Genomic DNA, 67427 nt, shown 5'->3' with positions numbered 1-67427 from the left:
GTGAGGGAAAGCTATGTCATAAGATATTTGAGAAACAGAACCTCAATAACAATAGCAAAAACCAGGGATTGTCTGCTTCTGTGTTTTTCAAAGATGTGACAGTTGGACCAGGAGTCTTGACAGGACATGGGCAGTGATCAAGGAATTGACCTGCAGTGACAGGACAGTGCAAAGCAGAGCATCACTGAGCCTGTGAAGCTTAGAGAGATACGAGTTGACCCAGCTGAGAGAGACCAGCTTACTTTCAATGCTAATTTTTCACCCTGCATATTAATTAGATTTGTGAATAAAGTCGAAGGGGATATGAGGACTGTGCTGTTAAAAAGTCTGGGCCTTAACCAAACTTTTAATTTATTTAGTGGCCCTGTATTAGCTTTTCACATTTGCTTTTTGTTTTCTGTTTTTTGGTAGTTTTATAGGTATGAGGGTTTTTTTTTTCCAATAGATATGTGATTTTATATTTTCGTGCAACTCCCACCACGTAACAGAAAAATGCGTGCTTATGAAGATCACCAAAAGATTCAAATTCCTCAGATTCTGAAGAGAATAGGGCTTTACTGGGACTCTGAACAAAATTTTATTTTGAAAAGGATCTCTTAAAGTAATTGAGAACTCCAGCTCTTCTTACTGCTGGTGGTTTCTGTCAGAAGGTTAGGAAGAGGCAAGTTACAAAGTGCATCTTGTATTTAAACCCTAACAATAAAGAATAACATCTTCTATATGGGGGAGGGAGGAAGGGAAAAAAATTTAAAAAATAAAAAGCATCTTCCAAGAGCAGAAAATGCAACGTGGCTGTTTGGGCAAGAAATCTAGCACAGTTGCTGTGAGCCCATCAATCAGTGGCTGAGATGAACCCATTTGTAAAAGTTAATAGAGCAAAGTATAATGAAAGACAAATTGGTGTTATTAGTCTAAAGTTTATGGTTCAATTAAAGTAATAATATGCAGTAAAGCAAAAAGAATAATTAGAAACTATGATAAATATACATGGGATTGTAAAAATATGACAAAGCGTTGCATATTTTGTTCTTTTTGAATACAGTATCTTTTTGATAACTTTATACACAGTTGCCCTAGGGCATACAAGGAAACTGCAACAGTAAGATTTAAAACAGATAATTACTTGAAGCCAAATAGTATTAAATATGCAACATAAAATTTACAGCAGAAATTATCCTGAGAGCTGAACCAATTTGAGATTTTAAAAAATAAAAGGACAATTTAAATTGGTTTCATGATATTACTTGTTTATCAGCTTTATAAATAGATAAACTATAAATATTTTATCGCTAAGCATTATCATTCTGTTCCCTGAACCCTCTAATATTTACAAAATACATACAATGAGCTGCTCTATCTACCACGAACCAAGCCTTCTCTGTCCTCTGTACTTCTCTTTGTGGGAATGCATAAAGGAAAAAGATCCTTTGTCAAGCACTTGGCGCTGTCCCTCCACTCCTTGCAGGGAAGGGATGACCAGGAAAACTCAAACCATCTTTTACCAGAAAGAAAGAAAGACCAGGAAGACCAGGAAAACTCAAACCATCTTTTCCTCGGTAAACCAGAGTTAAGAAGCCAGGGCAGGAGATTGGCTTCCTGCTTTAAGTGGCTGCTCCCCTTGCACCCCTCAGACGCATCCAGAGAACTGGTGGGATCCCACCAAGCCTTTTGTCTCTGCCAGGCTTTCCAGCTCGTCCCTGTACCCCACAGCACCCTGATAACCTGGGGGTGCAGGGCTCTGCTCTGCAGAGCGATGATCTCCTTGCTCAGGTGAACAATTGTCCCTTGCACACACATGTACCTCCAGCAGCAGGGCAGGTTGGGTGCTACAGCCACAAGCACAGCCTCTACAGGCATGGCTGGAAGCAGCAGGAGCAGCCAGAGGTGTGACTTAGATTGAGAACGAGAAACTGTATAAATATCAGCCCAGTCCATGTTACGCGCAGCCTCTCAGCTTCAAATTTATCGTACAATTTAAAAATATTTTTATTTTTCAGAGTTTATTGGGATGCCAGCCAGGTATTTTGGCCACTGAAAGATGGATGAGGAATTTGCATGAGGAGAATATCAAAGGCAAATCCTACCAAAAAAATCCCAGTTCGAAAAACCCCTACATTTAATCTATAGCTGACTCAACCTGCAGATGGTGAAACATCATTTCCAGTACAACACTGGAAAATGGCTGCAGGAGAAAAGTGGAAATTAAGACAGTAAATGTTTCAGGTTCATAAGAGGACAGAGATCAGTTTTGAAATGTGGTGTGAATGCTCCTGGGGGATTTTGTTAATAAGATAAAGAAAATAAATAGAATTTTAGTACAGTAAAGCAATTACATCAATTTAAAAAGCCTCCAAAACCCAAGAACAAACTATTTACTCAAAATTTTATGAAAAAAAACCCAAGCAAGCCGAAACCTGTTCAACAAAATATTTTGGTATCTTTTATAGGCTTTGAAAGGACTGTCATATCATCTTCTCAGAGAAGTTAAATTTCATACACCCTTAATCAATCAAATACCTTTTCTCAAGCCCCAGGGCTGTGACATTTCAGTCAATCAAAGGCAGAGGACAGCAGAGACCAAGACACTTCCAGGATGGGAACCTGATTAGATGTGTATGCAACAAAAGCTCTGTTACCCTCACAGCAAGGAAACAGTATTGTATTTCCAGAAATGCCATCTAGCTTCAGTACGATCTCTGGATGTTTGTGTCAACAAGATTGTAATCCCCTACTGCCAGACCTGTTTTCCACTATGAAATTCCTTTTACCAGTGATCAGGTTACATCTTGATCTTCTTTCAAACAAGCTGAGCAAGATGAGCTCTGAAGGCCTCATACTACGGGGCCAGAATATTTTGATCTCTCATAGCCAAATAGTTTGAAAGAGAATGTCCTAAAAAAAAAAGTTTCACACTGTTTCACAAAAAAACCTACATAAAAAAATATAACTTCCATGAAAATTGACTTAGACTAGATATGTTTTACTGAAGTTTAGCCCAGAAAGAGGCGAAAGATTGAGTTTCTTACCTTTATTCAGCATTTCCATTTTCTTGCCTCTCAGTTGGATAAATTCATTAATTATTTGAAACAACTTGATTCCTACATATTTCTTTATTTTTAATGTTTATTATTTGAAATTTTGTAACATAGCTTAGGCAAAGGTATTTCAACCCATAAAGTAACACTTACCTACCACAATAATTGATTCAAATATTGTCTTACTCAAACTTCTAATTTCCACCTATGATTGATTACTTAAATACAAGATGTTTGGGTATTTTCCCCCTTCCTATTAATTGAAAGACTTGCAAATTTGCAAAGAGTTTCCTACAGTAATTTCAATTAGAACAGAGCAAATAGTCTTCACCTAGCAATTCAATAAATGCTTTATTATCTTCCTTCTTGCTAAATCTCTGGGGAAAGATCCTCAAATAAAACTGATGTGTTCCTAGTGAGAGTTGTTCTTCCCCTTCTTCCCTCACTCATACAGTTTGCAGATTACATCCCAGTTCTCTGGAATATTCAATGTTCAAAATTCAAAGTCTTTTGAATGTTCTCACTAATTTTCACAACCTCATTACAATGCTGAATTGGTTGAAAACAATGCCCAGTCACGACTGGCACAATCAAAGATCTGACAGTGAGAAAACTTTAACCAGCTTTCCCCCCCTCCTCTCTGCAGCATTAGCACAGCAGGAGAGCTTAGGGAGCACATATTTGAGATGACACTTGTCACTCTTTCCAAGACAAGGCAAACCACTTTTCAAGCCAGCTTTGGTCTAAGCGGTGACGGTCACTTCAGACACCAGCGTGAGAAAGAAAAGGAAGGAAAAAATGAAAAGTGATTTCTTTGTCTGCTTATGCTTGGAAAACACAGAAAATTGAGACTTGACCATTCCCAGGATCGCCTTTGATGGAGAATCACTAAAAATAATGCAAAAGTAAGATAATGTGAGCCATAGACATGTGGAAAGTGGAAAACTGAGCCTGGAGAGAGGGAGTGACACTGAAACAGTTTTTTCTGCAGAAAGAACAGTCTGTGGTCTTCCTCTGAATTAATATATTTTAATGAGGTTTTGATTCTGCCTTGGAAGATCTCTTCCCCTTCCCAAATTTCTTCTTGGGAGAATTCACACACCATTCCAAGATCAGGCCACCTAGATTGCCTGGAAGAAACCTGAAAATTCACAGGTATCACATCCAGGTCTCTGGTTCTATCCCCATCTATCTATCTATCCACTGCCAGTCAGAGCTAAGAAAGCTCCTGGGACTGCTTTGGGGATCTCTGAGAGGCCTGAAATTGCCTTGTGCTACATGGGGTTCCTCCACCAAATTCTTGTTCCACCTTCTGTTTTCTCAGCAAGGGGAGGACTCACTGATAGCTGGAGAGACCAGGACTCAGTGATGCCTTTTCCTCAGCTACCAGGAAGCTTGCTGAATGCCAGGCTTGGGACTATTCTGAAGCAAAACCAGCCTGAGCTCATATTTGTAAAAGGGGTCAAAATTTGAATGGTGGTACCATCAAATCTGGATTAAGACACGCAGGAGTTGTGAGTATGACAGCCCAGTTTTGCTGTCAGAGCAAGTGGTAGGCAGAAAAGAATTCTTTGAGTGTATTAAATGGCTGCTTGGTTACTTAAAATTTTTATTCAAGCAGAAGTTTAAAATCATGCCTTCCCTCTTCTTGCCAAGTGTCCCAACCCATAGATTCAGGAATACGCCCGGGTCACACATCATTTCCAGCTGATCCAGCAAAGATCTTTTTTTTCCCAACTCAAAGCATCAGGGCATACATGGGAAGATATGGGATGCACCCCCTCTGTTCAAGGGAGCCCCAGCCTCCTGCTGGGGGCCCTCAGGTGCCTACTTCTATTTTCTACAGGCAGAGGAAGCATGTCAGGCCAGATGCCCTAAAGATTCTGTCCCCAGTCACACCAAAAACTGTCAGAAACTCCTAGCTTGGACTAGAGTAAAAGGAGGGTTTGATGGACAAAGAAAACTCCAGTGCATTTCCACAATCTGTCTTGTGCTTCACTTTCTGTGGCAGGAGGCTCAGGGACCTTCCCAGCCTAGGACACAGCCAAACTGGAGATGTGGCTCAGGGCTGCAATTGTACCGCTAGAAGAAACAGAATTCCAGCCAAGGCTGAAATGCTTTGCAGCCGCAGAAAGTCAGTCTCTGCTTTCCAAATCAGCAGATATCCTGAAGTCTTTGGGAAGCCTGGGAAAACACCACAGCCTGGTGTTTCTGAAGTGACCATGAAATTAAATCAGCTGAGGGAAAGAGTGGGCATGTCTTGAAGCCAGGCAAAAAAATATACTTAGTAGGCCTAATCTTCATACTGTCCTGCATTTCACTCCTTGTTCCTTTCCTGCATTTCAGCCAGAATCCAGGTCTGTACAATCTTTTCAAACAAGCCACAAATAATTTTCCCTCTTAAATTTGTAGCAACATCATTTTACAGCACACCAAGAATTTTCTGAGTTTTTTAATACTATCACAATACCTCACTTTTAATTACTTGAACAAAAAGCTTTCAAGTCCATCAGAGTGCCTTTCAAGGCCTGCAAAGGTATTAACTGATTCCATAACCAATTACCTACATTTTCCTTTACTTATTGCAAATGTGACCTTTTGTTAGAATTTGATTGCGAGTTTCCTGCTGTGAGTATATAACTATCTATGCGTCTGAGAATGGCTACCCTCCACTCATGTGATGACTGCTGTTAATTTTAATACACTTTGATGGCTAGAGAACAAATAAGTGTCTGTGACACAGAGCAGAGACATTTGAAGGTGGATAAACTACCACTTTAATGAGTAGAAATCAGCAAGTAAAGGGGCCTTCCAGTGACAAACCAGAAGACCTTCAACCTAAGCAAAGTATTTTTCAGTCTGGAGGGCATTTTAAAAATGCTACTTTCTGTGGAGGTGGCATAACAAAACATGCCATAAAAATGACACAGATTATAGAAAAGAAGAATGCATAAATAAATGCATTCCAGAGATAATCTATTTTTCTTATACATTAAACTACATGGGAAAAAATATTTTGGCGGAATTATTGTAGTTATATGTTTTTATTACCTGTTGATGGTAATTCTCTGAGATGTGAAACAGAAACAATAAGACCACGTTCATAGACCATTTTATTTTTTCCATAGTGACGCTGCATTCCTCTTGTTTGGACTAATGTTTGGGGGTTTTTTGTTCAATCCAAAGACAATCTTCAGGCTAGAAGGAAAATACATTAACACATTTTTTTTGAGTCCAGAGGAGACCAAGAACTAAAATTAGGAACCTGGAAGGATTTCCTTGCAAGATGAGACTAAAAAAATGTTACTTACCCTAAGTAATGATAAAGGTCAAACATTAATTCTTTATAAATATTTGAATACTATTAATCCTTAGGAATGAGAGAAATTAAATAACAATATGTAAAGGAGTACTGGGATGTTAGAAAGCTTGTAAATACAAAAATATGAAAACTTGATTATTTATTGTAAGGAAAAAATATACAAATTATTAAAAGTAAATGAATAAAAAATGCTGTCTGCTTATGTAAAATGATATTGCACTAAAGTTTGACTCTTCAAGCTGCATTCTTTTCCATACTGTTATTTCCCCTAAAAATGCACAACACAATTGCACACAGAGGTTCCCTTGTTTAAAATCAGGAGACAAACAGAAAAGCCTTGCACGAGGCTGTTGTTTTCTTCCTTTCTGTACAATAATGAGAAAAACTTCAGCTTTGTATGAGGACTTAAGGCCCTCTATAGCATTTTAGTTTCACAGCCTATAGCTGACTTCTTTTCTGCAATCACTCTTAATTAAATAACCAGAGCAGGGGAATTGCCTTTGCAAAATACTTCTTGTTATAAAAGTATTTTTCAGCAATAATAATTTGTGTCAATATCTTAACATTTTGGTCTGAAATTGTCCATATAGAATCAGATCATCTTATCCTACTAGCTAGAAAAGAGAATTTCTTCAAAGACACAGGTTATTCCAAGAGTCAGATGAGCAAAATGACTATGATGCTTATTCAAGACCCTCCATCCAGTGATGGTGCCAGAAGATGCACTCCTGTAGCTGACATTCTTCTCAGAAGGTAGGAAAAAGCTCTTGGTCTCATTCCCATCTTGACTAGTCCATCCTTGATAAGGTAAATTTTAGTGATCACAGAATGACAGTGTCATAAAGTTGGGAGACCTTTAAGATCATCGAGTCCAACCCAGCCCTAACACCTCAACTAAACCATGGCACTGAGTGTCACATCCAGTCTTCTTTTAAACACATCCAGAGATGGTGACTTCACCACCACCCCTGGGCAGACTATTCCAGTAATTTATCACTCTTTCTGTAAAAATTTTTTTCCTAATATCCAATCTATATTTTCCTTAGTGCAGCTTAGGACTGTGTCCTCTCATTCTGTCAGTTGCTGCCTGGAGAAAGAGCCCCCACCTGACCACAGCCACCCTTCAGGCAGTTGAAGAGTAATAAGGTCACCTCTGAGTCTCCTTTTCTCCAGGTAAAACACCCCCAGCTCCCTCAGGGCTTGTGTTCCCAGCCCCTCACCAACCTTGTTGCCTCCTCTGGACATGCTCAAACGTCTCAATGTCCTTCCCAAACTGAGGGGCGCAGAACTGGATACAGCACTCAAGGTGAGGCCTCACCAGTGCCGAGTACAGGGAAAGAATGACCTCCCTGCTCTTGCTGGCCACACCATTCCTGATACTGGCCAGGATGCCCTTGGCCTTCTTGGCCACCTGGGCACACTGCTGCTCATGTTCAGCCAGCTGTGGACCAGCACCCCCAGGTCCCTTTCCAGCCACACTGTCCCCAGCCTATAATGCTGCAGAGGATCATTTTGGCCAAAATGCAGGACTTGGCACTTGGACTTATTGAACTTCATCCTATTAGATTCTGCCCATCCATCCAACCGTTCCAGTTCTCTCTGTAGAGCCCTCCTACCTTCCAACAGATCAACACACATTTCGACCTTAGTGTCATCTGCAAATTTACTGATGAAAGACTCAACACCCTCACCCATGTCATCAATGAAAATATTGAACAGAACTGGCCCCAGCACAGACCCCTGAGGGACACCCCTGGTGAGCAGTTGCCAGCTGGATGCAGCACCATTCACCAGAACTCTCTGGGCCCGGCCATCCAGCCAGTTCCTAACCCAGCACAGAGTGCTCCTGTCCAAGCCATGGGCTGCCAGCTTTTCCAGGAGTGTGCTGTGGGAGACAGTGTCAAAGGCCTTGCTGAAATCCAAACAGACAACATCCACAGCCTTTCCTGCATCCACCAGGGGAATTCACTTGGTCATAAAAGGAGACCAGGGTGGTGAAACACGACCTACCCCTCCTAAACCCCTGCTGGCTGGGTCTGATACCCTGGCCACCCTGTAATGGCTGTGTGATGACACTCAATAGAAACTGCTCCATGTCCTTACTGGGTACTGAGGGCAGGCTAAGTGGCCTATAATTACCAGGATCCTCCTTCCCATCCTTTTTGTGAATGGGCATCACACTGGCCAGCTTCCAGTCATCTGGAACCTCACCAGTGAGCCAAGACTGTTGGAAAATGATGGGGAGTGGCTTCAAAAGTTCATCTGCCAGCTCTCTCATCACCCTGGGATGGATCCCATCTTGTCCCATAGATTTATGAACATCTGGTTCAGAAGCTCTCTGACTGCCTCCTCCTGAGTAACAGGGGGACCAGTCTGCTCCCTGACACCATATACCAACCCAGGAGGACATTTGCCCCCAGGACAAGCCATCTTCTCACTAAAAACAGAGGTGAAGAAGGCACTAAGCACTTCTGCCTTCTCCTCATCTGCAGTTACTAAGCTCCCTCTCACATCCAGTAGAGAACAAAAGTTGGTCTTATCCTTCCTTTTGCCATTAATATGGTTGTAAAAACATAATTTCGGCAGTCCCATAGTTGACTGGATATTGTACTATTGGCACATGCCATCAACAGAATCATCCAAAATTCACGGTGCTGGTCCCTTTTTTTGCTTTTGCTTTTGGTTCTGTGCAGGTCACTGGGAGAAGGTTTTCTTTGTCCCATTACCTGAATAGTTCCATGGTTGGTAGGCAGCTGGTCCTTCTACTCTTCTAATGCCAGAAGTCAAAAACTTGCCATGATGCCATCTCTCACTCACACCAACCTTTTATTCTTCTGAACCCTGGGAGTGGTTAGCAGTAATCCACACTGTCATTGCTCTCTTGCCAACTTCTCAATGAGTTTCCTAAGCCTCCTGCTTAAATTTTGTGTTAGAATATATTTTTCCAAGGCATTCATAAATACTCTCTTTCCTTTAGAGTGCCAGACTGGATCCCTCTGTATATGTGGTGCACCTGTGGCTCTTTTCCTGGAAAAGAAAGCCAGTTTCCAAAGGTCTGTATTAGCCAGAGGGCAGGCAGGGATTGAGCTGTCAGAGCTGTACTGATCACAGGACAGCACTTGAGTGTAATGTCATTGCCAGCCAGTGTCCAGACTTGGCTTTCTCCTGCAGAGCAACTAGCTGGCTCACTGCACAGCATTTTGGAACACAGACTGACAGCCAATTGAAAATGATGCTGAGAAGGACAGGCGAGGTTTGTGCTCAGCAGTATCCTCAGACTGGAACAAGCTCCTCAGCCAACAGACACAGTCAGAAGAGATCTGGCACACAAGCCCGAAGGCCTGGGCGGCATCTCCAAGAGGAACTACTGGTAACAAGTAGTTCCACACAACTTCTCAAAAAATCAGTGTTGAATTCATGTTCACACTGAATAGAAACAGAGTACTTATTAGAGCACTGCTCACAGAAAGACTCAGTTTTGCCTTTTTGTATCAGTATGACCTGCAAATTTTTCCCCTGATTCTCCGTATTACTGAACCAAGCAGGAGGGAGGAAATGCTAATATTACAATGGCTATATTTTTTAATAAAATGTAATTGATATCCAGATATATGTCAGTCAAGGTCAGAAACCCAGACTGTGAAATTCAGTGAGACAGCAAATCTCACCAAATCTGATTATATTAAGGGCAAAGAGCATCTCAAATATAACACAATCAAGATGAATTAAAAATCAGAACAATATAAGATGCAAAGCTTCATATCTTTGAAAAGAGAAACTGCTTGTTACCTTCACACATTGTATTACACAACATCTTGCAGAATGTCCCTAGTCTGTATCTTTCTCCATTACAAACTTCTTTGTGTTGTTTTTGTCTTATTATTTTTCAATGGGAAGTTATCAATACATTTCAGTCATTTTTGACATTTTAGAACTGAATTTGCCGGGTTTTTTTTACTACATCATAACCTTCCAAAATTAATCACAAAAATATTGATAAAACCTGTAAGAAAGATACTAATAGCAAATAAAACTACTACAAATTTCCAACAGACATCTCTTAAAATTCAGCCAGTCTTTGCAAAACATGTCTTAAAAGGTGTACTGTAGACTGTGAGGTTACTTTTATACTTTTAAGCAATAAAAAGGAAAGAATGATATTTTGTATCAGTGAAAAAACAGCTACTCCATGACAAGGGCATTCAAAATTTTTTTTGTTCTTCCTTTTGCAAGATCAGAGCAATTTTAGCTATTGAGGAGATTGAGACAGATTTTCACATTAGTAGTCACCGGTTTTGCTGGTGAAGCAGAATGACAAGACAAATTCAAAGGCTAGAGAGACCAACTTTGCAAGATGGACAGGATGGGTGGGATTCAGTTGCACAAACATTGTCACCTCAACCTTTCAGAGATGCCATGGGCAGCCTGCAGGTGGCTGGCAGGTCTGAGGAAGGAGTTTAGGGAGATCTGTTTCCTTGCAAGCCAGCAGGAGGCCAGACAAGTTTGAAATGTCAGCGCCAACACCAAAAATGATACTTGGCCTTCCCGTTTCAGCAATTGAATCTCCCTCTCCTTCTTGAGTATTCCTTAGCTTGACCTCCTTGTAGGGCCTGGGGCTGTAGTTTGCCTTTCACTCCATTCCTACCAGAAAATTGAGTTTCTCCAGAGACTTCACCGAAACTGAACCTTACCCATGAAGGTTTTGATTCCCCAGTCTTTTATGTGGGACAGGACCAAGAAGATTTTATCTCTGTTTTCTTTCTTCCTCTTTAGGAGTTCATATAAATTATTGGATGCATTACCTGTGTCCTCACACCTCACTTCTGACCACCTTGGCAGAACACAAAGGAGCCTATTCTGGAGAGGTGAGAGCTTACTAAAAATTCTCATTCTCTTTTCAAATTAAATGCCTAAGACCTGTGACCCATCACAAAAGTAAATAAAAACTACTGAAATCTTTGCTGTCTTCTAGATTTGTTCAGTAGTGAGTGCTTGCAAAAGGTGAAAGATCTGCTCTGAGAGATGTATTAATGTGGAAACAGGGGCTCAGTCCAGTTATCCTACTAGCCAGAAGACTGCCTGCAGCACAAAACTGCAGTAGTACTGCAGGTGCAGCCTACCCAGGCTTGACAGAGCTGTTCCATCTCATGTTAATAATTAAATATTCATTGGAGCATGGACCAGAACCTGACTCTCCCACTTCCCAGGTGATAGCCCTAATTATATGCCTATGTCATCAATCTCTGTCTCTGCTGTAATGAATTGTCATTATTTGTATATACTGGAAGAGTTTTAACAGGAGACAGCTCTCCTCCCTCTTCCCCTCCCCTCTGAATATCTGACAGCCAAGAGGCCACAGTACTCTTTCTGGCAGAGATGAAGAGACAGGTTCAAGTCTTCTCTGAATTACACAGAGAATCTGAGAAGAGATGCATGGGGAATAGCCACAGTCACTCCAAGGTAGTCCTCGAAGACTCTTCCTTGGACTAAGCTGAGGGAAAAACATTCTGGTAGGAATTCAACTGAGGTCATTAAGAAGAAGGATCCTGACTGGTTTGGCTGTGGGTATGTGTTTGGGCATGCCCATTAGACACTGAACTAGGGCTTCAACATCCCTGCTGCTTCCTAAAGACTAGAGCTGTGCACCAAAAAGAATACGTGGATGCTTAAGTCTTTTCACACACCTAACACTTACTATCTACAGGATTACCTGCAAAGGCATACATTGCCTCAAATAACCTTCTAATGAAAGACAATATCAATAATCAATATAGTGGCTCTGTGCTCCTCTCCTTTCAGGTGTCATTACACAGCCCCTGCCACTGACTTGAACAACATAAAGATTTCACATTAAGACTCACACAAAAGATCCTTCAGACGCTGTAATCACATATTGCCTCTCCAGGGCATTTTCTACAATGCAATACCATATTTTCATATCCATTACTCACGTTCTCCATAATACTCTCAGCACTAACACTGCTGAAATTACTTGTGCAGGCTTTAAACAGGCTGGTTATACTGCACTAAGCAAGTGTTTCCCCAGAGTTTTCCATTGCTAGATCCTTCCTGAAATGCAGTGCAAGAGAATTCATTTATCACAAGTTAAGAGTCTGTTAATGCTTACCTTTTCTTTAGGAAAACAAATGAGATTAGAACAGATAAACTTAGCACTATTTATAATAGACTCCCTAGTTCTGCTCACCCTCTGTGTGTGCAGAATTACTAACTCTACATCTAGAAAAGCTTTTTCTATTAAACCCTGGTAAAAAGAGAGCATGGAATTTTTTTTTTCACATAACAGCTTTACACATTAACATCTTTAATATTGTAGCCTCTCTCTTCAGAGTCTGAGTGCTTTGCCAAGCCAAGCTGCAGGAGGGGCCAGTGCAGGGCAGTGCCCACATGACTGGGAGAGGCATGGGGCACAAGATGAGCTTTTCCCCTTGCACACCTGATCCCATGCTGAGGCATGATCCTTCTTCCCCCAGCACACAGCACTCAGCACAAGGCTCCAACTCGCCAGCTGCTGCACGGAGTCACAGATCCCCTTCAGTGACCTACATCAGCCTCCTGCGACCAAGATGCCAAGGAGAAATGGCAATGTAGTGCTGTGCATAGCCAGTCTCCAGTGCTGCTGCAAGGACTAGGAGGTGGAGACTCCTGTGCTCTTATCCCCCTCTGTAAATCTGTACCTGCAAATATTGACAGAATTCTACTACAGAAAACATGCCCATAGCTAATCCATGATATACCATCTGCCTTTGGTCCTTCCCCATTGCATCTGTCGTTTGTTTTAAAAGCAATTACTGTGTAAGGCAGCAGCTACTAAAACATCACTTTCTAAAATCCATGCAAAATAGTAAGTTTGAAAACATTCCCATACAAATCTTTTGCACACCAGTTGTGCTTTTGCTGACAGCAGTTACAACAGTGTCACCAGGGTGAGTTGTTTAGAATTACTCTTAATTTCACCTTAACAGAGTAGCAGGACCGCCAGACTTTCTGAATCAAGATTTAACACACTCAGAGAAAAACACCGAAGACAAAACTGAATACTTGCTTTGTTAGTGGGAGAATTCAAATATTATGCCCTCATCCCTGCATAGTCCTTGTGAAGCCAAAGTGAAACGTGCAGCAGGACAGTGTACAGTGATTCATAAGGTCCTGTGGGACCAAGGACAAAGTTTCACTGGCAGCTGGCTGTGAGGGAAGGAATGGCACATTGCTAGAGCTTGGATCACACCATTTCTACAGCAGGAAACACAGAAAAAGCAGAGAACAGCTATTAGGGCTCAAATGTGCTTTATGAAATACAGCTACAAGCAGTATTGATTTTATCTCCTTTCATCTATATAGGAGAAATAGAACTTTACCTTTGCTTATAATTGCTTTAATAATTAAGAAACTAAAAGCTTAGCTGTGATCTCCCATATATAAGTAAGAAAACATGATGAAAATATAGGAAGGAAAAGGGAATGGAAAAATGTTGGCTGAACAGCTCTCTTGGCTACTGCACAGAACATACCAGTACATGTGCCTTATCACATTATTATTATTGTGGTGGCTTGCCATGCCATCTAGCAGGGACTCAGGGAACTACCAGTTCTGGGGAAGAACTGAAAAGGCAACACAAAAACAAGACCAGGAAAAAAGTTGTGGAATATATATTTTTGAAGAGTAAATACAAGCATTTGCATTTTCCAATAAAACAGCTTCTGAATGAAGAGTAGTTTCTACAAAAAAGAACTTCTGTCTCTAATTCTTTGATACCTATTGAGCACTTCCACGAGTTCATTATACATTGTGTGTGAAAATATTTTTCTTTCACCATTAAACATCTCATGTTTGCTCATTTTTTCTAAGATTAACAATGAAAATCTGCATCTGGCTTTCCATACATCATGTGTTTCATCTCTGGGCTGTTCATTTTCTTAATCCCTTCTCTGATTTTTGCTTCTGCTGCTTCTGTGAGTTGAACCCCACATGCTTCTAGACCAATACTGAGATTAAACTGAAAGTGGTTTGAGAGCATCACTGATGACCCCATGCACTACACACCAACCTCCATCTACTGGCATGCAAAAATGACTTGTTAGACTTCTCTTTTTTTAAAGGGCTAATGTGCCTGCTTTCAGAGTTAAAAAAAATTTCCATCCAAGAAATTACTAATCCCCACCAGATATGCCAAATCAAAACAGCACATTAGTGCAAACTTCATTAATTCAGGTTCCCGCTTGAAGGCTGTATTCCATACTGCATGAACAAAATCATTTTTCCGTCCTCTTTTTAAGCATTTTATGAAATAGAAAGTTTGAATGAAATTTTATTTGCTCTTAGTGTAAAGCTACAGCTTTCTACCATTTGGCCACACAGAAAAAGCCTTTCCAAACCTTTACATACACCAATACTATGTTTGCCCCAAGAAATTGTTAAAAGGACATGGGAATGTCCATACTGCTGTCCCTCTAACTCTCACTGAGAGATTAAGCCTCTTAGAATTTTACAGGCATTGATAACTTCAACATTTTTCCTTCATTTTCCCTCCCTCTTCCTCAATTTCTACTGCATCTATCTTCCTTCTCTAGCATAAATGCCTTGCACACCAACGCCTTGTAACCCATATGCCTTTTCTCCTCACTTTAGCAGTTTCCTTTTGCTTTCTCACTTGTAGCACATAGCGGATCCTACCAAAATGTGGTTTTCACCTCCATTGCAAACAGATGCACTTTGACTCCATTCTCCTGATTAGAGCTGTCAGTATCACCACCACCACCACCAGAGACAGTTCAGAGAAACAATTAGGACAGGTGAAGATCTGCTGTTGACTTCATCATTGTACTTCCTCCAGGCCCCTCATCCAGCAGAATGGAGTGATGGGAAAACAGGGACATAAGCTGTGGATACAAGACCAAACACATCGGTGCAGCTCCATCCAGCCCTGTTGCTGGCCATGCACCTATTTCTTCTTGGTCTCCCTGTGAACACAGGGGAATCAGTTCCTATGGTGTGCATCACATGTGGCATGTTGGTACCTGGCAGAGCCCATATTTGCAGTGACATCTCTCGACAGACCACCTAGAAATGCCAGGGTCTCTACCATCCTTACACTGGATCTGTAGTCTCCTGATTGCCAGATGATCCCATTTGAAAATGTACACATGGGAATTAGAGATAAGAACTTTGGTCATGGCAACACTGTCCAAGAGACAGAGATGTATGACTTTTTTTCCCTGGTACTGGAGGAACCCTGATAGACATGATGGAGAAGTGGAATCCAGTTTTGCAGTCACCCTTGACCCTTTTAGCACAAGGGAAATCAATAAATCCTACTTCCCATCTGCCCCAGGATACTCATCTCCCACTGGGCTGTACCACCTTCACACTCTGCTACCTGCTCTCCTGCCATTACAAGTTACAGTGGCATTACAGACAATATCCTGGCTGTAAATTGGTGTCTCAGAGTCTGAGTCTGCACCAACACCACCAGCACTCCCTCTACTAGCTGCATTTTTCCACTGAAAAAATCAGTCATTTTCTTCTTAATCCTAAAGTACATTTGTAGAAACTGGCTTTGGTCTAGGGGTAAAACCTAGACTCATAAAGAATTTTCACCCTTTTCTTTCATGATGCAGTCCAACAGGTCAGTGTATGTCCTGGCTGATATTCCCTGGCAAAGCAACAATGCCTGTTGCCACCTTGGATGACTGCAGTGCCAGGCATTGTCAGGAGGCCTTTGCTGGCATCCATATCCTCTTTATGTGCTTCAGGCTTTTTAGCCTTTTTCCAATCCCTTTGTTTTCAGTTATCTTCCATAAAAACCAGCTGATTGTCTTCTGTAGCCCTGTCATGTCCTCTCCCACTCATCTTTCATCCAGGCCAAAGAGTCAATCTGTTTAGTTTTGCTTCCTGCTGAACTTCTGTACATCTGATCAGTGCTGCTGTGAGATGCCTTGGTACAGGGCTCTGCAGACCCTGTACCAAGTTTATCCAGGATCAAAACTGAACTGAACACAGTGAGGGGAAAAAAAATCTGTTCAGTACTACTAATTACAAAGATAAGGCACCAGGAATTGCTAAGCTATGTGAGTGAAGCATCACTACATGCAGCCTAGCATCTCTCTCAGGCACCCACCATTCCCAGCTGTGAGAAACAGGTTGCTAGGTCTTTGGCATGTCCCATCCAGGCAGTTCCTACGTTTTTATGTCTTAGTCCTTATTTTCCCCAGTTTTATTGCATCATCTTTTCAGAGGGGAATGGGGAGTAACAATAATTATTGTCAGTATTTCAGAGACAAGTGCATCCATTTTATACGGAGTCACAATGATATTTCAGTTTTCCCTCCCAGTCCTTAATTAATCCTTTTCAGATTTACCTACTAAACATCACCAAGCACATAATCAAATTTTAACAGAATTATATGCCAAGTTCTTCCTTGCATATGTTCTTCCTTTGTCTGTGTTATTTTTTATTTACCAATACTAAATTCCTAAACTCTTTTACAATTCTGTTAATATGTACCTTGAAATTCTGTGACTCTTAATCATGCCCTCAATAATTTTGTATCACATTGTTTTTCACAATAGTTTTTACCTTCTTTTCCAGACATTGCATGTGTACACTGAACACAATTACAGAATCCTGATGTAGCCTGCCACAAAAGTTGATCTCTTAGAAACAGAACTTTTCCCTCATCCCCTAGACAGTTATTAGTATACTAGAAGAACACACAACAAATTCAGCAGTCCAGAGGCCTGCACAAGGAGTTGGAAGAGGACACAGCTGGGACATGGCCAACCCCAACTAACCAAAGGGATATCCCACAGCAAATGGTGGTCATGCTCCACTTTGTATGTGTCTTTGGAAACTCTTGTTTCCAAAGACATTTATCTATTAAGAGGTCCGGCTAGTAGTTATTAAAAATAAACTTGGTTGCATAGGAAAAGGATGCAATGCAGAGGGATTTTGACAGGCTTGAGAAGTAGGTCACTGAACCTGATGAGGTTAAACAAGGCCATGAGCAGTCTTTCACTCATGTGGCTGCAATCACCAGTATCAGTACGGGCTGAGAGATGAATGGACTGCAAGTAGAGCCGAAGAGAAGGATGTAGGGATACTGGTGGATATAAAATTTTATATGAGCCAGCAACGTGCTCTTGCACCCCAAAATCACAACTGTGTCCTGGGCTGCACAAAAAGAAGTGTGGCCAGAGGTCAAGGAAGGTGGTTCTCCCCTTTTCCCCACTCTCATGAAAACCCATCTGAGGTACTGCATCCATTTCTGGAGTCCCAAGTACAGGGAGCCTGTTGGGGTGGGTCCAGAGGGGAGTCAGGAAAATGACTAATGGGCTGGAACACCTGTCTGGTGAAGACAGGCTGAGAGAGACAGGCTGTTCAGCATGGAGAAGAGAAGGATCTGGAGAGACCTTACTGTGGCCTTGGAAATCTGTAAGGGGGCTTTTAGGGAGATAGATAGATAGATAGATAGATAGATAGATAGATAGATAGATAGATAGATAGATAGATAGACAGACAGATAGACAGACGGACAGTTAGTTTTTATCAGAGCCTGTAGTGAAAGACAAGGGCAAATGGTTTCAAATTTAAAGAGAGTAGACTTAGAATAGATATAAGTAAGAAAATTTTAATTATTACATTGCTTTGACACCAGAATATGTTGCCTGCAGAAGTTGTGAATTCCCCATACCTAGAAATGTTCAAGGCCAGGTTGAATGGGGCTGATCTAGTGGAAGACCTTCCTGACCTTTGAGGGAGGATTGAAACTAGATGATCTTTAAAGATTCTTTTCCACCCAAGCCATCCTATGATTCCATGACTAGAATCACTAAAATAGCAAACAGATTAATAAGAGGGGACACATAATCAACCACATCAACTTGCATGCAAGTGACAATGTCAAGAGGCTGTTACTGAGAAGTGAAATACCTAAAAGAGCGATTCCACTGCTGCTCACAACCAGCTTTCCACACCTGCATGCTTTTACTCTGGAGTCTAAATAAGGCAAGATTAATGTGGAAAAAATTGTACGTGACCATGCAATTCAGAATCCAAATGCAGACCCAGAAAAGACAGGAAGCACATGCAGATGATTGAAGGCTCTAGATTCTGAGTGCTTCAGAAGATTACAAAAGACACATTTTCCTAATATAATTCTTAAATATATATATATTCTTAAAATTGATTTGTTTGTTTGAACTTTAAAAAGAACACCATTAAAGCTTGACAGTACTCCGTAGAACTGCAGCAGCAGAAGCCACTACCCCTAGTTCTACTACAGTGACATGTCAGCATTTTCAGCACAGAGGTAGCCACTGCAGCTGCAGCTTTGGCTGCTGTAGCAGCAGCTGTTACTCCCTTGGCAGTAGCACAGCCTGGGTTCTTCAGATGTTCATTGGATTTTGACAGACTGGATATCCCTAAGAAGGGCAAATGAAAGGGGAATCTTACCACTGTATAGGAAGAAAAATTTCCAGGACAACTAAAAAGGCACTTCTACAACCAAAAGCATTTCAACTTGAAAAATATCCAAAGCTTTATTTCACATACACAGTAGCAGCATGTCATTTTCAGATGAATATTTAAAATTCATCTCTAAAATCTCAAGAAATAGCTATCTCAAAATACAGGTTATTGATCAATTCTTCTTGGCAAAGTTTATACAGAAGATCTATCAGGAGCTATCACAACAAGGCAGTCAAGATACAAAAATGGAAAACACAGTCTCCCAAAAATACAACTTTTCCCCATAAAATGTGTGCAGACTGAGGAAGACACTATTGCAAGACACTTGGCAAGACACAACTCTTTGGTCTAAGCAAGTTTCAAGGAAAATATAGAAACAACAAAAGGACCTATAACTTTAAATAATAGTTAAATAAAAACCACTAGGTATAAGATAATGATCTTATTCTTTGGTTTTTAACATGGATTTAGGTCATGATTAAGAATGTCTTCTGGGATAAGGGGCACTGATCATCCCTACATAGCACCTAAATATTTTCACACCTTCAGCTACTAATTGGAGTTACTGCTATGGAAAGGACACAGGAAGGGAAATCGCTGAAGCTTCTGCTTTGGGTTCAGCTTTTGGTTTTTGGGGCTTTTTTAAGGCTGTGCAAAATGCTCAGGAAGATCAGGTTCCAGGTAGCCTGCCTGTTTCAGTAGTTTCAGCAGACAATGCAAAAGGAGAGCAGTTGACATCCACAAGTGTCCAGTGCTGGAGAGGAATGATGGGTCTTTGAACAGTTATGACTTTTCACACCCAACACTTAAATTCTTTAACAAGCCTTATGCATTATGTAACCAAGATTAAGAACTACAGATCAGCCTTTCTGTGAGTCATTATTTGTTACTGGGGGTTTGTGGGGGTGGTAAAAGTGCCTTGACAGTAACTGAGGTACTGCCTGCCAAGAAAATGAAAGCACCTGTCAAATAGTTTTCCTGGAAATAGGAAAATAATTCTCCCTCACTTTAAAATTCTACATCAGTACAGTGCCACAAACTGGTACTTTCATCTACTTGTACCCATGGTCTGTTCAGAAGGTGCATGGATGTGCATGTGTGGAAGAGGCCATAACATTACATTCAGTCTTATTTCATTTAAATCAAGTAAACTCACATGGGGGCAGTTATAATGCAAGATTAGAACAAATACTGGTTTTGAGATGCTTTGAAGATAATAAAACTTTGGAAGCAATTTTCAAGAAATATTTTACACCTGAGCAGACACGGCAACACTGCATGAAGTTCTCAGTAGAAGCTTTTGGTAGTGGTACATCAATTACAGAAATCTTCAGTAAACAATTTGTCCTGTGAAAGAATTTACCCAGGAAGTGATGTTAAGGATAGGTAATGAAAAATTTATATACAGCAAGAGCATAAACATGTCCAGAGAGTATCAGAAAACCAGAAAGATAAGACACAAAGCAAGATTTGGGTTAACAATGAACATTAAGGGCAGAGACAAGCAGTACTACAGCTATACTGGAAAAAAAACAGAAAGTAAAAGGATGTTTTGACTCATCTGTAGATTCACAGTTAAGACTTTCTATCCAAGATTTTATTATTAAAAGGAACTAGTTAATACACCGTCTCTTTTAAGTAGAAGGTTAGAAATGTATAGATTCCAAGAAGACCAGATACCTCTGGTCTTCTTGGAACCTATACATTTCAAATTGCTTCTGATTTTGGTTTGGTCAGGCTTTTAAATGTAAATGGGAGGCTTCCTTTAGTACTTGAGAGGATGGTTTGTGCCTTAAGGGAGAGGAGTACAAGAGGAGAGCAGCAGTCTTCTCTGCCTCTAGCAGCTGCCTGGTACCTCTCCCATTCACTGGGTAATAGATCACAAAATGCTAATAAATAAGTTCCATTTTGCTTGGCCAATTATAAAACATAAACAGGAAAAGAGTTACTAAACAGATCCTTGCTATTGACACTTTATGTATGTGTTGCTTGGATTCACTGGATTCACATCCTTTTGTCAGATTTGTATTTAATCTGTTTTGTTCTGCTTATATCAGAATCTTACAGAGAGGGACTGTTAACAGTGATTTCTTTGATCACAGCCCCAGACACTACTACCCTTGAAATTGTCATTTTTTCTACATCTGCACAAAACTACAGTATAGCTAAGAAGAGATTTTTTTGGGGCAAATTCTATCTAAATCAAGTGTTTATTTTCACTGTCCATTTTTTTTCTCTTCTGATAATAAAATTTAAAAGATATATGGAGAATGAATGCAATTATCCTTCTAGGAAGTTCTGAGGCATTTCATTTTTAAACAGAGTTCCCATGTTCTTCTATTTGCACATGAATTGAATGATTTCTAAAAATTCCTCTGTGAAACATATATAAATATTTTCCATATTACAAAAAATAATTCAGAAAAAAAATCAGACCAAAGTTTTCTGCCTCTGAATTTTCCTCTTTTCCCCAAATGTTCAGTAGCTCTCATCTTTGCTTCACTACATCTTTCCCATTGAGTCCTACTGCTTCTAATTCTCCTTTGTTTCTGCTTTTATGTCACTTACCAGTGGCTCATGTCAAAACTTAAGTGCTTTTAAAGTGTAGCAGATTATAATGAGGTACAGATTATCTGATTTAAAACACTTTTTCTTTGTTGCCATTGTAAATGCCCACATAAATATACAGAAGGTGAAAAGGAGCCATAGATGTACATACAAGATGTATATATCTGTACGTTTCTCATATGCCCAGACACACATACATGTTTTTCTTGGCATTTTGTATTCAAAAGTAATAAAGTTGGACAGAAAATATTTCACAGGTGACCTGCTGCCAAGAAGAATTTGAATTATTTTCGGTCATTTTGAGTTATAGGGTCTCAAGATAAAAGAAAAGAACATTAAGAATAAGCCATTAAGTCACTTAACCAAACAGTCCTAAAGGAGTTTCCTGCTAAAGTGAACCACATTTCACTGTCCCTCTACCTGCTGTAATGAATGATACATGAAGCACTTCAGATAGTACCATGGGGTTCAGAGTGATGAGCTGACAGTGTGACTTTTCTTGGCTTCAGCGGCAAGCCATGTATTAAATCATTGTGGGTTTCTTTTTTCCTCCCAGATTTTCCAACTGTCTAATACACCATGCATATTTTTACTCAAATGACACGAGGCTCTGTTCGCTTACCTTTCATAATGAAGTACTGCCTCATATTTGCTCTGTAACTAATTTAAGATTTTCCAACATGGAATGGTATCCATATATTTGCAAAAAGACCTTAAAGACCTGTTTAGTGAAATCCTTGTGTAATGTATATAATGAACTCGGTGAGGACTGTACAGAAAGCAAAAAGTAGGGATGAAAAGGGGAAATAATCTAAGCATATCTCTCACACAGACTAGTTTGGTTTCATTGCAGACACGACAGTTCTAACTTCTAAATTGTATTAAGTAGTTGCAAAAGGAAGGAAGAAAGGAATTTTTTTCTATACTTCTTTTAACCAAAGCACTGATGCCTGTGCCCATTATTTCAAAGTTTGCACCACCAGTCCCTTGCACTACTGCAAGGGTGCTCTAACTGTAGGGAAGAAGCCATGTCCATCCCTCTGCTAACATTTTGACACCAACTAATCAACTCAGCAGAAATTCATGCCCTCAGAAGAAAACAAGCAGACAGAAAAAAGGCAGATGCTAGCTTAAGAGTCTATTTGCAAAGAAAAAAAAAGACACAGAAAGAAAGTTACTATTGTTCTGAAGCTTTCAGCACTTTTCAGTCAGTTAACAACTTTAGGTAAGAGCCTGCTTTAAAAGCAGATCAAAGTCATGAATAACTACATAAGTTATTGATGCATAAAATCATACCAGAAGAACTGAAACAAAATATTAAAACCAGAAAAAAATAGGGAATGAAGAAAATATATAAATTTATCACAACTTATAGAAGATAGAGTATCAGGAAAAATTTATACTGTAAGATGTAAGGCCCATAAATGTTGAATGTTTTAGGAAAAGTATTATGCTGTTGTGCATTTCTATTATTGGGTGAAATTAGGAATAGGCAGGTGGCAGATTACAAAAAGTTGTTCTAAATGAGGAAATTCTTCTCAAACAAGGATGTTTCTCATTAGACAAGGCCTGACACCAAGCAAAACTGTTTCCCAGAATTAGAAAGAAATACAAAACTGTGTCTGGTTATGCTAATATTTTCAGAGGAATGTAAAAGACAGAGATAGAACTGCTGACAAAGTGATTTGAACAACTCAGCTGAGCACACCCAAGCTCAATGACATCTCATACCCTCAAGTGGAAGGTCACACAGTAAGGAACAGAACGAGCATCCAGAACAAATCTGCAGCACACGAGACACAGCAGAAAACCAAGTCTGCATAAGTTTCCAACACTACGCTATCCAGGAAGGTGAGTGCAGTCCCTTGAATAAAAAGGGGGTTCCCTCTCTGCTATTTTATTTCTGCCTGCAGCAGCAATGTTCTTAATGCTAAGTTATTATATTCACTGTTGCTAGCAATATTTTAATGGGTTGAAAAATTGCTGAGGAATGAGTCACAAAATAAGTAAAAACTTGTTCTGCGCATGTTAGCAAAAGTAAACCAAGGTTTATACACACACAGGACACAGTGTACAAAAACCTTCATGGAGGTAAATTAACAGATACCAAACACTCTTTTAATGGAGCAGGAAACAGCCAGAATGAGCAGCAAGATGATGCCATCAACAGCATCTTTAAATACTGTTGTATTAAATATATTTCTTGCAGTTTTCTGAATGCTCACCTGTGTTCCAAGAGGTAAGATCTATCAATGGAGGTAACAGGAAATGCTCTTCAACCAATTATTCTCAAAGTTATCCAGTCCTGCAGGTCTAAAAGTCTATACTGCAATTATATACCTAATATCCATTTATCATTGGAACAGAACATATTTCACCACTGTTTAATATAAGTATCAGCTCTTTTCCAACCCATTGGACATAATAAGTTAAATATTTTCTCTCTTTTGAAAATGTCTGGGGTTTCTATCACTTTAATGCAACCACTATCAAAGATCATTGCTTGGTGTGTTTTAAGGCTTTTTTTTAGGGGGGGAAGAGGGGAGAGGAAGTGTTGAGAATTTATTTTTGGTTTTTAATATGCTTTAAAAATCTGTTCAATTGTTGTTAGCATTAAAAAAGACTGATGTTTTACTGATAAGTACAAATTTTCCTAACATTGTCTCAGGATGGTCAAAAATGTCTGAATCTGATGTCTAATTTATGCTAATTGGCATAAAAATCAGACATTTCATGATTAAACAGTAAACATTTTATTCCATGGCTATTCTTGAGGAAGATGTTATTATCCAGCATGGGAATTGCTTCATCAAAGTCATGGAAAATGTGAGAAGCCACTGGAATCCAGAGTGGCATTCAAATGGGTAAGCAAAACTTAGAAAAGTACAAGTCTCTTCAATCCAGAATCTGGTATAAGCATCAAGAGCACCACAAAAGCAACACTGCCAAAAATAAAATTACAATAAACCGCTGGACTTCAGTTTGAATGGAAACAATCCTTTTACATTTTCATCCCAAAAGGTAGTGCAGATTTCACATATGTTCTCTTAAATGAGAGAGTGAGAACAGATCTGAACTCCTCTAATTGTCCTTGTCCTGAAGCACTGACTTTTTTTAATTTTAGTTTGTTCGGCTTTGTTAGACACTGAGTAGATGATGACAATTCTTCATCATGACTAATATCAGGATTTGAAGTTTGGTCTTTTTCCACATTGCTACAAAGCCAAATATTATTTTGCAACAGCAACGTTCAAGTCCCCATCACTCAGACCACTAGAATACTTTTTGTGGAAAAAAAAGTTCAAGTCCTTCTTGAATCTTATTCAGAAAAAGGTCTGGGAGGCATTTTTAACAGCACCACTGTTGAATGGAACCACTATCTCTGGCCTGAGACATCTTTTATTTCAAAGACTGAGAATGGACCACTGCAAGGATATAATTACCTTTGGAACACAGTCCATAATGGTTTTCAGATTCCAGTCTTGTTTCAATTAATACACATTTTAGAATATACCAAGCTTAAAAATAGTCAGAAATGTTTCAGAATTTACTGCAACGTTCGATAAATTTCACACTGTGAAGCCTCCTTTCCCCTGGTCTGAATCTACTTGTCTATAGCTTCCAGCTATTAGAGCTCATCATTTTTAGCCAGACTAAAGATCCCATTATCAAGGTTTTGTTCCCTGCATTTGTACTGGTAGACCCTGATCAAGTCATTCTCTTAACCTCATTTATAAGGAAATGCAAAGACAAAGCTTGTTAGATCTTTCACTACACAATACATTTTCTACTCTTTTAATTAGTACCATGGCTTTCTCTGAACATTCTCTAACATAGCCATATTAATTAATGAACCACAGATTTCAAACTGGACTTGGTATTCAAGTAACAAACACACTCATGTAAAATTCAAAAAGATGTTCCTGCTGAACACATCTCTATTTTTCCCTCCCAAGTTCATAAAAGTTATTTAAGACACAGAATTGGGCTGGAAATTCACAGCATTTGATGAGCAACAAACTCCCCTAGTCAAATGCAGCAGTCAGTATTTCCTGTAACCTGAAGTTATTAGGGCTGCTACTCACACAGGATAAATTGCAAATCAGGCTGATACAATTATCACTTCAAAGAAATACATTTTTTACAATAAATATGGACAGCATTTCATTTTTGAAACACATTCAGCTTTGTGCTAGTCTTGGCTAAGTGGCAGTGAACAGAATCACTGCTGAATCCTCTCCCTTAACAATACTTCAACCTTTCAATCCTCAGCAAACCATCAGTAGCTATTACATGGTTTTTTTAGGACACTGCTAAGAAGCTAAGTGCCATAGGACTGAGAAAGGATGCCGTGAGGGTCCAAAAAGAATGCATCCCTTCAGCAAGGAGTCTCATTTAACACTGACAGTTACACACCTAAGAAGTATCTACCCTTTAACACATATAGAATATGTGAAGTGTTATTGATTGATTACACAAGACTTGCCTTTCTGAATCAAAATATGGACTACTAACTCTAATCTTCGAAGAAATCAGAGGATATTACATTTACACTTTATCAACCACTTTTCCTAATTTCATCAAAAATACATCATGCTAACTTGACATGGTCTGGCTTTCCTATAACTCATGTTGATTGGCACTAATTATACAACACTTCTTTAATTCATTATTAATTAGGTCCCTTATTATTTTGCCCAGAAGTGATGTCAAACTGACAGACATGTAATTATCCAGGTCATGCCTTTTACCCTTTGAATGTTGGCACATTAGCCATTTTTGTGCTCTTCTTCCAGTACTTCAAATCTTATAAAAAAATCAGCATTAATGCTCCAGGAAGCTCATTGGACAGCCCTGTTGAAACTCATTATCTGAGCATTCCAATTTAAAAATGGCTAAATTTAGCTGCTACTAAAGAGCAACCCCTTGAGTGCCTATTACTGGAAATTACTGCATTGACTTCCTATTATACAATTACATAATATAACACATAATATTAGATTTACATACATCTTTTCATTTGCCAATCTTTTTACACCACTTTACAATTCCACCACATCCCTCTCATGTTAGACCAACACATCTGCTTGATTCTAAAGTAAATTCAGTGCTCCATATTTGCCTTAGTTATGCCTACTATCAGCCTTCTGTTCTCATTTTCCTTTAACCATTTACAACGTACATTATTACCTAACTTTACAGTTCTCCTAGCTGTTCACCAAACATGGGGATAAGTTTTTCACCCATGTGGCCTCCTTTAGCACTGGCTCTAAGCCAACAAGTATTGCCTCTCAAAACAATGTGCACCACTAGCAGGGAACACACTAAAAAATGCCAACAATGTGGATATTACAAATGCTGTATTTTGTCTGATACTTACAAGAGCATTAAATAAAAAGGGCAAGTACTAATGGCAGGTCAGAGGGTGAGAAATTTAGAAATTTGCTGATTTGGAGAAGACTTTTACAAAAGCAACTTCCAGAGTACAAGCAGATGCCATGCAAATGAAAAATTTTAGAAAAAGTGCTTTTACTTTTTTAGAAAAAGTGCTTTTACTACATTGTGCCATAGTCATAATAATGATTTGTGCTCTTGTAAACAGAACGTGCCTTGTTAATATATTTTAGTTATTTTTTAGTTAGAGGACAGAGAGCTACCAAGTAATGTGGGGAAAAATATGGATGGTCCTTATTTATTTTGGGAGTTTCAATACATAGCGACTTTCACTTTAATAAATGCAGCAATAAAGGGGGAAAAAGCATATCTGGTTTTACTAGGAAAACAAGATGAAGTTGAGACTGTTATCATGTGTTGGTACTTTACATTCCCCTAGTGACAGAGTATAAACTATGGTTTGTACTCCACTAATCAGAGACTGTAGTTCCAGCCTGGGATAAATTATTTATGATAAACAAAACAGTGACTAACAGAATCTAAGTCTGATAGTTTTATTCCATATTGCTTTCATGTCTGAATTTGTGGTCTAAGAACTGCAAAGCTGCTTTGATACTTACCTGGTTTAGTCTACCCTTACTTTGATATGATGTGTTCTGGTCTATCCTCACACGTCCATTTCCACATGCATCTGCTCGGTGCAACCAGTAAAATTTAGATCTTGCTTTCCCCCTCTTCTTTTTCCTGCAAATCAAGGCTGGCCTTTCCACAGGTATGTGGATGGCATAGTTCAAAGTGCAAGACTTCATATAAACAATCATTCCCACGTAGATACATGAACCTAGCACACAGGAACTGATATGAAGCAAAGTCTGAAGTCTTCCTATGGAGATCACTGGAGCAAAGCAGAGGCCGTCGTTTCACGGGTGTCAACAGCTTCACACAGCACAAGTACTTCAGGGAGAACATCCAAAAACAGCATTCCATAGTTCAGACCAGTGGGATGGGATTTGTCTGGGTCCTCAGCAGATGCCGTGCCAATTTAAACATTGTTAATTTATTATGAGCAGCAGTGATCCAAGCAGATATATTATTCATTAGAACATCAAAGGTCCAAGGAAGAGGACTGTATACAATTATTTGTTTCAGGTCTCTTTGAAGAGATGATTGCACCATGAGAGAACTCTGCCAGCCAAAATACCCTACAAACTGGTAGAGAGCCAGAGTAAAATGCAACCAGATTTATGCTTCAAGAGAGACACTGATAGTTCAAGCATAAGACTTATCAGAAAACTGTTCATAACATCCCATTTATGCTGTTGACAGATCATTTGCATAAGATTGCAAATTACTGGGTTTCATGGAAGGTTCTGTTGCCATCTTTGTACGTGCTCAGGCGCTACTCTAAACACAACATATGTTAACTTGGCCACCGCACTAACTTTACAAAATGACAGCCTTTGTAACAGAGCCTGGCCTTATAGAAAGGTCATGCTCAGTAACCTACACTGCACAAGAATGCATAACTCTAATTAGTGCTTCCTAAATCTAGGTCATTACAAAGAATAAATTGACAGCCAGGTCACTGAAACCAGCAGCAATGGAAAGGAGAAAAAGTGAGGGGAAGAATAAGGGGAAAGAGACAGAAAGAGATAAAGCTTTTCTAGGTGGAGTGAATGAAAAAAGAGGAGGGGTGTCCATGCAATACAGCCTCTATACAAATGACTTCTACAGACAGAACCATTCAGACCTTGCTTTAAGCCTGAGTTGGTCCATCTTCATCTATATATTGACACAAGCAAGTTAAGCAGCTTTAGGCCCACGTGATTTGGTTCAACTTGATACAACCACATCAATCTAACTATGTAAACTGCAGGTTTAGAATCCTACCCTGTTAAACTTTAGACAAGCAGCAAGCACTCACTGGGACCATGCCCCATCACCAGCATTTAAACAGAAAGTAATTTACTCTTAACAGATTAAAATGCTTTGTGGAGCAAAGACCAAACCAAACTCAGAACCTTCTGCTCCAGACAGAGGCCCTGTTTGAAAGTCATGCTCACATGATGGAATGCTACCTAAGTGAAATCAAGCAAGTGGGTAGATATGTCCCACACCAGCCTCACATAGCCTAGGCAGATGCTCTCAGTGTCAAATTACCTCTATTAAAGGAGCAGAAGCTACCATCTGTAACAGAGCAATGCCTGCTTTGAGTCTGACAAGACCCAGTTCCTAGAGAGGCTTTGGGGGTGAATCTCAATCAGAACAGATACACTCTCGCCCCTTCAAATGAAGGGCAAATGGTTATGTCCACCTTTCACACGTGCCAGCTTGGGTAGTTCTCCAGCTCACACTGATTACCATTCCAGGCACTGGTGGCTTCTTTTAAACAGGTCACAAGAGCAGCTACTTAATTCAGGGCTGACAATCTTGCCTCCAGGAGTGAGTACTGTAATGCTGAGTATCATAATATCTTTGTATTTCCATTTGGGAATCTAGCTGTAGATACTGGACCGTGAACCAATTAGGAGTGTCCCATAGCGACAAAAGACAAACACCTAGGATAATTAATCACCCAGTAAACAATTACAGCTCATTCAGTGTTGAAAAGAATACATATCTACACAGTACAAACCAAACCTATCTACAGCCAAACACCAATTCTAAGCCTGCAAGAAGTCTGCCAGACATGAAAACTAAATTAAGTACAAAGCAGATATTGTAATACCATTCAGCTCTCAAATACCTGACAAGCTGGGTTTTAAAAATGTAAAGACTGGACTTTCCATAGTTAAGATAAACACAAATCTTGGCTTTCTAAATTTTTTGTTTATTTATAGTTGAATGTTAACATCGGAACAGAAATCTGCAAGCACACAGCGATGATCATTCAGTGATGCTTCTGTTTAAACTGAAGTCCACAGTATCCACATGTTCCGGTCTTTGTCTCTTTGTCCTGCACAAATATAAAAATACAACAGCTCCAGTTTCACTTTATAAAATTACAATTTTTCTCTTATTTATTTGTGCCATCTTAAAACCAATCAATATTGCCAAAGTACAGATTTTAGTCTTTTTTGAAACACTGGAAGCAAATATTCTTCAACGGTATGGTACATGTCAAACGCATCAACATAAAAAGATCAGGAGTGTGCTACAGAAGTTAAGGCTGAAGTGTTTCCTAAGTGTTACAAATCAGAACCTCCAAACATTTGACTTTGGATAATGTAAAATGAATTTTTACAAAATTATTACTTTGTTCAAAATATAAATGCTTATGATTCTAATTAGGAGTCATAACAACACTGACACTTAAGGACACCAGCCCTTCCCCACCATTCTTCCGGGCATTAGGAAATGTCAAAGTTCAGGTGACCACAAAAAGATTTTAAAACATCTGCAATCAGGCTCTACCTGAGAACAGGACCTAAGCAACAGTTCATCAACTAAGGTCATAGGACAGTAGCCTCAATATTTTTACTCTCTAGAACAAGAATACACTGGAAATTATCTCTGCTGTCAACAGGAGGATAAGACAACATTTATTCTTCATTCTCTGGCCATGACTGAAATATTTAGTCTTCAGAACTACCAAGATTCCCAAAGACTGAAAGAGGATTTGGTTTGTTTGGTTTTCTTTCTTCTTTTTCCCTTGAACTTGCAAGATTGAACATAAACTATATCCCTGAAAATACTGCAAATGTATGGTCAAACTACGTGGTGGCATTTAAATAATTAGAGTTCCAAAATGCAGCAAGGATGTTAATTTTTACTCTCAGTGGTTGCTCTTACTACTTCACCTGATTTCTTTTAAAAAATGTACTGTCCTACTAAACAAACTAAAATTTCAAAAAGGAATCTCTATAACTTCAAATGGAAGCCCTCTAACTCTTCTGACTTATATCAGGCACTAAATAAAATGAGCACCTCAGGTGGTTACTCATTTTATTTTGTTAAACTATCATTCCAAAAACCAGATAACCTTACAAAAAAAGAATGCACAGGCAAAACATGCTATATGCAGAATAATGACATTACCAAGTTGATGTATACTTTGGGATGTCCCAAAGCTCCACCACCACCATCGCATGAGATCACTCTGCTTTCAACTTGACTCACAGGCTGCTCTGCTATCAAATCAATTGCAAAATTCTTGTTCACCTGTAAGGAAAAGAGGGAAACTTTCAGATACCATCCCCACTCAAACAGAAAGGAACTGCTATCTGCTGCCTCCTCAGGCAGTTCCACTACAGCCTTTTTGAAAAATTCCTGTTTAGGGTTCCTCTTAACTCCTCCACCATCTCTAAGGCTCTGCTATAAGCCAGATCAAGGAACTGTACACTAAACTCTGCAAAAGTAATCTCTTTCCCCTGATATACAGGCCACATCAGTGCTCAGGTTTCAATAGACTCGGCAGAGAGGTGAGCAGGAACAAGTAGACAAGAACAGAAAATATTTAGCCAATACTGTATTCTGCTTTAGTGACTACATGATAAAATTGCAGAAGAATCTCTGCTGATAAACTCAAAAATAACAGTGAGACAAGTAAGGTCAGGCATGAGATAAAACAACTGCTGGCAATTTAGAGTCTCTAGCCATGTACCTTATTCTATCACTGCAGAGGAATCTCATGAAAACATGAATGTGGTGCATAACAACAGTCAGAAAGACAAATTGTTTAGCATCAGAAAAAGGAAAAACCTCTAAATGCCACTACTCCACTCTGTAAATCCATCATACACACTTCCTGAATATCTACATCACTGACAAGTAGGGCTTCTTCCTAGAGCACACCTGCATGGCCTGGAAAACACAACCATGTCTGGGCAGGCTGATGACACAGCAGCTTGTCCCTCAGCAGGACCTACAGCAATCCAACACTCCCCAAGTGTGCACTGAGGAGATAACCACTGCTACAATTCAGGGTAAAGAGTATTTCAGGAGGGCCACCTTTTTCAAAGGCATATATACGCATGAATATCAAATAATATGCACAAAGGAGGCAGTATCTACTGCTCTGTGTGCAAACATGCCTGCATTGGAATAAATATGAGATTCTTGGGAAGAAGACAGCTATATGTCCATTACATAAATCCCTAGGAACCATAATGGTGTTTTTATATACTCCTAGTATGTAACAACTTAGCATCTTCCAGCCAAGTCTCACATTAAGTCTCTGCATTTTTTGGTACAGTAATGGAAAAGTCAGTTTTGCCAACTAAGAACTTGCCCTTGCCAAAAGAAGATGATAGCTAAAAACAGTTAACAAAAAAATAGGTAAAATGAAAATGGTAACATCAAGAACCCCACTGTCTGAGGCTGCGTCTACAAGTCATGTAATTTTCACCAAACAGCAAGAACTTTTACTGCTGTTCTTAATAACACTCAAAATTGTGCATCCTTCATTTTGTGCTAAAGGAGGAGGGAGATAAAGCCATTATACACCTTTGCTTCAAGATCAGAAGCAAGAACTCCACTCATCCCAGCACCTCTTAACCACAAAAGGTACTTGTGGGGAAAGAGAGAAGCAAAAACCTCTCATCTACCCTATAGCTAAGACTTGTCTGTGGTTCAGCCTACTAAACAAGACACAGTCTAGGAATACACCAGGAAAACACTTCACAAATAAGGCAAAGTGGTTGTAGTTACAACATAGCCTTTGACTAAAGCACAGCAGCACTCAGCAGGAAGAGGCTGATTCCCTCAGCACATCCAGATGTACCGTGCCCCAGGCATAAACCACTGGGCTATTTTTTTCCTGACAGAGTGGCAATTTGGCAATTTTGTTGCTGCTTCTTCCCATCTATCCACCTGTGCCAGTTCATGGTCTGGGAAATCAAAGAGATAAAACCAAACTTGGATTTGATCTCGCTCCAAAGATGTAGAGGGAAGGCAGGAGAAAATATTTAAAACAGGCAAGCACTGAGGTGAGCCCTCCTCACACCTTCAGCTGCTGCACCAGCCCAATAGAAAGGGCAGAGTTGAAGTGGGAATAGCAGTGTTGAAATAAGTCCTGCTCTACCTTAGGGATTACAGAGAGGCAGGATGACTTGGTTGGACTGTAGCAGATGCAGTTTAGCAGTTGTCATTATCACTTTTGTTATCATCTTATTGCAGGGGTTCCATACTGTTGTCTCCTATCACAAAAGTTTCATGTCTTCTTGATGTTTTCTCATGAGCAGCTCCTCAGAGCACTGATTCTTTTTTCTTCACAAAGCACCCAACTGACTCCAGATCCCTTCTCACCCAGCCACCCCACTCTTTTATAGCATCTTCGTCTCACTGGTCACAGCTGTGCCTGTTAAAGTCAGGCCTGCTCCTAATCTTTGATCATTGGCCCAGCTGCAACTCCTTAGGGGTAAGATTACTCTCTACACTATCTGTATTTTCTTATATTCTGTCCCACTACAAGTTTTCTCACAGCTTCCTGCTTTAGGCCCTTGCCAGAAGCACTAATCCCCTGTTCTCCACAGAGACCCAATGATTTTAGCTAAAACACATGGATGTCACTAACAGCTGGGCTGGCAGAACCGAGGGGACAATAAGCACATACTCTAGGCCATGCCCCTGGGCCTGGCCACCTGAAGCACACAGTCCAGACACCCTGAATGGGGGAAGAGTCCAGAGGCTGTGTCCCCCCAAAGAGGAAAGCCACCATGGCTGGAATGGGCTGATCCCGAGCAGGACTCGACCACCTGGACCTACTGATGGCAAAGGGAAGAAGCGACCAAGAAAGAACAGTCACTAGGAGGGCTTCTGCTTCAGAAGAAACATGACAACATTCAGACTACAGACAGCTGTCAACCCTAATAATGGCAGCTGAAACACACTGTGGGATTGTGGGGGGATAGAATATAAGAAAATAAAGATAGTGCAGAAAGTAATCTTACCCCTAAGGAGTTGCAGTTGGGCCAATGATCAAAGATTAGGAGCAGCCTGACTTTAACAGGCCACAGCTGTAACCAATGAGACGAAGATGCTATAAAAGAGTGGGGTGGCTGGGTGAGAGGGAGCTGGAGTCAGTTGGCTGCTTTGTGAAGAAGAAAGAGTCAGTGCTCTGAGGAGCTGCTCATGAGAAACACCAAGAAGGTATGAAACTTTTGTGATAAGGCGACAACAGTAGGAGTCCCCTGTAATAAGATGACAACATGGGATAATGGCAAAGACAAAGCTCCTAGAGAGAGATCCTATTAAATAGGCACAGACCATTTAAAGTATTTAATGAGTAAGTTTTGTCCCAATTTCACCATTAAAGCTTAGCATTAAGCCTCACTTAGCAGACACAGAGCTTGGCTTTTGCTGGAGAAGGAAGAACTGGGCTGAACAGAAAACCTGGAATGTTCCACACCACATAGAGCCTGAAATTACCTGATGGCAAGGGCACGTTAGAGGGACCACCGCCCCATGGAGAATTAGGATTAAGGAGCATTTCCTACAAAGTTACACAAGTAGCAGAGACACCAGCGGTACACTTGCAAGAGACCTACTTTGCAAACTATCATCCCTGAAGTAAGCCAATTCAGCATTTTAAGTGACATTTTCATTTAATTATTTCACGTGTAGAATCCCCACTTTTGCCACACAGCATGAGTTAAACTGTATCTGTCACACAGTGAGGTAAACTCAATATGAAAACTCAGAAATTAGTGTAATTAGTTCAGGTTAATTTAGGACAAGAAGAATTATATGAAACTACTTTAAAAATCTACCACACCTCATATTTAATGTCTCTGTTGAACGTAAACATTTACAGCATTAATATTAAGGCACTATTCAAAGGCTCAGGCATTGAGGAATACATTTGAGCTGCAATAATTCTGTTTCTATCCCAAAGGCCAGCAGATCCCTCCTGGAGCTGTGCTGCTTGATCAGAGAAAACTCAGTGCTAAAGGACTTTTCATACAGTGGGTATGTGAAATTTTAAGCAGCAGCAACAGGGCCGCCTTTAGAGCACTGCACTTGGATGATGCTGGTATTACCAGACTTTGCATTTGAGGCTTCATTATTTCAGAATAGTCTGCATTTTACTTTTATTTGTTTCATTACTCTTTCAGTAAATGCTTCTCAGGCTCATCAAAAATGTAATTTGGGTAAAGATCAGAATTTTAACTAACAGAAGCAAATTAACCTTCAAAACAGATGTAAACATATATAAACAGATGCAAAATTCAGCAGAGTATTTAATGATGTGTTTTTTCTGAATATAAATGTGCTAAAAACATGCAACCTCTTAAAACACATGCTTAAAACAAAAACTCTTCCAAGTTTAAGATGTTCAAATGCCTACAACTCTAACATCCTAAATGCAAGCACTTAGCAAATGTAGAGCAAGTCTTAAGTTTTTCAAGTTTACCAAAAGCAGGGAGGTAAGACAGAAGCAACCATAAGCTGCCTTAAAAAAATTTTTCATCATAGTGAAAAAAACTCCATTGAAACCCCAAATCCAAACCAATCTGGTGTTGTAGAGTTGGTTTGTTTGGTTTTTTTGGTTTTTTTTTTTTGGTTTTTTGGGTTTTTTTGCTCATTGGTTGGTAGGCTTTGGTTGTGAGGTTTGGATTTAGTGGATTTCTTGCTTGTTGGGGTTTTTTGGGGCCTTTTGGATTTGAGGCTTTTTAATGACAATGAAGTTGAGGACACTACTATTAGATAAAGAAAAAAACCCCATAAACTACCCCCTCCCCATGAAAAATAGTAGAATGAGTTACCTCCTTTTGTCGTCCAACAAATCTAACTCTTCTATAATCCTTCTCATCATATACCTAGAGTGTAAAATAAACTTGATCTTATTTACAGAGCAACATCTATAAACATAGAACACAAAGACTTAGAAAATAAATATACTGAGATACTGAAATAAAGAAAATAAACTGAATTGCACATTGGAAAGTACAACAGACAAGGAAACTGGTGGTGTTGGGGCTGGCATGAAAGCCAGTAAACAGAAGCACCTGATCACAGAGATGAGCACAAATGCATTACTTATAATGCCACTCCTGGGTCTCACCTAGGTGATAAACTAAACCGGGAAATTCAGGTTTCATATGTATTTCTGTTCTGCTAACTACAGTGCCAGCTTCCCCAAGTTAGCTCCACCTGCCATCCTCTCTCCCATCTCAAGGCACCACAACAGCCTCAGCTTCTCCGTTGGAAAAGAGATAACCTGGAGTTACAAGGGACTGACACAAGGGTGCCTCCCCATCTGCCAACCCTTCGGCCGGGTCACAGGTCGGATTCGGACCGGAACGCTCGGTAATGGCCAATGACCCCGATCCTGATCAAGGGGGTTTTTTTGTTTTTGTTTTCTTTCCGAAACAGCGCGCACCTCCTGTATACGGATCACCCAGGAGCATGAACTCCCACTGTGCGCGCTGAACGGAGAATCACAAAATAAATTAGGTTGGAAAAAACCTCTGACATCGTCAAACCCAACCAGGACCCAACGCCACCATGTCAAGCAGACCGTGGCACTAAGCGCCACATCCAACCATTTCCTGAGCACCTCCAGGGACGGACGCGCCACCGCCTCCCGGGGCGGCCGATTCCAGTACCCAACCAGTGTTTACGGCAAGAAATTCCTCCCGGTGTCCACCCTAAGCCTCCCCGTTACGTTACATCACATCACACCACATAAGCGCGCTGCCCGCGGCCCCGGCGGGACGCGCCCGCCGCCCTCCCGGCGCACCAGGCCCCGCGCGCTCACCTGCCCCGTGTGTGTCACCAGCTCGCCGGTGTCGGAGGCCCGCACACCGTAGGGCCGGGCGGCAGCGGCGGCAGCCAGCCCCGGGCGGGCCAGCAGCGGGCGGCTCCGCGGCAGCAGCCAGCGGAAGGTCGCGGCGGGCGCCGCCATCTTCGCGCCACCCACGTGACTCCCGGGTGGGCCTGGCCCCGCCCCGGTTCCTGCGCGCGCTTCCGGCGGCGGGAGGGACGCGTGGCCGCGGGCGGGGAGCGGCGCTCTCCGCGGGGTGAGCGGGCAGCGGTATCCTCAGCGGGGCGGGTGGTGTGGGGGCAGCGGCGGGAGAGGAGGAGGGGAGCGGGAGCGGTGCGTGTGTCCTGACCGGCGCGCTGTCCCCGCAGGGTGCCGAGCATGCTCTCCCTCCTGGTCAGGGCCGCCGCCACGGCCGCCCCGCTGCGCTCACTGTGCCGCTCGTCCCTGTGCTCGCTGGCCCCGTGGGGACGCGCGGCGGGGCTGCCCGCGGGCTATCCGAGCTGGGCCCCGCCGCCGTGGCGGGCGCCCCGCGGGCTGCTGGCCGTGCCGCCGCCGCCCGGGCCGCCGCCGCCCGCCGGGCTGAAGACGAAGACGGCGCTGAGGAGGCGCTGCAAGGACTGCTACATCGTGCGGCGGCGCGGGCGGCTCTACGTGTGCTGCAAGAGCAACCCCCGGCACAAGCAGCGCAAGGGGTAGCGCCGGCCGGAGCCCGCAGCCCCACGGTCACCGGGAGCTGGCAGCTGGGGACACGGGTCCCGGAATCGTGACAGTGTGTCATCTGTGGAACACCGAGAGCGAGGTGCGGTCTTGACGGCCCTTGCCGGAATTTCAGGCCTTGGATGCGGAGAACTTAAGTGGGAAACAACAGGCTTCAGGATCTCTGGTCGTCGTCTTAATCGTGAAGCCTTAAAATCACCGCGCTGTTAAATTAGGAAGGGTGAAGCTGGATCACTGGACTCTGAGGTGCACTTGGGTTTAATTAAGCGAAATGAAAATAAACTTCATTGATTTTCATTATTACAGCGCACTGCCCTTTTTTTCTTGAACCCTTCTCCCCCCCAAGATGTTGATAACAAAACCAATAGTTTCAAACTCAGGTGGGCAATTTCAGATTCCTCCTAACTAGCCCTAAAATTCTGCCAAGCTTTGGGCTCACTCTCATAGACTGGTTAGGCATAAGAATATTTTTCTTTTCTTGGGTCCCTTGAAAGAACTGTCTCCTAAGTGGTGTGGAGAGAATGACTGAGAGCAGTAATGCCTCAGAGGTCATATAGCCAAGCTAGACATTGAATGCAAATTAGTGGATTGCTATCCATTAATTAATTAGAGCCAAAATTGCTTCAGTCACCAGTGGTATTCCTCACACTTCTCAATATGACTCTGCTTGAGGCAGGAGTGTTAGATCATCCTCTGAACTGCAAGTTCTTGGCAAATGGTGCTAAACTAAACTTTTGGAAAACTGTCCTGTTACAGCTACAGGTTTGCCAGAGTACTGTGAGAAAGTGTCCCCGACTTGGAAGAGGTGAAATTGGTTGAGCACTGTGTTTGAAGTTGCTGTAACACTGGATAGTATGATGACTTGAAGACCTTTTCTGCCCAGTTATAATTCCACAACTTTACATTAACTTGTATCATTTATATATTTTTGTTTAGTGCTTGTAGACAATGAGACTCTAAGCCTGTGAAGCTGTGGCTAAGCATTCCAGAGGCAATAATTATTGGTTTTCCATAGGTTGGGTTGTTCATCTTTTCACTCATCTATCTCATCACTGGAAATGAGGGTTTGGAAAGAGAAGAGCCGGGTTAGTTAACATACACATCCATCTTAGCGGGCATTCAAATGAATTCATGGCAGTGGGAGGACAGAGAACAGGCTGGCTTCATCTAACTAGAGAGACAGATTGATTCAAAACGTGTAAGGCTCCTCAAAATCAAAGAACCTTGAAGTAGTGGAAAACTTGCTGTGCTTCGAGAGGTTTGATTGAAATTTGGATGCTCATGAAAAAGAACTTCTAAATACCCATAGCCCCGGAGCTTGTGGATGAAAGTAAAATGTAAGCAGAGAAATTTCTTGGAAATATTTTGCACTTTTAACGTGCTTTGACAATTAAGCTTTCTTAGGAACTGAAGATTTTAAAAGCTCTGATTCTCAGTGTTAATGCAACACATTTGTTGGTGTGTGCTGTGTGTTTTGTTCCAGCAGAACAAAAGGCCTGTGTGCTGTGAACCTCTGTGATACCTTGTGAGTTTACCTATTAGTACACCTTTAAAGTAAACAGCTTATGACCAAAAAAAACCAGTGTTTTCCAGGCCTACCCACTTTTCTGGTGGATAGTAAGGACTGACTTGTGGATTGGGCATGAGATGAAATGAGGGTCTGTTTGTTGGTTGGGCTTTTTGGGAAAGAGAGTTGGCAGGTGCTCTTACAGCCTCACAAGCAGCTCATGGGTACACAGCAAACTGCTGGTGGGTTACTGAGGAGGTACTCAGACATTTAAGGGCTCTCTTGCCAGGAGCAGTGTCAGATGGTTGAGACACCTGCAAGTAAGAATTGCCAGGGTGAGGAGCACCAGTCATTACCTGGGAAGGCTTTCTGAATTCAGCGGTGTGTGGGACCCTGAGACAAGTTCACTCTGCCAGGCTGGTGTGAAATACGGTCTGCATTCAGAAATTGAGAGATATTTAGGGCTAGGATTACTGTGCAGCAGAGAGAGGCACAAGTTACTGTTTTCATCTCTCCCTTTGGCCTAAGACAAGCTTTTATACAGTGCTGACTCAGCATCTTATTTCAACAACTTACAATGTGGAAAATTTTTTTCCTAATTAAACCCTTTGAATGTAGGGCTGCTGGTGAGAAACATGAGATGTGAAGTAATTTGAATTCAAATGTTTATTATGGCTGTAAACAGTTCATGTGTCATTGTCTGAACATTCAGTTTGAGGTACCTGGTGTGGAACATTCATGGCCATTGCTGAAACAGCATATTTGGTTGTGCTTAATAGATTTTGGAAAGTGGATTATAGGATTAGAAGCTAGGAGGTTCTGAATTGTAATTGTACTCTGCCACTGACTTGCTGTGTAATCTTGAAAAGGTAATTTTGCCTTTGTCTCAATTTTTCCATCTGTTAGGCAGGAGTATTGAATCTCACACTTGTAAGTACTATTTTTTTAGTTGATGTCTACAAACTGTTACAGAGGTGTTCTAAAAAAATCAAATTCTATAGCCTTCTGTAATTTGAATGACATGAGGAAAGTGACTGTAGCTGGGGGTGATGCATGTTTGTTTTAGGTTTGTTTAGAGCAACTGCAAAATGAGCAGGTGAAATAATTCAGCCAGTAGCCTTGTGGTTGATAGGCACGGATTCAAGTCCTTCATTACAGACCTTTTGAGTGTTGTGCTACTTCAACAGCTGTTGGCAAAGGAGGGGGTACACAACAACCATTGAAATTACCCAGGCCAAAAATTTAGTCCTGGAATACTAAAAATACCAATCTATGTTAGTTCCTTAATTGTATGTGTTTTATTTTATATTTCTCCTCCTGGAGGCTGAAAGGGAGGGGAATAATAAGGAGAACACAGCCAGAACATAAAGTGTTTTAGGGAGGAAAATAGTACCCAATAACACAGGAAGAAGAATCCATACACTGAAGACTGAAATAAGACTCAGGTTCAAATTACATTTTTAGCTTTTGGCTTCCTACTGCTTACATGTCTAGGTTACACCCTCCAGAAAATCTTCATTCTTCTTTAAATCCCCACAGTGGAGTGGGAATGTGACACCTGATGTCTCCTGTGACTGTCTCCATTATACAATTATGAAAACCATTTGCAGTTGAGAGTGACTGACTTGCTTAAGTCCTCAAAACTGTTCTAGGGAATAAGATTGTCAGATTCCTGATATGCAACAGGTAGAGATGTATTTAGGTCAACTAGAGGATAAATCTTAGAGCTCATGTATATTAATGACTGTCAGACTTTGTCTGTGGTTGTGTGTATGGGAATTACAGTATTGGTTGCTGAATTCAGGACAATAGCTGTTCAAAAATGACAGGTGAGGGAGAAGTCTTTAGGAATTACAGTGCTGAGAAGCCGTGTCTGCTCGTATGGAGCCAGTACACCCTGAGGTTAGCTGACTGACAGGTGACTGTTCCAGATTCTGACACCACCACAGTCGGTTTCCTGCACTCAGTTAAAACAACAGCTATTTTTGAGTAATGTAGATGCCGCATTGTTCTTCCAATTATTCTGTTATACCATCCACAAAAGAAAAAAATGTACAAGAAAGAGTGATATTTCAGAGCAATTGCTAATGCATTTGCCAAAAATTGTTGGAATTTTTTTCCTTATTTATAGAGATGAAGTAGGTAAAATTAAAAAAACAAAAATAAAACTATAAAACAAAAATGTAAATAGTCTTCAACAATGAAAAAGAAAGTGAGAAGGCAGTCTGTTTTCTCCTTTTTGTTTAACAGTGCAAACAGATACAACATGCTATTGCAGGTACTGTTCAGAGTATCTTCTGTGTAACAGCAGGGTCCTTCTGTGATTTCAGTGAGTTCCATGCATTGAAACTGATTTAGGTTGATCTGCAGCATCACCATATTGCAAAGTTATGAATCAGCAAGGGTGGGCACACCTTGATAAACACTGCTGAAAACTATCAAATTTTTTTAAATGGAAGTTAAATAAAACTTTCATTCAGTTTAATAAAACTGATTCTACATTTAAATACTTGCATTCTTTCTATTACAGCTCACCAGATTATTAATTTGGAGCTTGAAATCTGTGCCAGTTTGTCCCCAGAGGCTGAGAATGGGCTGAATTCTTTCCAGCTAGCTGGGACAGTTTACCTCACCACACCTGTGATGGGGCATTCTCTCACCTGTCCAGTGACCTCTGCTTTCCAGGATTGAATTTATCTTCCTGTAGGAACGGGTGAGCTGCCCATGAAGCTGTTATTGAACTGTCACACTTTACAGCCCAGTTTATTTAGGTAAGTGGTGATGTTTTACCTCTATACCTCTGGGAGATAAACTGCAGCAGTTTTGTTATTGCTCCGTATCCCACTCGTAGTGGAGGCAGCAATCTTTATAAGAGCTTCATCACAGTGAAGACACTGAACCTGATCTAAAAATGATGAAAGTTGGTACAGAGAGAATATTGGCACCCAAGATGAAGCTGTCACTTGCTGTAGTTATCCACCTGCCTCCAGGAATGAAAAATTTGCCATTTCATCTAGAAGTTTGTGCATCAGTCTTTGAAATCCATTGTCTGTAAATATGAATAAACTGTTGAAAACAAGCAGTATTTTTCAAGAAGCCCCCTGTCCTTATGAACCACATTGTGCAAGAAGGAATAAAAAGTGAACTTTGCAAAGTCATTTGATCTAAAAATACATTGATTCCATTTAGTAGTTGAAAGTACGCAAAAGAACAGTCGGGGAATAATGCGTGTCTCTCTGTTGTACATGATTAAAGATTGATAATGAACAGTGCCTAAATGAGGAAAAGACTGGGAGCAAGCAGTCCCAGAGTCTACACAGTTTTAAAAGGGATTCATACTAGGAGGCTAATATTTATAAAAGGAATGACTGGGATATCTAAAATAGGTCACTTTCATGGCTTTAGATAAGAATTTTTGCAGCTACATTGTGTGCCATGTACTTCAATTTTGATTGCTCATCTAGCTATTAAATAACAAGTTGGTTTTATGTCATCTGGTCATTCATCCTGATCACCACTTGTGTAGTCACAGAGAAAAGGAACTTATTTGATGTATTTAAATGAATGAGAATACAGTAAATATGAAATGGTGACCTGGGACTTGATCTATCAGCTTTAGAAGTCTGTTCTACCAGAGGTAGGACATGAATCCTAAAACATGGCTGCAGTCAGAGACCACAGCTCTGGAGCTGGATAGATGAGTAGTGGAGAGATGAGCAGCCAGTAACACAGCTATGACTATGTTACAAAATAGCATTACTTCACTGTTAAAAGGTGAGCCTGTTTGCTTAAATTTGCAATTCCCAAATTTTGTTAAGCCTTTCATCCTTAGATTCCTCTATTTTTCCTTCAAAAGGCAGTCACTAAATATGAGTCACCCTTTTAATATTTTTTTACAATAATCAGATATATATATATCATCTTTCTCAGTGTAAAATATTTTGTCTAACCTTTGGATATTTCTGTCCCCTGTACCCTCCTCTCAATTCTTTTTAAAAACATGGACACAGGAACTATAGGTAGAATCTACCTTAGTGATGTTGCGTACTGAGGTTAAAATGCCCCTTGATTTTGTTCTCTCAATCTTCTGCTTCCTTCAGTTGAAGATCATGTCTTTACTTTGGATTTCGGTGAAGAATTTGTTTGCTGACAGTTTTTTATGACCTGTAAAGGATTTACATGGCTTAATACTTCCCCTCTGCTTAACACAACCCTCTCTTCTGCAGGTGTAGTTGCAATTCTGATTTCTAGATGTATGACTTTGCACTTGAAGGTAACAAAATGAAAAATGGTTCAGTGTGTTAAACAGCACAAAATTTTACCCATTGCTCCATTATCATTATTACTACTTTCCTGATTTTTTTCCACCTGAACTTATGGGTGTTTGATCTACATAACACCCAAATCACTCACAAGAAAAACCCAGGGTATCTATCATTGCTTTAATACCCCTGAAACCACAGTGAAAGACATTCAGATTTCATGGTGGTTCCCATTTGCAGTTGTGCTTTGGCATATTTCTCAAGCAGTTGTGAATTCATATATGTCAATCTTCATTTAGGGTCTCTTTAACCATGGTATAGCTGTGCTCTCTCCAGGCATGGAAAGGTGCTGCCTGTGAGGAGTATGGTCACAGTCAGCTCTAGCACACTTTGTCCACTGAATGGTGATCAATGATAAAATCATGAACGCAGTGGATAAACTCCAACTCCCTGTTATGCAGGCAACTACTTAATATTATTTAAACAAATACATTAAATTCTGCATTGAATATTAAGTGTCTTCTCCTAAAAGGACTCTCCAATCAGTCTAGGACTTCCCTCCTCTTCATAATCTTCTAATCTCTACATTTCTTCACAACTTGTTTATGCTTATGCCAAAATTATCTTTTCTGTTAAACAGTGCTTCTGTTCCTAAAGAATTTACCTGCTTGATATTTAATTCTAGGTAGATCCCATGTCCTTCCTCAAATCTTTGTTTTCCTAAGCTGAGCAAGTACTTCTAGTCTTTTCTAATGAAGCAGATTTTCTGCTCCTCTCATCATCCTAATAACACTTTTGTGTAATGCTTGAATTTGTAAGAAAGGTAATATATTTTATAGATCGCTGATATTGTTAGAAAAAAATAAGAAAGCTTTTGAGTAGGCAAGGCATTCTCACATATGCCAAAGCTTACCAGCTTTTTTCCAACTGTCTCAATTGTCTTTTAAAATATATTGCCTTTGCCTACAAGCATTCCCTCTACTACATTCTTGGAGATTTTTGGCTACACCACACACCTTTTGAGTTAATCTTTCCTGAAATATTTTACATAATTCAGTCCTCCCAAATATTTTTGTGTTTGCCACTACGGCAGATGAATGTCTAGCTTATGTTTCTTGGAAACATACCTCATACTACTTATTTCAGGATTGCCTTTGAACATCTCACTGGCCATTGGAGTGACTTTGAGGAACAAGATGCATGGATATGTCCTTCTCAGAGCCCACGCTGTCAGAGTTCTTCCCACAGAAGAGGCAATAAGGAGGGAATAAGATGGGAGCTGAGATGTGTGAAACCTGTCCAGTGATTCATGCTTGTGCAGAGCAGCTGATCTAAGGGCTTGGAGAGGCCCTCAAGGACACACACACTGCATTTGTAATACCACTTTGAGTGAAGAGGATTTCCTTCCCAAAAATCTTGTTCTCAGCTCCAAATAATAGATGATCCTGCCAAAATCACATAAAAATTAGATGTCTTATCAAGATGAATGGTATGCTTTCTGGGATACCAAGTGTATTTTTCTCAAGCAGTCTATTTTTAGCAATTTCTTAAGAAATTTTGTGCAGGTCTGTATAAGTGAAGGTTTGACTGGACTCACCAATCTTCCTATTTTTTAATAAACCACCATAAAGTAGAATTTATTTACATAATGCAATGATCCATGAAGGTTACCATAACATCAAGGGACCATATTAACCGCTTGAATGGAATTCATTAGAAATTAACTACCACTTAAATTAATTTTCCCACATTCACAAGGCTGTAATGGTGGAAAAAGGAACCGTCCATCAGTGTGTACTGACAGGAGAGCTGTCACTGCTTTTATTTATAGGTGAATACATTAACCCATGAGGCAGCCTTTTCAGACAAAATCTTGAGCTTCTGTACAAATCAGCTGCTTCAGAAGACTTTCAATAAGTATCCCAGCCTCAGTTAAACAGGAACATACACTGCTTAATGTTTTTGCCACTGGCTATAGGTATTGCAGCCTTTTCATAAGCACAACAGAAAAATTTGCTCATAAAAAATGTAAACTTCACACAGTATGTAATGTATTTTCAATGAATAATATTATTGGTTAGATCAAGTTATAGTGATATTATCAGTATTGGTAAAACTATACGAACAAAAGATCATCCATTGGTTCTTCATCTTTTGCAGCTTATTACCTGGTTTGAATTTTTAAATTCTCTAAAAAGTGATTATATGTACGGTCTTCAAACTGTAGGATGAAAGCAAATGAGACTTTTACTCATATGAGATCTAGATATATTTTGGGCAAATTTACTGTAGTGCATTGTGGTAATCATTTGCATAAACTATGACAGGAAAGAGCTTTGTGTAACCTGTTAGATGACCCTAATTGTCACAAAACAATACAGCAAAAGAGGTGTCTTTTGTATATATATAAACATCATAGCTGAAATTATCTCAGGACAACTTCCTGTACAGTTTAACCAAATTTTTTTTTTCATGTGTAATTGTAGCTCAGTTGAAAGCTAGCCCATACCAATCAACAATATTTTGTATTTTAATAGTGTAAGTTCAATAAGAAAGGATTGTTACCTTTTAAAAAACACCCCCTTAAGTATAAAAATAACTAAATAAAATAAGTTTCACAACATTCTTTCTTGGGTGCTACATTATGTAATAAACAGTGGTAACACAACATCAGATGAGCCTGTGTGCCAGCAGTGGTGCTCACTGAAATGTTACAGTCTCACTGCTGTCCAGAAAGAGAAAATACAGAGGTTACAGTGAACCTCACAGCACTCTGAACACTTTCTCAAAAGCTCCTCCATGATTTCCTAGCAGTGTGAAAGGAAGTTTCAAACAAAGGTTCTCACATGGGCAATTCCTAGGACAAGTGGCCTTTCCAGGTATTTCTGTGAGTTTACTGCTGTGCTCAGACACTTGACAGGCATAGAAAATATGCAAGCTTTTTCTGGGTTACCCACAGTTCCCTCAAAGGGAACTAAAGGCTGCCCTGATACTCCAGTGATAAAATTACATGCTCTTACTTTTTATGTTGTCCCCTCTGAACAGATTATTTTCAACAGCTTCTCAGAGGTATTGAGATGTCATACGCTTAGGGCTAAAAATATAAACTCTGTAAGTGAATAGAAAATACTTTACAAGCTTAGCCATCTGATAGTGTATGTAGTTTTCCATTCCAGTTATTTAAATATGGCTATTTTATGATGTTCAGCTATGCTGAATTAAAATATCAGTGCTGGTATTACCAAGAGTCTATGGTTGCAGTTAGGTCAGCCTCAGACTGTTGTCACACATCTTAACAAAAAAAATTTGTGTTCACCTTTTTTTATAGTTATACTTTAACTTGCTAAACTGAAAATCTGGAAGTACTTCTACCAATGTCTTGGGATGCTATTTGTTTGCAATATAGATAAGTGATTCTCAGATGTTCCCACGGCAGCCTGAGGAGAGCTGGTAGCTGGCAGCAGATTAACCACTCTCCTTCAAAAGTAGCAACTGTCACCGGTACAAATTATGATTTATTTATTATTTAATGGATTTAGAGCATTTAAAATTCTTGCAAACACTATTTTGTCTAATTCTTCCACATTTTATGTGGCACTGCTTTTTAGTTTGTCTGATTTGTACACACTAATGTACACACATAATGGATAATGGGAATGAGTCAGACTGACTAGAAAATCATGCCATTTTACTTAGTTCTCATTGGGGACTACAGTTAGTTTGGTTAATTGATACAATATTGACTAGGTAATGACTCTCACTTCTGTCAACATTTTTACATTTGTTAAATTCCCCTGCCTGATTCTGCTTTTCTGCTGTATTTCCTTTTAAAATTTAAACATCTTAAAAAAGGCTCTTCTCAATTAATGCATTTCATGATTGAGGAACACTGAAATTAACTTTTAGCCAATTAAATTTTTACGAGTATTTGCTATTGTCGACAGTAGTAAAAACTTCTGTTTCAGCCACATCAATAATTAATTTAGAAGCACATGCCTGAAATACTTCCCCACATGCAAAGGAGTTGTTATTCTCCCACAGCTTCCCTCACAGTCATCCTGGTGACTCCCTTGGCACTAGTACGCCATTATTTTGTTGGCAGCATTTTGATTTCTGCATGGTTATGATTAACCTGTACAATGTGTTCCTCTTAATGCAAAGCTGTTTTCTTATCCTTCAATTCTACAAACTGGAAAAAGCATATAGCCGCAGGCCACACAGAATAATACCAGTGTCAAGCTTTAAAAACATATTTGTTTTGTGTCCTCTAAGGACAAATGATAGACATGTAAAAATGTTTTCTCTGTTTCTCTTTCATGGAATACTTACTTTAGAATTAACTTCTGTCACAGAAAACATAATTTGAAGCATCTACTTTATATGATTTCTGAACATTTCTGCTATAAAGAGGGAAAATAGTACATTGTGTATGACATGTGCGATTACAAGGTTATAGAAACTCTTTATGTTTCTCTAGTTGTTGTGGTTTCCCCTTAAGAAAGCTTGTCACAGAAACATAAGAGCATCCTTCCTTCAGAAGAGGCAAGTATATGGTACTATAGTACTTGATAGAAGCAGTGTAATTAATGTAATTTTTAATTGCTTTACAATACTTTAAATTCTCACCTTCTGAAGCACTCAGTGTTCTTCATACAATCCAGTCATGCATCTGTTTTGAAATAGGTCAGAGGAGAAAAGATATTTTTATGATACATTCTTAAGTGTTCTGATGATTACATGTGCTGTAACCCATTTCTTCATAAACCCATTCTGTCTTTAATTTTGCCCTCTTTGAATTACAATCACCCCAGTGTCCTTTTATTCATAAAGATTGTTCTTTTACGTACTTTCTCTGTCTTACCTATTTGTTAATTCTGTTTCTCTGTGATATCAAGCATACTTCATTTCATGCTTCATTGTCCAGGTTTTAGTTTCAGCTTGAGTATATTAAATGTTCCCACCCTTTTGCTCCATTTTTTATGGTCAACAGTACAGAAGTGTTAAAAGCCTTTCTTGAGCAAAGAGAAAGATGAGTCTTCTTAATGTGGAATTCTCTTCCTTCAGAAACTTGATTGACCTCAAATCTTATGACTCCACAGTCAGGAAAAATAAAACTCATTCAAGGCAAAAAGTATCTCAGCAACACATTTCTGAAATTAAAATAGCAGAAAATTTCCCTTTTCTCCCTATTTCATTCCTGTTGAAATAAAGAAACTGTACATTAATTTTTTTATTTTAAAAAGCAGAAAGTTAACTATATGATTTTTGCTAAAGTCTACATGTTGTTAGGCATTTTATGTATCCATGGTTTTGATAACAAAATGTGTTACTTTATTCGATTGAAGACTACTTTTTCTTTAAAATCCTTAATTTGCTGGCTCAGTTGTCATAGTGAACCTGATCATAGAAAAAGATTTCCAGGATTGAGGAATTTGTGATAATAAAAATGAGTTAGGTTGGAAAGAATCACAGATGTGGTCAGGTTGGAAGTGACCAGAGTGGGTCATTTGGTCCACCCTCCCTGCTCCAACAGCATCATCTTAAGCACATGGCACAGGATTGTGTCCAGACAGTTCTTGAATATCTTCAGTAAGGGGGACTCCACACCCTCTCTCATCAGCCTGTTCCAGTGCTCAGTAACCCTCATAGTGAAGAGGTTATTCTTCACATTGCAGTTAAAAATCCTTTGTGTTGGTTTCTGCCCATTTTATTGCTGACACCACCAAGAGCCTGGCTGCATCCTCTTGACACTCTCCCTTCAGATACTTCTAGACATCAGTGAGGTCCCCTCTCTGTTCTCTTCTTGAGGCTGAACAGGCCACGTTCCCTCAGCCTTTCCTCATAAGAGAGATGCTCTTTTAATCACCTTTGTTGCCCTCCTCTGGACCCACTTCAGGAACTCCATGTCTTTCTTGTCCTGAGAAGCCCAGAACTGGACACAGCACTCCAGATGTGGCCCCCACTAGGGCTGAGGAGAGGGGCAGGGTGACTTCATTTGATCTGCTGAAAATTCTCTTCCTAATTCATCCCAGGAAACCATTGGCTCTCTTGGCCACCAGGACACACTGCTGGGTCATGGACATCTTTTTGCCAGGGCCCCCAGGTCCTTCACCACAGAGCTGCTTTCCAGCAGGTCAGCCCCCAAATTTGTTGAATTTCAGACAGTTCCCCTCTGCCCATCTCCACCCTGTTGAGGTCCCTCTGGAGGGCTGCACAGCCCTCTGGGGTGTCACCCTCTCCTCCCAGCTCTGTGTCATCAGGGAACTTGCTGAGCAGGCCTCTGCCCCTTCCTCTGAGTCACTGATGAACACGTTAACACTGGGTCCAGTGCTGAACCTTGGGGGACACCACAAGTGACAGGCCTCCAACAGGACCCTGTGCCACTGATTACAACCCTTTGTGATGTGCCATTCAGGCAGTTCTCAATCCACCTCCCTGTCCACTCATCCCCTCCACACTTCCTGAGTCTGCGTACAAGGATGCTGGGAGAGACAAGTGTTGACAGCTTTGCTGAAGTCAAGGTAGACAATAACCACTTCTCTCTCCTCATCCATTCAGGAAGTTGTTTCATCACAGGAGTCAATCCATCAAGCGTGTTTTACCTGTAGAGAATCCATACTGACTACTCCTGACCACCTTCTTGTCAACCATGAGGATAGAGATTGCCTTTAGAATGAGGCATGCCATCATCTTTCTAGGGATTGAGGTTAGGCTGACCCAGGCTCCTAGTTCCCTGGGTCCTGCTTCTTGCTCTTTTTAAAAACTGGAGTGACATTTGATTTCTTCCAGTCCTCAGGCACATCCTCTGATCATCATGACCTTTCAAAGATTAATGTGAGCAGCCTCTCTACAATCCCAATAAGTCAATTAAAGATCTTAGAAGCAGCACGGATCATCAGTACAAATGTGACCTGAATGGATCACATTCCACAAACTGGATCCACACTGCAGTGACCTGACTTCTCTATGCTTTTCAATGTCATGCCAAGAGGTCACATGTGGCAGCCAGCCAGCTCATGAAGGCTCACCTTCAACTGCAGGGTGAGCACAGCCCACCTCCTTGGGAGGAGGAATGGGCAAAATGCAGAGGAATTAGCCAGGACATGAAGTGACCAGGACTGGAGAGCCATGGTCAGCACCAGGAGAGGACCTCCAAGCCTTGAGCGGGAAGTTGTCATTTCAGGTAGTTCTGGTCACATTGTGTCACTGAGCAACCAAGAGCCAGCAGTGAGAGTCCTTCTTGAAAGCTCACTCTTCACAGGCTACAGCAATGGGCCAGCTTGGCCTGGTTGATCTCACCATGGTGTGCGGCAGAGGACACAATAGTAGCCTCAGCTGTTGTACAGGATAATTCTTTCCCTGGTGTCATTAGGGCAGGCATCCATGGGCCAGTGCCCTACCACATGCTTTTGGCATCCAAGAACTCCTCTGTGCTGGTCCTAGCCAAGGAGACACCAAGAGGAACAGCACAGCATCCCTCTGCACTGGTGGTATCTCCATGGACCTGTCTGCCTGGGAGAAGCCTCCTGCAGCTGATCTAAAGACCTCTGGAAGGTGTATTTGTCAGGGCAGTTCCAAAGGATCCTGCATATTTTCTTCCTGGAGTGGAATTACAAGAAATTTATGAAAGTATTTGACACATTTGTATTTCAATTAAATGTAAAATTCCAGCAGATATTATTGAAATACTTTCATCTGAGTTTTGTAGAACATGCTGGAAAACAATGACAAAGCAGTTAAACAAAGAAAGGAAAATGAAGAATCCCAACAGGTAATGACTTAAAGAGAGAAAAAAGTTGATAATGACAGAAGTGAGGATATAAAAACAACAGTGTTAAAAAAAACTAAAATAAAATTATTTTAATACAGCAGAATAAGAAAAGCAAACCAACTGTATGGATTGCAGTTGTCAGTTGAAATGCTTTGAACAAGACTGTAGAAAATGTAGATTTTATCTTTATTTTGCCATGTGAACTAATTGCTTCAGAATTAAAAGAAAGTGGTAAAAAGGAAAGATTATTCTGTCTGTAACAGTTAACTTTATTAACATATCAGCTACTCCTGCTTTGGTTTAATGGAATATCAAACAGGTTGTGCTCCCCCTTGCAGCCATGGAGGTGCTGATTGCTGCATGGTCGACGCCTTCGGCTTCTCTGCGGCACCCTCATGAGGAATAACCACAGGTGTCTTTCCTACTGTTCAACAGCTGCATTTGAATGTGCATTAAAAATCTGATTAATTCATCAATGAACAAAACTCTGCTAATTTCTGGGCAGGTTCAAAGATTATATGTGTACACACATATATATGTATACACTTTTAAAAATTCCTAGGTCAAAACCTCTCTACATAATATATTAATTTTTTAAAGCCAAACTTAAACTTTTTAGCACACTTTCCTTCCTGCATACATGCTTGAAAATTCTTATAAATAAAAAGATGAGGTTTTATTGAAAGGTCGACAATGGATCTCCATTATTTTGGGAGATATTCGGGAGATTCAGCAACTATGAAATTGAAGGAAATGGTTTCTTATATTTATGACTGCCCTTAGAAAAGTATAATTTATGAAGGGAATTTCTTCACAGATCTACTATTTCGTATGGGCTACTCTACTGTTTGATGTCCAGACATTTTAGTTCACTTAGACAGGAAGTATATCACCCAATCTGGATGCAAAGTATTAGTTACTTCCCCTTAATAAAAGGGCTTTGAGCTTTGTTATGGTGTTTCTGTTGTTTGTAAAGTGAACTAAATGGGACACTTCCTGTTTTCTGCTTGGACCAGCACACTGTGAGGTGTGTCAGGCTTTTCAGCAGTGATGGTTGCAGGTAAATGCCTGCTGATGATCATCCTCTGTCAGTGGCCCTAAAAATACCCCTTCCTGGGAGGCACAGTAATCTCTGTTGGGGACCCAAGGAGCTCAGAACCCAAAAATACCTTAAAGCCTAACTCTGAATGCATCCGCAAAAGAAAATTGGGGAAGTGCTTAGGTGGTGTTTTCATTTGGCTTTTATGTGATTGCAGTGGGGCAATTAGTAATTTTAGAGAATAAACAAGATGACAACTGCTTAGCAGCAGAAGGCAGAAAGAAAGAACTCATCAGTGCTGCCATACTCCCACTCCCGTCGTGCCGTTCACATTATCTCAGTCACACACCGTAATTGGAAGTTAAGGCAGCAGTTCTTCTTTGCACAGCATAAAGATATACAAATAACAAGCATTAAATAAGAAACATCGCACCACATCAAGATTAACAAAAGTAATAATGCTGACCTTGCTAGCACTCAAGTCTTTTCAACCGCAAATAATCTTCCATCCTGACAGGGAAGAGCAAGACACCTAATCCTCTAGCATGTTAATGATAGAAGGACTGCCACTCCTTCCCAATTCATCATTATCAGAGACAGTTCCCTTACACTCAAAAAGATTGTTCCTAAGGCCTTTGTCAGCTGAGACTTCCCTTGTACAGAAATGAGCCAGCTAGAGGTCTCTTAACTTTGATCCAATAATAACCCTTGCACTTGAGATCTAGCATTTCCCATTTGCTCAAATGCTTCTTAAATGGCTGTTGGGTGCCCTTGCCCCAGTATCTAAAAGAAAAAAAAATCTAAATATTATTGAGGATTTCTATTGATCAAAACCAACATCTGTTTGCATTTTTTGTAAACACAGTTTGGGTAGAGCTTTAGCACTGTATGAAGATTAATGACCCTTAGAGGAGTCCTGCAGATTTCATTTGTATTCTCCACATTATGTTTTCACACTTTCAGAGAGCATTGCTGAACTTCTGAACCTCTTTGTCAACCTTGTTAATTTGACAGTGATTTACATCTCTCTTAATTCATACTGGAATATCTTCAGCTGTAGCTATTTGCTAGTTATTCCACTCAGGAGGGAAAATCCTGGACTCCTTGCCTCAGCACAAGCTGTCAACACATCCAGCTGAGGAAATGACCTTGACTAAGAGCACCCATTTTTTCAGCCTATGTTGGTCCCAAGTGTGTGTGTGTAAGAGAAATCGGGTGCATTGTATATTGTTTCCATTTCTCACTTAGACCTAGAGCTGTAAAATCTTTCTTTTCCTTCCTGAAAGAAGAAGAAAAAAGATTGTCTTTTACAGAGAAGTATAGACATATAATCAGATGAGACAGTCAACAGTGTTTATATCTCCATTCATGTTTTTTTTCTATAATGACTAGAAAAAACATTGGGAATTCAAGGCTATGCCTGATGAAATCATTGCAAAAGCTGACACAGTTACACTTGTGGTTAAAATTATTCAGTATACTCTGACAACATACACAAACGGCAGTCAGCACCTTAATTCTGCCAAGTTCTGCTTGCTCTTACCTGTAGATACTGACAGTGTCTCTGGAAGGACAGGCTGCTAAACCAGCAAGCTGCAGAATCATTTGCAACTGCTGCAAACTTTGCCGAACTGCTTTTCTTATTGGAGAAGAAGCTGAAGCAGGGACTGACTGCCTCATAAGGCACCACCAATTTTACAGAAGTGATGTTAGATGGTGTGATCTACTACAATATTGACAATTTTTTTAAATTTAGATATGCTCCTTTAGATATTATTAAATTCTTTCACATTTTTTTGTCCTTAATCCAGTGTATCTAAATGTATTTTTCTTTCTTTTCAGAGACTATCAGCATATATACTTTCCCTTCCCACATACTTTTCCAGGTCGCAGGAGAACATCTGGAGAGGCATAAGCTGTGGACAAGGATTTTGGCATTTCAGTTTCCATCTATACTAATTTATGGCACCTAGAGGCCTGTAGATTTCCATGAAGTTCATCCTTAGAAATTAATGTGTCCTAAATTCTTACGAGGATAAGAACTGAGGATGCACCTGTGTGAAATAATTATATAAACTTCAATTATATCTATATCTAGGGCAAACTATGTGTATATCTGGGAGGGGGGGGTTGATATTTAAGTTTGCTATTATAGATCTGCCACCAAGCTCAGTAAAGATCTTTTGATGGGAAAAGATCAGCAGTAAGTTTGTAAGAGGCAACAATAGTCTAAACTTCTAAGTCTATACTTTAAGACTGAAAATGAGAATTGCAGTCATTTTACTGACAGTGTCCCCGCAAAGGAACATAAAATTACTTCTGAGTTTTTATATTTTTTCCAGTTGAATTTTCACAACAGAGAAAATTCAGGTAGTACTACTACTGAGACTGTCACACAAAATTCATGGTGTGGTTCACAAAAGTGCCTTGGAAACTGAGAATAAGGAAAGGACTATGGTTTGGATAAGGACATCACCTTTGTAAGGTAATAATTCTTATTCTTTGAAGGAAGTTGCTATGTTTTAATGAAGACTTTTTGATAATGAGAATGTTTGTTGAAAGGAAACTGGTTTCCATATAGACTACTGTTTTTAGTAGTAGTCTACACTGTCTCTTACCTAGAACAAGAGTTGCTTAAGTTAAGTTTCTGTGAGACGCAGGCTTACTAGCACTATTAATAATTCTATGAATTGTAACAGAAAAGTAAATTTTCATGGAATACACTTTCCCTGCCTGGATTTTTTTTTTAATTCTATTGATTATCTAAGTGAAAATTATAAATACTCCTACATATTTTTTCTTTAGTCACTGGAAAGGACTTGTACATAGAGGGCTTAGCTACATTATTTTCATATCCTTATACTATAAAAGAATTCATTCTTTAATAAACACTTTTTCAAAAACAACAAAATCCACAAAAGCATTAGGAGTTTCATGTGCTATATGTATTATCAAAACTGTAAATGTATGTGAAGTTGCTTACACTTAGCAGTTTATGCCTTAGCAAACTTTGCAGGATATTAAGCATAGAGAATACTGCAAGTTTGGTTTTATTTTAAAAATTATGGTATTTTATATTAGTCTTAATCAAGCATTGCACAAAATCAGCAACAATTTCAATTAAGAAGTTAGATATCAGAACAGAATCTCTGTAAGAGCCCTTTTCATCAATAGGAATATGAAGACATTGTCTGGTATGAAAAGAATAAAAGAGTTATTGCTTTGTTGATTCTTTTTATACTTTTTTTTCAATTTGTCAGAAAAAGAATCCTAGCTTCAGAGAGACTGCAAAATAGCATAAGTACCTGTTACTAGAAACTGTAGAAATTTAAATAGCAAAGCAAAAATACTCATCACTTTAGGAAGTTTCTTTGCATACTTTCAGGCAGAGGTGAAAGGCACATCCTCAAACCGAAAAAAATCAGGGTTTCCAATCAAAATCAAAGATCAAATCATTATTATTCTAATTTTAATGCATCTCATCAGCTAAAGCCAAGGATAGATATAAAATGCTAAAATTGGAGACAACACTGTAGAAAAGGCAGAAGGTTCAGCACGTATTTGTTACCTTGTCTAACAGGTAGGGCATCCCAGCCTGCCTATGGTTAATGTGGAGACCCCTCCAATGTGTCCTTCTTTAAGCTCCTCCCTATTTCTCCCACTAGCCCGATGAATTTTTTGGGGGGGTGTATGTTGCCAGACCACTAAAATAGGGAAGTATGTATGTCAATCTTGCACTAAATGTTAATTTAAATCCTCTTCAACCACAGCAAGTACTGAACTCAACTTCTATATTCTGAGCAAATGTTCTATTAACCAGATTAAAAAGATGTCCATAACCAGGCAGTAATTTTTCTCAAAAGTGGCTTCTGTTTGTTTGACTGTGTTTTAATTGGATGTAGCTATATTTTTGACAGCCAAACCCAGTCTATGGAGAGGCCCCAAGACTGCTGCTGACCAACCATGTGATGGGCAGAGAAACAGATAATTTCAGTCTTGCTTCAGCATGAGCATAAACAAGCAGAGGAGGAACAGAGAAGTCCATCCTGCCAGAAGCTGCAGAAGACTCTCTGCTGCTCTGAATTTTCTGAGTCAAAGGCAGAGGCACCAAGGAATTTTCATTGCTTCAAGAATGAAGGACGCCTGAGCAGTTTTTGGGATTGCAGCTTGGCTTGTGATGTGTGTAACACCCCTTCCCACCATCCATCCTCCTTGTGTGAGGGACCCAAGCCAGCAAAGCTCTGGGTGCTGGAGCTAACCCTGTTACGCTGAGTCATTCACAGTACGACTGCTGCGGCCCACAGAGAAGGCAATGCCCCTCCATCAAATGGGAATAATGATTTTCTTTTCCCTTCCAGAGGTTTTGAACTATACAGATGAAAGTCTTGCACAGGAAGCAAGTCCCCATTTTAAAACAAGCCTGCAATATTGTTTGCCTGCAAAGAAACAAAGGTTACATGTTTCAAAAGTTTGCACAGTAAGTACTTACAAGCTGCACATTGTTTTTCATTACCAATGATTTGTTTTCTTGCAGAACAACTTCTTCTAAAATATTAAACACAGTCAAAGCGACTAATGCATTTTTTTAATCTAAGAACTGGTCAATTAAAAATTTACAAGGCACGCAATTTTGATTTCTGCCGACAATAGTCAAAACTTGTGTATAAAGATTAATTACTTATAAAGTAAAACACATCTTTTAAAAACTGACATTAAAATTGCATCGGCATTGTATGTTGGATTTTATTCTACTCTCTTTGAGCAAAGGACTTCTGATGGACTTTTGGTAAAGTTTTATACTGCTGATAGAAATGCACTGTCTGAATTGAGCAGTTTTCAAACAAGCTGAAACTGAGAAGCAAACTATATCTTCTTGTACTTTTGGTCTTGATGCATTCGTTATACCCCATAGCTATCCAACTAAACAATATAAAAAATACATGGAATTTTAAATTACATTATGTTATAGTGAATTATAATCTTACATCAAAGGATACTCATGTTTCAGCTAAAATTAGACAACTTCATTAAAATAATCTTCAAAAATATTTGTGGTTTTTAACACTAGCATTTTGTACTGGCTCTACATGATTGAGGTTTCTAATGACAGTAAAATATATATTTCTTTTACTATACCAAGACTGCCCTCTAGAGTCTCATTGGGCCAAATTAATCTGTGGTGTAACCTCTCCAGGATATCTTTGAAGTGTACATATTTTTACAGGGTCCATTATGCAGTGCTGCAATTTGAATGATACAATGGCTGCTTGAAAAAAGTAGGTAATGCAGTTTCAAGACAAAGATGCAATTTTTTTTTTCACTTATTGTGAGCTCTGATAACTCATTGCAAAAAATAAATATGTGTAAGCTCTTTGCTGCACAAATTTCTCATTTTAACTGAGCTGTAAAATATTAGAAAAATTATGAAAAAGAGACTAGTTTTAATGTCTTCCTAAAACCACATGAGAAATGAGTTTGTCTTTAAAAGATGTCAGAGGGAATGCATGCAGAGGAACTGAATTAGGCTGGTACTTGTTCTTCCTTTGCAAGTGTTAAAAGGCAGCACTTCTCCCCTCTGAGGGTTGGATTAAGCTTCCACTGGAGCCAATGGCAAAGCCTAAGTAATCAAGGAAACAGAATTATTGCAGTGATTGCCAGAAGCATTTGTATTCAGTTGTTAAATTAATAATGGGTATCTGGTTCAATAAACAGTTGTGTTTCCCATTAAATTGTAGCTGTAGTGCTGCTTCTTATTACTTACCAATATATTATGCAAAAAAGGCAAGGGAAAGAGTACAAATGGGAGGGAAACAGACCCACACAATAAGGTTTTACATTAAATGATGCAATGAAACAAAGTTTTAGTGCACATTTTCAACCACACATCACCTCATATTACTAGAACAGAGGTTCATTTTCAGATTAAAGGAATATAATTTTTAATTACAAGTGTAATTTAAATTAAAGAACATAAAATATTATGTTTTTCTTATCTCAAAGAATGCAATTTTCACTTATTTTGCTGTTGCCTTGCTCCCAGTAGGAATGTCTTGTTCAAATCAGATTGCATTTTGTGTTTTTTTATATATTTTGGGACAAGTCAAGAATAAATAGCCTCATCAAGGTGACAGAAATTGGCTTCATCGGCTTCAGATAAAGTCAAAAGGATTTGGCCCCCCATTGATATTTTCTAGAATCTGCATTCATTCAATAATGTTTTTCTCTACTCTCATCATTCTATATGAAGCAAAAAAAAAAAAAAAAAAATCAGTCAGGATCACAATAAATGGCACAGACCTAGAAACTGGTTTTTTTGACTATAGTTTCACTGAGAATAAACTCCAGTTCTGTGTTCTATGGGCCCAAGTCCAGGCAATGTAACTGCATTTGTATTTTTCTTACCAGGGAATGAGTCCATTTTCTTGTGAGGAGGTGTGCAGTTATTCTTGATAATTGTGACTGCCATGTGAAGAGTTACAGCCCATCCTTTTGGACATCTAGGGCCAGTTTCACACAGCATGCACAGAGCATGCAGCAGGAACACTGCACACACAGAACACACAAGTCTTGTCTTTGCTTGAGCAGGTTGCAGGCAATCAGGGAAATATTTCCTTAGTGTAACAAAGCAATAACTTACAAACATTGTGTTAGGCATCATAGATCTAAACTGAAAAAATACGCCTACCAAGTAAAGTTTAATCTGACAGCCACTGCCCTCAATAGAACTCTGTCCATGGAGATGAGCTGGCTTCTTACTCATCCCTTCTTATCCTCCGTATAGTTGAAATAGCAAGAATCAATTTAGACCATCTCCTATACACATCTACACAACCCAATGATCACCAAATACCAGATGAAGAATAAAAATGCCTCAGACATTTTTCTGTTATTGCAGAATACTATTTTTAATGCCACTTTCCTCCTAGGGTTAGGGTTACGCCTAGGGTTAGCGTCTCCAAAACCACAGAGCCCACAGCTCCAGGCACACTGTGGCTGCGAAAGGCATCCCAGGGGGAACACAAAACTCCCTATATCCCTTGGCAATAATGGGAAAATATTCTACATTTCTCGTTATTTCTTTTACATTGAAATAGGTTTGCTTTTTTTATTTTTTATTTTTTTTTATTTATTTGGATCGTCTTATTCTGACTATACCTTGAAAATACTTGCGGTCATTCCTAACACCAAGATATGCTTCTATCTTTTAGGGAGTATTGATTTTTTAAATCCTCTAATTTTGTTGCCTTCAGGCTGACATTTTTCACTATTAGGCCACTTTTTCACTAAAACAGAAACATAGAAAAAAGAGGCATTTTACATAGAAAAGCTTACTACTGATTTATCTGAGAGTCACATCAGAGATTTTTCTCCACCTAGACCTATTAGAACTATTATTTCAAAAAGAATAGATAATTTATTGGATTTGGGTGCTAAACAAAAGAGTTGCTGTATTTGCACTGTTTAGGAAGAGATGAGGCATTTATATAACCAGCTGCACACACGAAGGATGTGAGCCAGAGCATGCACTTGACTGAAGAGCATCATAACCATTAACCTACAATTTGCATTGAGGCTTCGCTTTCCCCATGTCCCCATCTGGAGATGTTCCACTTTGTCTGAAACCACTGTGATAAAGAGTGAGCTGGTGACAATGACTCCACTGCCTGGTATTGATGTTGCTCACCTGCTGAGTGGAACTATAGTGTTTATGGCATTCTCACAACACTACAAAAATGTCTGATTATGCTAGGAAAGGAAATGTTGTAAAGAGATGAAATCAGGAATTTGTCCTTTCATTGCTTTCCAAATATTCCTTCTCCCAGCGATTAAAATAGTTTTTAAGGCCCAGAATTGCCTTTACTCACACAGTAAGAGAAGGGACCAATTGTTGCCAAAGTGAACCACTGAACCACTGCAGATGGGGGGTCCATGCTGTCTGGTGCTGATGCAGAACCAAGAGGACATGTCTGCACCGTCCCTTGCACTGGCATTAATGCAAGCAGGTGAATAGCCAGTTCCAACTGAAAGCTTAGAAAATCACTGATTAAGTTTTGGGCAGACCAGGTTGCAGAAAAGGATCCCTTCTCCCCATGCAAAAGGGTGGAAGGGAATGCAAGGCATATGGCTGAGGTGGAGGAAGGTACAGTAGCCCTTCCAGATGGCAGCTTTGGTATGATAGTGCCTGACAATAATATTTTAAGCAGAATCAATAGCTTGTGGTTGGTATAAGAGAAGATCTAGCTCCTGTTCTTCTTCAAAATTTTTGCCCAAGAACCATTTTCTAATCCCATTTTTCCAAACTGAAATTAATAATTTGCCTCAAAAAAATGCTGACAATTCCAATGTCTTCAAAGACATGTTTAGACTACACTAAAAATTTAACCAGAAATTTCAGCTAGAAATTAAACTGCAGATTTGGTACCTGTGAAGAAACTGCACCAAAACAGTTTTCAAATAGGGAATTAATACATTTCCCCATATTATAATCACTTGCCCCCACACTCTTCAAGATTTATTAGATTTGTTTTAGCTATATCTTCAGGAAGTAGAGGAAAAGAAGAGGAAAATAACTTGAACACAAGGAATAGAATCTTAGTTAATTTCTGCTAAAACTTTCATTCTTCTACTTATTTTCTCTTTCCACAATAACTTTCCCTTAACCAAACATGTTTCTTTGGCCCTACTAAATTCATCCTCTCCCTCTGACAGCTATTACATGTGTAAGAACTGTGTTGCCTCTTTGAGAAGGAATTTTTTTTCTCAGTGTTGTGTGACTGGCAAGCAAATTCCACTTCGTCTCTCGTTAGCTTTTTAAGTTGCAAAAAAAAAATCTTGTTTCCAATCCTGAGACCCCACAGTACAGTAAAAGAAGAATCACACCATTTAAAATTTCTAAACAAATAATTGTAAAGGTGTCATCATATTTAAGCTGGTGGACAAGAACACTCAATTTCTGTGGCTTCATGTGTGGGTATATTTATTCCAACAGATATCCATAGAGCTAAATTAAGAAAAAGAAAGGTCCATGCAATTTTTCCCCTTTAGTCTCATTTTCTTGCTCTTGCTACATAACATTGTAATCAGGTAAGGATTAAAGATGCAGTGTTCCTTCTGTGATGCAGAACAAGAATGCTCTACTTAATCTGAAGTTGATTCTGAATTTTGGACGATTTCATCACGCATAGCTTTGAAGGGCACAACACCATCCTTCCTGCTGTGATAAAAATGAAACCAAAGTACACCCTGAATTCTTGTCCCTGTGTGGCAGATGAGTCATGCTGGTTCCCAGAACAGGAGGTGCACATGGAAGCCTGTCTCTGGAAACAATGACAAGCTGCATTGCACTGTGAGTCTGCACCAGCAGTGCTGGAATTAAGGCAGATCTTGGAGTGATTTACACTTATACATTTCAAATTAATTTTTTCAAAAGCAGCTTAAAAGAGCCCTTTAGAAACTCTTCAGGTTCTGAGATATTCTGTTGAGCCAGCATGGTGTCATTCTGAATTTATACAGCGTCCCCTGTATATCTTGAAATTGTCTCAGAACATCCTTCAGGCCTTCTTTAAGGACCTTTCTGAATTCTTCCCATACTTTTTGCATTTTTTGTTCTGTTATTTGCTGGATCCCAGAGGATGTGCTACTTACTCTCCTTAGCAGTATTTCACAGCTGATATCAACTCCATAGTCCCCACAACTTCTCACAATACCTTCACTGTGTGAAAAGCAAAAAATCCTGATACTGTTGTTTCTCCTGGTGCTTTCCCACAGGCTTTAGAACTAAGAGTGTCCCAGGCCTGTCTATACTAAATACAGAAACAGCTTCATCAGCCACAGCTGGCCCCAGAGCTCCTCCTTCCTACCCAATGTATGTCTCTACTAAATACTTCCATCTGATATCACATTTGTCCTCCCCAGTACAGTCTTAACTTTGTAGGTCTTTCTTCACAGGGAACAAATTTCTTCTACTACAAACCACTCCAAAAGAAAAAATACATTCATAAGCTGCCATGGCAGAAAGCATGGCAGGTAATGCCTTTGGTAATAAATGCACTCTTTTTATCCTTATTCCCAGCCTGGGAAAAAAATCTACTTTTTTCCCCTCAACAATTGCAGATGCTCATACTCCTAGAAACACAGGGAAAGGTGCATATAAATGCTGTCCTGTAGACATAATAGTGCTGATAAAGATCTTAAATACAGTTCAGTGAAACATAAGACTAGGACCTTCCTTGAGTCCTGGCTCTTGATATCACAAAAATTGTATCCTAAAACTGATTTAATAAATGTATTTGGTTTAACTTCAAAGTTAAGTCTTTTTAACTGCAATTACTTCTCTGGAAGAACTAGAATAGCGCTTAGGAATCTCATAATTTCAGACCTAAATGCATTTACAATCTTTTTATCTCTTTCTTCTTATGCCAACACTGCCTTTTAATTAAAAAAAGTTATTTCCCCTCACTGTGTTTACACACTTGATATATTTATAGATTGCAATCATAGCCTACTCCATACTACAGTCTGCTCATACAAACAAGTCAGTCTTCTGCAGTGTCCTTTCCATAAATATGGGTTCTCTGGATCTCTGGTCTTGTTAGCCTCTCTATGCACCTGATGCCAATTCAGTCCATTGCTTCTGAGCAAAAAGAAAAACCTCCACTGTAAAGCCTTACAACATCAAAATCCACCATTGGTAGCTCTTCCCCATCTCTATTGCCCACCCCTGTAATATTCTGGAAATCTTTGATATTGATGGAGCTGTTGAATTTGTGCCAGTATCTTCTAAATAACTCTACCACAATTTTGATGCTCAATCAAGAAAATATTTAAAAGGATTGACTCAAAATTTCATGAGCCTTACTAATAACATCTCAACTTTATATTTCAACCTGTGCCTTTCAGTACTACCTGTTCCTGTCTTTGCTTACCTATTTCCCTTCCTTCCTACCTTCCTTACTCTTTCTCCAGTAAATCCCATTTTTCTCAATTTTGCTTGAGGGCACTTCTTCAGGCCCACTGATGCAAATCAAATTGACAAAATCTACTCCCTCTGTCAGTCCCACAAGACTGGCTTTCATTTGTTCTTACTGCACTTTGCCTAAATTTCTTTTTTCTTTCAATACTTGATCATCTTTCCTTTCAAAAATATTATATACCCTTGAGGTTCCAAGGCCTGCAACAATTTTAATCACATTCCCTTTTCCAGCTCCAGTTCCTACTCCAATGTTGTTCTCATCTGATTGCAAGACTGTTGAAAAATCTTTCCTGCGATGTTTGAACTAGACATTCCCATGCCAGCTCTTTGAGATCGTTTGATTTTCCCCAGCTGGAATTCAATAACATTTCTTGAGTGTTACTCCTGTCTCAGTTGAAGGTATTTCTGTTTCAATAATCTTATTAAATTTTTCCATTATTTTGCCCCTAATAAAGCATCACATTATTTGAAACTGCATCAAAGTATTCACTTAATTTTGACACTAAACTGAAAATGCCTTCCATCTAGAGGTCAAATAGTCATGGTGTAGCAGATTTACGTCTTCTTTAGTCTTTGTCATTTGTCATGCTGTTCTCTGCAAGATCTACTTCACATTGAGTCTCTTCCTGTTGTTAACATCCTCCTTGGAGTTCATCCAGTTAGCTCTGAAGTCCTTCTCCACAGTTTTTTTTTTATTGATTCGAGACAAATTTCAGTAACATCAGCATCTTTGGTTTAATGTTGAAGGCTCTGGGATTTCATTCTACATGGATTCAGGATCCAGTTCTCTTTATTTGTTCAGGTTTGCCTTCTTACATAGCTATAGGTCTTTTTATATTTAAACTTACATTTAGCTAATGCTGAATTGACTTGTGATAATTAAACTAAGTTTTCTTTCCATTTTCCATTTCACTTAAATGCCCTTATCATTAACCAAAATTAAGCCTAAAATGGTAACATGCCCTGTTTTAGCAGTGAAACTTTGGTTGAATAAATAATTTGCTTCTATATAATATGGAATATCTGAATCATACCATACCTCTGACAGTTTATTTAGCAATTTCTATATTTTTGTGTCTCCTGCAAAAACTGTTCAAACCTGTTTCATCTCTCATCTGTATCATGTTCTTGTTCCTGGCAGAAATCACCACTGCTATGTTGCATCAGGATTTACACTACAGCAGAAGTGAGCAGATACTGTGCTTCAGTAAGAAAATCTTATTAAAATGCAAACACGTGTTTAATTTACAAATGTAACCAGTGATGCTTTTTAAAAGATTCCCACTTCAGCTGCATAAAAACAACAGAAATCTTCAACTTTATCAACTCTATCAATCTCAGAAATTACAAGGCAATAGGGAACTATATGACGAACAAGTTTCTCCCCCTTCACCTCTATAACATAAAGTGCTGACTCTCTCTCAAGATGTTTCCCATGCAACAACAGAATATTTTTACAGAATCTGCAAATTTTGCATGTGAAGATGGAGAATCCATTGCTTTCCATGGTAACTTGAATTTGCCTATTTTTAACTTGAATTTTTTAATACAGACTTATACACTGGATTTTACAAAATCCTCTACTATTGGATATTTTCTCTTTTTTACCACACTGCCTTCATATCACTTTTTAGTCTTCTTTTTGATAAACTAATTGAGCATTTAAAATTTCATATTTTACTGGTCTTGTATTTGACTGTCCTCAGTTTCCACACACAGTCTTGAAAATACGGACAGTTCTAGTGAGGACAATAATTTGGAAGGGTCTTAGTGACACTCCCATTTCTAATGCAATTTGCTCTTCTCCTATTCATTTATACTGAACACCCTTATTAATTGTTTTGGGGTTTTTTTCTGGAAGATTCATAGGAGATTAGCAAATAATTACCATTATTGGCAAATATGTCACAGGGGAACACTGGAGTTGTCAGCTCACCCAGATAAAATGAGTGATGTTATTTCAGCCTTGTCCTCAGACAAAACACAAAATATCAGTCACAAATGGTGCTGCTGTGCTGTGCCCCTTGCTGATCCAGACTCTCTCAGGTTTTTTTCAAATTGGTGAATGCACACACACCCATAACATGCAGAATTTTAGATGCACACACAAGCACAGACGCTGCTGCTGCCTTGGGGGAGGGAAGAGCAGAGTGGCAGGTGAATAGGGAGGGATTGTCTCTCTCTGTAGTACAGCCTGAGAGTAGAGTTAAACATTAGATTAAAGAATTAGAGTTTGAAGCACCCTGCTGCTTGGCTGCACTACTGACTAACCTTAGAAAAGAAACATTAATGTGGTCCCTGATAGGTGACTCACCTGAATGAAGGGAAAATGCTGTGACAGTAAGAGCTAGTGAGTGTGAGTCAAAATTAATATTGCAGGATGAGATGCCTACTTTCCTGAATTTATAATTGCATAGCAATGAAAATATAATATTATAATTGTCAGATACTCTGGTTTTCCTGACTTGGTCTTGCTATAATTTTCAATGGTCACAATTTGTTTGAAATTGAAGTTCAAGAACTGCAAAACTCAAATGTCAATGGAGTTTTAAGCTATCCTGCTACTAACACTATGTGAACTGTAATTTTAAGAACACAGTAGGTAAAGAATAGCAGAATAATCCTACCAGAAAACCATTAATCTAATGACTCTGACCAGCAGAATATCACTTCCAGATATACCAATTTCTGTTAAACAAAAACTTTTAAAGGAGAACTACTACTGGCTTGTGAGAAGACAGCATTATGAGAAGAGAGTTTAACAGGGTAAAATTATCCATATATGCAATAGTGTTTAATCCTTTTGCAAGAAAACTTTATTTGCCTCATGGATTTTTTATTGACCTACGGTTTTTGTTTCAAAGACCACAAGTTCTGTATACTTTTTAGTACTTAAAACATTGTGTTTCCATGTTCTGGACACTACAGAATGGTCTCTAAAGGGCTTCATTTTAGTCTCTAAAAGCACTCATGCAGCCTCAGGTTTTTCAGGGGCAAAGAAGTGAAGTTCACTGAAGCGCCCTTTGAAGTTTGGGTGGAATATCGCTGTTCCAGCAGTTAAGTGATGCATGGCACCTTCATCATTTTGCAGCTGTTGGAAAATCTCAGAAACAATAATGTTTTTGTCCGCTGCACTTTTCTATGTTTTCAAAGAAGCAACATGACTTACCTTATGTTTAACTGCAAAGTATAAGTGCAGCCTGTAACAAATAAATGTAAGCGGTGTAGGCCGGAGCCCTGGGACACATATTACTTATACATATCTTGTTGGTAACAGAACATAAATACTTCACTAAAGTCTCCATTTGTAATTTGTGCTGAACGTTTCTGAACATATGAAATATGAATTACATTTTGTAATGGCCCTTTGTGTTGAGGTCTAGCGGGAAAATATTGTTCTCCATGAGACAAAGTAAATTGCAATGATTCCTGAAGGGACTTGACTTTTGTACAAGAAAATACATTTAATCTGACATAGTTACTCTAATGATCTCTCATGTTATCTTTTATTGAACACAAAATGAGGTACAGCCATCAAAGTTTAGCATGCTACTGAGTGCACCATCATTAGAATACCAATATGGGGCTAAAGGGAATTTACTTAGTTCTACACATTTTTAGGGGCTCACAAGTTCAGTGCAGTGCTCTGTGCCACCTGGTATTTAAGGGAGGGTGGCTTGCAAATTGTGGGTTTAGAAACATGCACTCAAAAGAAGTTAGAAACAATCACTCTGTCTCCACGTGTGTGAGGCATCAAGGGACCTATTGAGAGGAGAGGGGTAAAAGGGGAACAATCACTGACTTCAGCTACGTACCGGGACATGCCAGAGAAGGCCAGAGGTGGCCAGCAAAAGAATGATGGCAACAGGCTTGAGAGAAAGGAAATCCCAATTAGATATTAGGAAAGCTATTGCCCAGGAGGATAATGGGATTTTATTCTTTATTTTATTCCTCCAAACTCAACCAGAAAAGGCCAGATACAACATGGCCAAAATTCAGACCTAGATCTCACTTCAAGGTCTGCCCTGGTCTGAGCAGGGGTTTGGGCCAAATGCCTCCAGAGGTTCCTTCTGACCCACATGATTGCATAATTCTATGACCTTATTTTATGATAATGTATCTATTATGTAAAACCCTAATTAATCTGTAAAATTGAGTATATTTATCTATGAAAGAAGAATATTAATACAACATCATTCCATGTGAAGAATAGAAAATTGCTATTGTCTTGTATTAGAAATATGACTAATAATAATTTTTAAAAGTTAAAATTAGCCTCCAGCTAGTTATATAATACTGAATCAACTTCAGCATAGGGTTATATTCGCTTTTTAAAATTTTAAAGATATTAATACACAAATGATTGTTATACATAAAATTTATAACTATTTTGTTATGTCCATGATAGGTCTTTGTGCATCTGATTACTTTTTCTAATCTCAGCATAGGATGGGACAGCACTGTGGAGAAATGGCAAGGTGGGAGGAGAATTTAAATGTATGTAATTGAAGCCTGCTAAGATGACACTTTCAAGACTTTTGGTTCTTTTTTTCAGTTTAGTTTGGTCTGTATTTCTCCATAAAGAGGGATCAGACATTTTTCCTTTTTAATAATCTTATTTGCAAAGCTTTTACCAACAACATTTTTTAC

General features: G+C 39.5%; 2 protein-coding genes across 5 annotated transcripts; one reads left to right on the top strand and one right to left on the bottom strand.

Annotated features, from left to right (window-relative positions):
- Positions 1 to 29612: 29612 nt before the first annotated feature.
- Positions 29613 to 36650, bottom strand: NDUFS6 (NADH:ubiquinone oxidoreductase subunit S6). The gene is made up of 4 exons (XM_064705651.1): positions 36504 to 36650; positions 35509 to 35562; positions 30842 to 30964; positions 29613 to 29759 (listed from the first exon to the last, which is right to left on the bottom strand). The coding sequence occupies exons 1-4, from the start codon at positions 36648 to 36650 to the stop codon at positions 29694 to 29696; spliced, it is 390 nt and encodes a 129-aa protein (XP_064561721.1). The 3' UTR covers positions 29613 to 29693.
- MRPL36 (mitochondrial ribosomal protein L36) lies at positions 33822 to 37523 on the top strand. Of its 4 annotated transcripts, none has more exons than XM_064705655.1 (4): positions 33822 to 33892; positions 34638 to 34711; positions 35922 to 36052; positions 36878 to 37523. In XM_064705655.1, the coding sequence occupies exon 4, from the start codon at positions 36888 to 36890 to the stop codon at positions 37203 to 37205; it is 318 nt and encodes a 105-aa protein (XP_064561725.1). In that variant the 5' UTR covers positions 33822 to 33892; positions 34638 to 34711; positions 35922 to 36052; positions 36878 to 36887; the 3' UTR covers positions 37206 to 37523. The 4 variants fall into 4 exon arrangements, with proteins under 4 accessions (XP_064561725.1, XP_064561724.1, XP_064561723.1 ...); XM_064705654.1 differs by having other exon boundaries at positions 35871 to 36052; XM_064705653.1 differs by having other exon boundaries at positions 35597 to 36052.
- The last annotated feature ends 29904 nt before the right edge of the window (positions 37524 to 67427 follow it).

Source organism: Zonotrichia leucophrys, chromosome 2 (genome assembly GCF_028769735.1).
Source record: "Zonotrichia leucophrys gambelii isolate GWCS_2022_RI chromosome 2, RI_Zleu_2.0, whole genome shotgun sequence".
Lineage (NCBI taxonomy): Eukaryota > Metazoa > Chordata > Aves > Passeriformes > Passerellidae > Zonotrichia > Zonotrichia leucophrys.
Note: the sequence above shows the minus strand (reverse complement) of the source record. Positions and strands in the feature narration are given on the sequence as shown.

Bases quoted from the DNA above. Each gene is read 5' to 3' on its own strand.
- NDUFS6 (XM_064705651.1), bottom strand. From the start codon at position 36,650: ATGGCGGCGCCCGCCGCGACCTTCCGCTGGCTGCTGCCGCGGAGCCGC. The intron at 30,965-35,508 runs GTAACTCATTCT...TTTTCCTTACAG, and splicing joins TTGTTGGACGACAAAAGGAG to GTGAACAAGAATTTTGCAAT. The intron at 29,760-30,841 runs GTAATGTCATTA...ATATTTGTGCAG, and splicing joins CCAAAGTATACATCAACTTG to GACAAAGAGACAAAGACCGG.
- MRPL36 (XM_064705655.1), top strand. From the start codon at position 36,888: ATGCTCTCCCTCCTGGTCAGGGCCGCCGCCACGGCCGCCCCGCTGCGC.